Source organism: Chrysemys picta, chromosome 2 (genome assembly GCF_011386835.1).
Source record: "Chrysemys picta bellii isolate R12L10 chromosome 2, ASM1138683v2, whole genome shotgun sequence".
Taxonomy (NCBI): Eukaryota; Metazoa; Chordata; order Testudines; family Emydidae; genus Chrysemys; species Chrysemys picta.
In genome coordinates, this window is record NC_088792.1 from 59,431,630 (window position 1) to 59,503,718 (window position 72,089).

General features: G+C 42.4%; 2 protein-coding genes across 10 annotated transcripts in view; both read right to left on the reverse strand.

The window, feature by feature from the left end:
* Positions 1-6,829: 6,829 nt before the first annotated feature.
* POLR1F (RNA polymerase I subunit F) lies at positions 6,830-34,503 on the reverse strand. Of its 6 annotated transcripts, XM_042856405.2 has the most exons (5): positions 33,866-34,503; positions 33,425-33,566; positions 30,436-30,644; positions 29,572-29,997; positions 21,540-28,282 (listed from the first exon to the last, which is right to left on the reverse strand). In XM_042856405.2, the coding sequence occupies exons 1-4, from the start codon at positions 34,084-34,086 to the stop codon at positions 29,610-29,612; spliced, it is 960 nt and encodes a 319-aa protein (XP_042712339.2). In that variant the 5' UTR covers positions 34,087-34,503; the 3' UTR covers positions 21,540-28,282; positions 29,572-29,609. The 6 variants fall into 6 exon arrangements, with proteins under 6 accessions (XP_065439329.1, XP_065439331.1, XP_065439327.1 ...); XM_065583257.1 differs by lacking the exons at positions 30,436-30,644; positions 33,425-33,566; positions 33,866-34,503 and having other exon boundaries at positions 6,830-27,694; positions 28,176-28,282; positions 29,572-29,601; XM_065583259.1 differs by lacking the exons at positions 30,436-30,644; positions 33,425-33,566; positions 33,866-34,503 and having other exon boundaries at positions 6,830-27,431; positions 28,176-28,282; positions 29,572-29,591.
* A 27,522-nt stretch (positions 34,504-62,025) lies between these two features.
* The window catches only part of TMEM196 (transmembrane protein 196), a 22,213-nt gene continuing 12,149 nt past the window's right edge, over positions 62,026-72,089 (reverse strand). For 2 of the 4 annotated variants that reach the window (XM_005303150.5, XM_005303152.5), the window contains exons 2-5: positions 68,177-68,233; positions 66,053-66,307; positions 64,061-64,134; positions 62,026-62,699 (exon numbers count right to left, since the gene is read on the reverse strand). In XM_005303150.5, the coding sequence (XP_005303207.1) occupies positions 62,693-62,699; positions 64,061-64,134; positions 66,053-66,307; positions 68,177-68,233 (393 nt within the window). In that variant the 3' untranslated portion in view covers positions 62,026-62,692. The remainder of the gene's footprint in view (positions 62,700-64,060; positions 64,135-66,052; positions 66,308-68,176; positions 68,234-72,089) is intronic. The other 2 variants (XM_005303151.5, XM_005303153.5) reach the window with 1 other exon arrangement.

The window sequence follows — 72,089 nt, forward strand, 5'->3', positions numbered from 1 at the left end:
CCCTTATCTCTGGGAGCTAGCTATGAGGCCTGGTCTGGTCTACACTACACTGTTAGGTCTATATAAGCTGCCTTACATTGACCTAATAATGTCTGTGTTTACACTAACAGTTCCCTTCAGCTGATGTAACTCCCTTGATATGTCAATTAAATTACTCCACCTCTGTGAGAGGCGTAGCATTTAATTCAATGTAGTTAGGTTGACACCGTGGCAGTGTAGACACTTCATTGCTTATGTTGACTTAACTGGCCTCCAGGTGGTGTCCCACAATGCTCCGCTGTGATCGCTCTGGTCACCGTTCTCAACTCTGCTGCCCAGCAGCCTGGTACACAGAAAACAGACCCTCCCCTCTTATTGAACCAGGGACTTTTGAATTTCAATTTCTTGGTTTGTTTGGCGTGGAGAGCTCATCAACCCAGCTGATCTTGCCAGCTCCACACTCCAAAATTGCTTCTGCCTGGAGTACAAAGGAGATGGTGGATCTTCTGGATCTGTGGGGAAAAAGAGGCTGTGCAGGCACAGCTCTGATCCAGCCGAAGAAACGTAGATATATACAAGCAGATTGCTTGTGGCATGGGGGAGAAGGGCTACACTATTAAGGAACTGCAGCAGGCATATCAGAAGGAAAGGGAGATGAACAGTTGCTCTGGTTCAGCACCCCAGACATTACGCTTTTACAAGTAGCAGCCTGCTATTCTTAGCAGCTGCGAGAATCAGCAGCGATCCCACCACGAGCCCCAAGAGATGCGTGGATACCTCTGAGGAGTTGGAGTCCCTGGCCACCACAGGCGACACTAAAGAGAAGGTCTTGGACAAGGAAGAGGAGGAGGAGAATGGGAGACAGGTGAGCGAGTGATCCATTGTCCCAGAGAGCCAGGAGCTGTTTGTAACCCCGGAGCACTCCAGCCAGTTGCAGCATGGTTGGGCAAGGAACCTTTGGTGAGTATGCAATTCCAAGTAATATTTTGGGGTGACATGTTCTTGTATCCTATTTTTTATTTAAAACAAAACAAACAAACAAAAAAACAGTTGAGGTAAAGTGGCTATCTGCTTCCCAGTGGCCAAGCCAGCTAGGCAGAGAGTGCCCACAAAAAAAGAATGTTTAGGTACACAGGGATGTCCAAGGAATCCTCCACAGAGATCCCCAGGAAACTTTCAGGGAAGTACTCTGCAATCCATTGTAGAATGTTTCCAGGGAGGGCTGCCTTATTTCTTCCACTATGGTAGGACACTTTCCCACACCACTCCAGTATTAATTCAACAGGTGGTATTGCAGTACACAGCATAAGGACCCAGTCTGTTCCCCGATGCTTGCAGCAGCTGTTCCCTTGCTGCCTGTGTTACCCTCAGGAGTGTGATATTAGCTAAGGTGACCTATGGGAGACCGTGGTAGTTTTCATTTCAATTGCTCAAACTGCAAACAGTAGTGCCTGCAGGCCCCGCCCCCCCTTGTGATTTTTCACCCCTTCCCCCACGCTTTAAAAACGTGGCTATAATTTGGATGGCAAGGTCAGCATTGGCCTCAGAAACTGCAAGCCTCAGGCGCTGGAGACAGAAGCAGCAATGAGGAGTTGCGGAGGAAGGAAAATGTTGTGGCGGCCAACCACCACCTAAGCACTCCCCTCAGCACTGCTTCTGGCAGGGCTTGCAGTTTCAGAGGGGGAACGCTGGTCCCTGACCTCCAAACAATGTCCATGTTACAAAGGGAGGTGGCGTGGCTCCCTGACCACCTCCTGTTCTGCCACAGATTGCCCACCTGATGCCGCAGAGGGTCTGGAAATGAAAACATTCTGCTTTATATTTGTGTGAATGAGGGGAATGATTTTTATATAGCATCTTTGTACTAGACACTGGTTCTGCACTGACAACAGTTCCTTTGTGCTTTGTATGGTTTGCAGCTGAAAGTGTGGCCTTCAAGCTCTTCCTCCACGCTGGTGGAGAGGCTCTCCCAGATAAGACAAAGGCAAAAGAGAACCTGTGATGACATGTTTAATGAGATAATGAACGCCCCTGGGACAGTGGACACTAAGCAGAGGGCGTGGAGGGTTGCGCTCTCTGAAAAACTGGACATTCTGAGCAGGAGAGCAGCCCAGGAGAATGAGCGTGGCACACAGCAGCAGCTGCTGGAGATTCTGAAGGAATAGACAGACATGCTGAGGTATCTTGTTGACCTTCAGGGGAAACATCTTGAGGCTCGACTCCCTCTGCAGTCCCCACAGAACAGCATTCTAACATCACCATACTCCCCTTCCCCCAAACACACACATTCCACTAGGTGAGGAGGGACAATGCAATAGTCCTTCCACTCAACCCCAAGGGAGGATGCGAAGAATAATTCACACACACTGATGTACAACAGGCAAGGCCACTGTGCTTTTAAAGACAAAATGAATGTCTTTTCCCCCCTCCCAATTTTATTCCACCATTTTTCCAAGATTTAATACTTTGTTAGTTCTCTCACTATCTATAGCTGTGTGCAATAAGAGTCCATGTCTTGAAAATGAAATCATCTTGATTAATTCAAAACACAGGGTGGGAGGAAGAGGAGGGATAGGGAAACTGAGGCACAGGGGATGTGTATGAGAATGCTGTATTTCTGTCACAACAAGGTTCAGACTATAGGTAGGCACAATATAGAAAACCAGCTCACATTACTGTGAGCTATTACTAAAACGGGTTTTCAAAGCCTCCGAGATGTATTGCTCCACGCTGACCTCTTCTTGTAGCTGTGGTATCTGGCTGCTCAAAATTAGACAGCCTATCCACCTCCATGTCTCACCCCTGTGGAAACGTCTCTCCCTTTCCTTCACATATATTATGAAGCACACCGCAGGCAGCCATAACTATGGAGATACTTTTTTCACTGAGGTCTAACCTAGTGAGCAAACTGTGCCAGCAACCCTTCAAATGGCCAAAGGCACATTTCACCACCATTCTGCACATGATGAGGCTATTTTTGAACTGATCCTTGCGGCTTTCCAGGTGTCCGACTTCATGAGCCATGGGAGTAAGGCATAGGCTGGGTCTCCCAGGATCACTACTAGCATTTGAATGTCACCAATGGTGATTTTGAAGTCTGGAAACAAAGTCTCTGCTTGTAGCTTTCTTAACATGCACCTTTCTTGACCATCCCATATTGGTGCTGGTAAAACACCCCCTGTGATCCACCAGCAGTTGCAACACCATAGAAAAGTGTCCCTTTCTGTTTATGTACTCTTTGGCAAGGTGCTCTGGTGCCAAGATAGAGATATGCATGCCAACTATCACCTCACTGCAGTTAGGGAACCCCACTGTGGCAAAACCATCCAGTATGTCCTGCACATTGCCCAGAGTCACTATCCTTCTTATCAGAAGGTGATTAATGGCCCTGCATACTTGAATCACAGCAGCCCTCTCCCCCCCGCCCCCCCCAGTGGATTTACCAACTCCAAATTGATTCCCCACTGACCTGTAGCAGTCTGGCGTTGCAAGCTTCCACACAGCAATTGCCACTCACTTCTCCACTGTCAGAGCAGGTCTCATTTTAGTGTCGCTGCGCTGCAGGGCTGGGGCGAACTTCCCACAGTTCCTGGAAAGTGGCCTTATACACATGAAAGATCTGCAGCCACTGCTCGTCATTCCATACCTGCATAACGATGCAACACCACCAGTCAGTGCTTGTTTCTTGGACCAGAACCGGCGCGCCATCATGTTCAGCTGCTGCGAGACTGCTGACAGCAACCGGGAATTGTTTTGTTCCATGGCTTCCAGCAGTAAAACTTGAAGTACATTGCCATGTTCCACGCAGCAGTTCCCCTTCTGGCTCTGGAAATACTGCAGAATAAGGCGTGTGGTGTTGCAACATTCACCACAATAGTGCACAACTGATCAGGGTCCATGCTTCTCTGGAGATTGTGTATGCACGGCTACGCCAGCCTTTTTAAAAAAAAAAAAAAAGGCACAAAATACTATGAGCTGCAGATGAAATCAAAGGAGGGAGAAAACTGCACCATGGGATGTTAAAGTCATGTTCCCAGTCACCCCAGGGAGAATGTTTTGGTCCCATGAGGCATTTCAAGCCCCTCCCCAAACCCCCTGCAGCGAGTTGCACTCTGCACTGCTCTCTGCTTCATATGCAAGAGCTGCTAGTGAGGATGTGCTCCACCGACACAAGGAGTGTGATGTAGATATGCACAACCAACTTAATTACTCCGGTGGCTGGATGTCAACTTAAATTGACTTAAGCTTGTAGTGTAGACATGCCCTAAGTAACAGCTCTCTGCAGCCCACAGGAGCCTCTCTCAATGTCCGCAGCCCTCTGCTTGATTCCCTTTTTATAAGGCCCAGGTGCATCCCCTTAAGCCCCAACTGGGCAGCAGGTAATCAGCCCAGGTGCACTGGGCCCTGTTCCTTCTTAAAGAGACACCCAGTGCAGGGTGCAAAGCCTAGGGGAGATTCCTTTTATAGGTAAGAGAGTGCTCTGACTCAGCCTTGAGGGAATGAAATACCACATTTATCCTGAGGAGGAGCTGTACAAGGAGTGTCTGCATGGGTGGGTCCCCTGGTTAGTTAGCCCTCAGAGATATACCGCTTTTCACATATGGCACTCAAAGCAACTTCAAAGAAAATGGCGGCATTTCATTGTAAGAATTTCCCTCCAAGTTTTAAGTTCTCAGCCATTTTGACTTTACAAATGACATCAGTGTGGTGTACATCTACAGTAAGGCAATGCAAAAAAAATCCTAGACCAGTTTGATAGAGGTAACTCAATCACCCTCCCCTGTTACTATACAGCTAATTTCCTTGCATTGGTGTATGATGTAAATTGCACAGATGGTGGTTACTTGGTCCAGCTGCCACACCTGTGGGTCAACACAGGCTTTCAGCTACTAGTGATGTCATAAGAGACTAGCTTGTTAGTGTCTCCATCTGTTGGTAGGAAGAGTTTTACTCATTCTCTGGGCTCAATGGAGAAAGTCAATTGATTTTTGCTGGCATTTTCTAGTTCTTCCCATCTACTGAAGATTTTACCCAGTTTCCACTTTTGCTGGATCCTGAAATGAACTCAGCATCTTGCTTTTGACATCAATCTGTTTCTATGGCTTGTGATGTTACAAAGTCAGCATTATTTCTTCACTGCCTGATCAGTTAGGAGAAGATGGGCTGTTAAGAGGGGAAAACTCCTGTTTAAACACATCTTTCGTCATTATCAAAAGAGGAAGGGAAAAAAACATAGTAAAAAGTTAGATTTAAAATGTAAATCCATCCAATACATTTGAAATTTCTCCCCAAGTAACAAGTCCATCTTTAAGATTTAAACAAGTTCTTGAGGGTTTAGAAAAAGGTAATTCTTTGCTGCCTATGTAAAACTAAAGCAATCTAAAAATTAAATAAAATAGGAAGAAATGAAAATAGACTTGGCTTAGAGACCTATATTTCCACCTCTGGTAGCTGATTGAAGACCTTGTAAGACTATAATCTAGTGCTGATAAAGGGAACATAATGAAGGAATGAAGAAAGAGTCACCTTGATTTCAGGGATATAAGATCTGTCTCTCAGGATTTGTTCTCTCAGGGTGAAATCTAGGGCCTATTGAAGTCAGTGGGGAAACTCTCATTGACTTCAAGGAGGCCAGGATTTCAACCTTGGTCTTTAAAATAGAGGGAAAAAAGCATAAAAAATAATGGAGGCATTGTGCCAAGTGCACATTAAATACAGATGGGGATCCCCATTTAACTTCTGCCTCAGATGCAGAAACCAGGCGTTGGTGATTAGAAACTTAAAGGAAATCTGTGATGCTTTGAAGAATGTTAGGAATAGAATTAACTCCCTGGAGTCATATTGAGAAGGGTGGAGGGACAGAGCACCTAATAAATGGGAGCAAAGAAGAGACTGCAGAAAGAAAAATGCCATAGAGGGCAGGGATGTTGTTGGTTGTGTAAGAGAGAAGAGTGACTAAGTAGAAAGCACAAAGCTGAGATATAGTTTTTAGGGGAGAAAATTACATAAATACAATTAGTAAACATAGCAGTGTGTTATGTTCTGAAGGGTAGCTCTAAACTGTGAATAAAGAGGTAAACCAATTTAAGTATTGGTAAGACATTCCAAAAAAATAGACATGTGGAATCAGCTGGGACAAAAGACATAGGAAATGCAGAAGAATATACAAGTCCAAAGGAGAGAGAGCTTGACCTGCAATAAACTAGGACCAGGAGCTGCTGGATAGAGTTTGCTTAGTGCAGGATTTACCATCATTAACCACTACAGAGATTTATATATCTGTCAAGGGCCAGTACTAACATAAGAGGGTGAGGAGCCGTGAAATCTGAAAATTAGAAACAAGTAGATAGCAGGGCTGGCAGCTAAACCAGCGGTGCGTGATAAGGGGGGTGTGGGGAAAGGTCCAAGGAATGGATGTTCCTAGGGAAAGGACTCTCCGTCCAGTCCCCTGAACTGGCAAAATCCTCCCACACCTCCAAGAATTCTCTAACCCCTTCCCACTACCAAATCCTCCTCTCCCCTAGTAACAATAACCTCCAACCCAGTTCCATACTAGCTGTGTGCATGTGACTAGGAGTGAATGAAAGGTTGGGGCACATGTTACTGAGGTGCCTGCTCCTGAGATTTTTCATCCCCTCACGTCTTTACTGACTTCAGCCTGGTCTACATTGGGGGCAGGGGTAGAGGGGGGAGAAAAATTGATCTAAGATATGCAACTTCAGCTGCAAGAATAGCGTAGCTGAAGTAGATGTATCTTAGATCAACTTAGAATCACTTACTTCATGTCCTCGCAGCGCGGGATCGACAGCCACCGCTCCCCCATCCACTCCACTTCCACCTCTCGCCATGGTGGAGTTCCGGAGTCAATGGTAGATCAATCAAGGATTGATTTATCGCATCTACACTAGACGCGATAAATCGATCCTCGATAGATCGATCACTACCCGCCCATCCGGCAGGAAGTGTAGACGTACCCTTCTTCTCTGCTACCATACCCCAACCTCCAGCCATGCAGCATTTCCCCCTACCTTGAAAAATAGACCTGGAGCCCAAGACAGAATCGTGATTTGGTGTGCCCCAGACTCCATCAAGCAACTGAGAAGGGTCATGCCCAGCGCACCGGGCTCCAGACGCCTTTTTAAAATAAGGAATGGGCGTTCCAAAGGCAAGGGAGGATTGCTGTTGTGTTAAGGGGGAAAAACAATTGCCATGAGTTTTACAACTTACTTATAATTTGCAAATGATCATCGCTGACTCTGTGACTGCTTACTATACAGTATTTGTGATGTTGGCAGATATGTATTACATGGCACAGGATTGGAGACTATGTTTAATATATGGAAGCGGGAAAGGAGGAGAGGGGTTTTGTTCCTTTTTCTCCAGTTGGGAACTGGCTATCAATGCTTGGCTTAGAGGTAGGCAAGAAGTGATCCAAGCTTTTACCCAAAACCATTTATTGAGTTCTCTAAACTTTTTAAAAAATACATGCATCTCCTTGCTTATTGGTTCCAGCTGGAAACAGGAATATTAAAATAGTGAACAGCTGTCCTTGTATTTATTGTACAGCCCAGGTGATACCAATGCTACATATGCCACAACACAATTCAAGCTCATGAGATTTCCAGGCCAAACTAGTTTAAATAGGTTTGAAAGAAGTTCAGAGAGACATCCACCTTCTTGGATGATCATAGCTTCATAGCTTCCAAACCATTTGAAGTTTGCTTATTATTTCTTACCCAATGATGTTTCCAGATCAACAAGCTGACTCTTCCATTGGATCAGTCATTTCTGAAGTCTTCACCTTCAGAATGTAACCCGTTTTGTCAGTTCTGTCAGCTAATGACACTTTAAAATCTACATTAGCTGGGTATTATCCTTCTCTGAATGCATTATTTATTTATTTAAAAAGTTTTGACACATTGGGGAGAGCTTCCTCTCATTTTCCTGAGGGCCCAGGAGACAGCAATCATACTGTATGGTCTTAATGCAACACTGTGAGGCACACTCACCTCTCGTGAGCACCTCCTGTCAGCTAAGTGCAACTGTGCACTCTTTCCTTTCTCTGTCCCTGGTGCCTTCTGTTGGCTGTTGCCCTTGCCAAGCAGGTCTGCAGTGGCTCAGCTCTTTGGCTACGTCACATAGTCCAAATGCATGAAGGAATGCCATCCAGAGTAACACAGTCCATCAAATGGTTAGCCCTCTCCAGGGTCTTCAGCCCCATCTCTAGGCCTGTTTAAATTCTAGCCCCTTTCTCCAGCTTTTAGTACCGAGTCTTATCTCCTTCTTGGGGCTTAGGCCACTTTCCCAGTGGCCAGTGAGGGGGACCAGGCCCACCCACCAGGCCTCCAGATCCCAAACCAGGGACCCTATAAATAGCAGCCATGTGCTGCTTTCTTTAATAGTTGTTGCTGCTGCATATCCTGGGTTGCTTCCTGTTCTGTTCCATCACCTACTGGGTTCTCTATCTGTTCCCTGTTGGAGCAGGGTCTCTCCCAAGCCTCCTTGCCTGGAGAGTTTCTCAGTCTCTGTCCTGATTTCTCAGGGTCTTCTCTGAGGCCTCTTTGTCTGGAGAACTTGCAACAGTCTGGTCCCCTTTAGTCAAGGTTCTCTTTCCCAGACTTCTCTGCCTGGGGAGCTTCACAATCCTATCCCTGCATGGAGCGGGGTTTCTCCCCAATCACTTTATCTGTGGAGTTTCACAGCCTTCTACTCCTTCTCCATCCTCCTGGTCCCAGCCAGCAACTAACCTGCTCAGACTCTGCGGTGCCTTTTATCTGAGCCTGCTGAGCTCTGATTGGCTTCTTCCCTGCAGCATCTTTAGGCAGGCGTGGAGGACCCAACCTTCACTGCCCCTTTCCTGGGGCAGTGTGTGGTAGGATCATGATACCTCCAGCAGGTGTCTTCAAAGGGCCTGGTGGTACATCTCATCAGAAACACCATAGCAATGCTGTAGGACACTCGCTCTAAAATAGCAGAAAAACACTGACCAATCACAAATTCAGTCCTTTTTACATCATGAAGATGTAATGAGGCATTCACTTGCCCTCACCTTGCCATCAGCCAGAGACCCCATCTGAGTGTAATCACCAGTGCTTTTTATTTTCAGTGCCAGCTCCCACCACCTTCTATTTACAGTCTGCTCCAAACCAGCAACCTGGGGGACAGCTAGCCTCTCCAGCCAGCAGGGATGCACAGCCTTTGGCTCCTCCTTTTCCTTTCTCTTCCCCCCTACCTAATGAGGCCTACAGGTGCTTCTCTTTTAGCAATTAGATATGGCATACTCAGCCAGCCCCAATTAATGCTTCTTAATTGGAGCTGGGCCAACAGGGGCCTGGCTCAAGACCTCCTGGCCAGAACCCTGTTACAGAAGGCTAATAGGCTAAGCCATGAAGATTTAAATAAAAAGATATCACAGCTTTTTATTTCCACTCATTCCTCCACTTGATACAGAGCACTGGCTAACTTACTTCAGCCCTTAAACAGGGCCCTTGTTAGTCCCATCCTGTAAAATACTATCAATTGAGCTACATGGCTTCAGGTTGTGTAGTAGTTTTAAGTGCACTCATAGAAATGAGACCACTGAACTTACCTTGTCACTTAATCAATATTTTAACACTGGTCTTAGATGAAATATTACTATGTTAAACAAGTGTGCAACCTAGCTGCCTCTTAAATTTGTTTTTGAAGTTTTCTCAGATCTAACTTTGGCAAAATAGCACAAAGGGAAAAGAGAAAAAGGATTTAGAATAAGGGTTACTGAATCAAACATTAATGCCAGTTTGCTGGAATCTACTTCCAGATGTCTTTTAAAAGATGCATTTTCTTATAAGCAACTACAATCAGAGTATTTTGCTGAATTTCAATAGTGAGAGGGATGTAATGATGACAGGTAGTTGTGAAGCATCTTTTAACAAGAAAAAATGGATTAAAGGCTTTGGGAATGATATCTGTGAAAGATTTGGGATTGCTTTCTTATAGTTTTAGTAAGTGCAGCTGGATGAACACAAATCCCAAAGATAAATCATTTTTTCTAGACCAAGTCCTATCCTAACTTTATTATTTGTTACAATGCAATGTGGATAGCTTCCATGAATTAGAAGAATAGTAAAAGTTCACTGTTTCCATTAACTGTCTTTTTCATTGTGTATGTGTTTAATCTTATCAATAAGGCTGTAAATTATAATTGGTATGGTTCAGATACTAAATAATCCCATTTGAACTCCAATTTGCATTTAACTTTGAGGATGGGGTCCAAATCCTGCAGTCCTTAACTCAGTGACTCAATGGGACTTTACCTACATAAGGACTGCAGGATTAAGGCCAGGTGTTAAAAATACTATAAATACTAGACTTACAGAACACATGTAGTGTACATAATCCATCATGTGAAGGAATTCCATAACCTCTTCAGAGCAGAGACCATGCCTCATTCCCATTTGTACAGCATCTAGCACATTGTTGGCAATACCAGAAACAGAGTGCCGTATTCTACACCCCTGTTTACACTGAAGAGTGTATTACTCTGTGAGTAGTCCCACTGATCTCAATGGACTAGATTTTGCCCTGAACTGGAAAGCCACCTTCCCCTTTCTGTACCTGCATGGGCTTCTTGTAAATTGGGCTAGGTCTGACAGAAGTAGGTGAACACTGTATGCAGGCTGCTCCCCTTCCTCCAGAGCAGATGGGTGAGGAGGAGTGGAGAATGGGTGCAGACATGGCTCTAGAAGGTACTTGTGATGTAAGGTACTCCTCAATGCAAATAGGGGTGGCAGAATCTGGACTACAATAATTCCCATTTACTAAAATTATTAATTGTAATTGGCACTTTAGACTATATTCTACTCTTGTTCTTTGTGTAAAACTAATTTATGTGAGTGGGAGCTGTTTCCCCTTCCATTTCCCCCTCGCAGATTGGTTTCAATTCTGCAAACTCTTATGCAATTGACTAAACTCTAAAGCACCTGAGTCGTCTCAATTAGGTCAATTGGACAAGATGCATAAATGAGGATTATGCAGGTGAGTAAGGGTTGTAGAATAATACACTAGAGGGTGGGAGTTGCCCCCATTTCCATGCTTTTGGTAAATGGTATTCCCTAAAATGGTACTAGTTAAACAGATGAATTTCAGGAGAACCATTGTGGATGACGTCTTCAAACATCTTCTCAATATTTGCATTAATGTTCAGAGAAGTCATTAACCTGCTATCAGTCTCAAAACTTGTAAAAGCCAACTGTAGAAGGCAAAAATATAAAATGAAATGTATTTAGCCAAAGAAATCATATGGAACTTTTAAAAAAAAAATGTATCAGGGGAATTTGGAAACCAGAATAGAAGTAAATCCACACCCTTGAGGAAAGCCTACTGGAAGAGTATGAATTGTGTAGCAAAAACTTTCCTTCTGTCTTTAAGCTAAAAAAGCAAGAGTTGGGAAGGTTGAGGACTTGTGTGGCACTGATAATCAGAATGAGTTGGATCTAATGAGAGACAAAAAGCATACTTAAAATGCTTGGAAACATTCTGAAATCAATTGAACCTGATGATTTCTCGCAAGGATCCTGAAAGATGCATAGGGCGGAGGGAGGGGCAGAGGATGTGAGAGTAGAGCCATTAAACATTGCAGTTAATTTTAAAATATATATATCAAGATCAGGAGAAATACAAGAGAAATGCCTGAAAAATATATTCGCTAGAATGTTCAAATCTGGGTAACAACTACTGTTAGGCTTCTGACCCCGAGGGTAGGCAGCTAAATAAAAGAAGTTTCATTTTCAGAAGTGTTGAGCATCTGCCACGGTCACTGAATTCAATAGAATTTGTGGTATATGGATGGAGGAGTCTTAAATCTGAACTAACCTTGATCTGAGGTTTGAAAATGCTGGCCATTGCACCAACACAGCCCCCAAATGTGCACTAAGGTGGGGCTGTTATGATCAGTTGGTATAGAGCTGGCTATGCCACTATACTATCACCCCTCCTAGCACTGTAAGGCCCTGATTCCGCAAAGCCCTTAGGCAGTTGAAGGCAATGGGAAGTAAGCATATGCATAAAGTTAAGCAAGTGTTAAGTGCTCCCTGAATCGGGATGGACATAGTGCATGCTTAAGTGCTTTGCTGAATTGCTGCTGAAGCCAGCTTTTTGGCTCCTTTGCCCCACCTGTGCAGAGCAAAGGGGATAGTGTGAGACCAGGATCTGACCCAGAGAGTTCAGAAAATATGGGAAAAAATCAATGGGCTTAAACTTCATTGTGTATAAATGTAAAGTAATATATTTAGCATCCTAAGAAAAAGTAGAGAGAGAATAGAAAGCAAAAATGCAGATAGTAATAATATACAGATAGTAAACTGGAATAATATATATTAACAATAGATTGTTTTAATATTTTAATAACTGGAAAATGAACTAAACTAAAAGTATCAGCATAATCTGGCGAGGTACTTAGAATTTGCCATTGAAGAACAAAGGAGTCTAAAGTCTGTTTGAGTGTTGTGGTATAGAGATAGCTTTTATAGTCTTCTTTCAGTTGGTACAATATGCTTTTCTGTTGTTGCTGTACCTAGATTGCATCCTGCTGGAATATTGCCTATGGGGAAGTGCTGTGTTTTAGTTAATTCATTGTTTATCTGAATGAACAGGTTTCCAGTAAAGATGCTAGAGTGAGCTGCTATAACCAAGGTAGCTTGTATGTAGCAAGAGGGGAGAAAAAATGTGTCCGATTACATAGGAGACTGTAAAAGCAATATTAATTTAGAAAAGCAATTATTCTTTTAGTTGAGACTTTGGAATAATAATAGTCAAAAGGTTCAAGTCTTACAATGTGCATAGATGTCTCTTCTGAATCAAAATGTCCCAGGCTTTGAATAATGATTTTATCAATCCTCAAGACTGCTCAAATGCGAAGTTTCAGTAGTACAGCAATAATTGTTTAGTGTGGTAAAGACTGAAGTATACTGTAATCTTTCTATGCCTACCAGAAACTTCAAATGATCATTTAAGTACAAGAGGAGCACTGAGCTCTTTAGAAACCCATATGGTGAAAAGGACCTATAGATAAAGCGATACTCCACCATGTGGCACTATGTGAAAGAAAACAGCATTCTCTACCAAGGCATGCTTTCCTGAAATTCCCACAACAGCAAAGGAATTGCAAAGTAAACGGTTCAAATAAAAATTACCCTTAAAATTACAGCTGGTCAGACAAATTTGGAAGGAACCATTTTTCATCGGAATATGCAGTACTGTTGAAATTGTAACATTTCATGAATTCAGGTCAGTTTTGCCAGAATTTCGTTTAGAAAGAACTCTGTCAAAAAACATTTGCCTAATGTCAAAATGAACCATTTCAATATTTTTGGAACAAAACGTTTTGATTTTTCATTTTGAAATGACTTTTCATTTTGAATTTTTCTTATTTTGTGTTACATAATAAAATACAAAATAAAAAAGTTGCAATTCAAACAAAACATTTTGAAAGACCCAAAATGATTTTTTTTTCCTTCACAGAGAATTTTTGAAACTTTCAGTTTTCGTTCCTATTCAAAACTGAGCCAAACTCTGAAATTTCCAAATCCTTTGCAAAACAGAACTATTATCCTCCACACATCTCTACTTAAAATATATTTAGGAACTATGGAGAATTGTTTTCTTCACCATGCGCTAAAAGAAAATAAGCCCAAATTACAAAATTAAGTGTGCTCCAGACAACAATAACATATCACTTCAAGCATACAAGAAAAATGTTTATGCGGCAGAATTATCTGTATTTTCTGCCCAAAAGAAGACACCAACAATGACTGAAGTATAGAAATGTATTTGACTTTTAGCAGATCCACAGAATTAACAAAAACTCATTAAAACCAATACTAGACTAAAAGAAGCATAGACCATGACAGTTCATTTACTTATCTTGCCCCTAGTTAGTTTGCTTACAAATTGTTGCATGTATTCAACACAAGGTATTGTGGGCAAAGAGCCTGCCCCTTCTACTTTTGTCAGGGAACTGGCACAGTCCTGCTGGCAAGCACAGGCACTGCCCATGTCTAGCACAGCTGAAAGGGAATATTAGGTGCTTTCGCTGAGTCCACACTTAAATGACTTAAGTACTGGAATTTACATCAGTGCCATTAGGAAACTGTCATTCCAGTAAATCTCACTGATATCCAGCCTACATTTATCTAATTTTCTCCTTTCCTTTAATCAGTCTTTGACTACAAATTTATGTCTTTTCATCTTTACTCATAAAACAAGCCCACCAGCCCTGGAATCTTTTTTTGTTTTTGTTTTGTTATTAGTCCGAATTTACTCCAGTTAGTCAACATTTTTCTGTTATCTTCTCTCTGAAGCCCAGTTTACATTTTGAGACGTTGAAATGACTTATACTCACAAGCATAATAATTGCTTGTATATTTATAAGACCTTTTCATGAACTAAAAGGAGAGTTCAACTTTTGGGAATTTGTTTTGCCTACAAAGGGACATGCTGTTGGATTCAATTCCTATGAAGATAAAAAGTTTTGAAACAGCATTTCCAAACATTAATCATAATACTTTTGTCACAGACTTCAAGAATAAGTACAAAACAACCAGGAACAAAATGGTGCTTAACTTGAATTAGTGTTTGGGATCATGTTTTAAGATTTTTTTAGCAAAATTTGGATGCAAATATGCACTCAGATATCATGGAAATAACTATGATACAGAGGCCTAATCCTAAACTCCCTGAACTCAATGAATGTCTTTCGATGGATTTCAGTGAGCTTTGGATATGGCCCCAAATGCTTAGATAAAATATATATAATTACCCACAAATCCACATTAACTCTTTACCGCCGCAGAGACCTTATAACCATCCCCTAACATCATTCACTTTACCGAAGAAATGCTGGCAGTCCAAGTTTTAATATCTTCATGTGTTTGTGATGAAGCAGAGAAACTCCAGGCCTGGAGTTAGAGGAAAAGGAGAGAACCTGGCTCAGTTTGGGGCTGACTGGTAAAGATGCATGAGCTAGCTACCTCCCCCTCTCTACGTGAGGGGAAGGATCACTAGCCTGCCATCTCCCTGGGTAAAGGAGACTGGGAGAGACTAAAGAACACTTGGGCTAGGAGATAACTGGGTGACCGAACCACAGAGACCTTGTGGGGTTCCGGACCTGCCAAATTTATGGCTGCCCTGCCCAGAGGAAGCTGGGACTTCATGAATTTCAATGTGTCTTTCATCAGAGGGGTAGCCGTGTTAGTCTGGATCTGTAAAAGCAGCAAAGAGTCCTGTGGCACCTTATAGACTAACAGACATATTGGAGCATGAGCGTTCGTGGGTGAATACCCAGTTCGTCGGATGCATGTAGTGGAAATTTCCAAAGGCATTTCCTTTGGAAATTTCCACTACATGCATCCGACGAACTGGGTATTCACCCATGAACGCTCATGCTCCAATATGTCTGTTAGTCTATAAGGTGCCACAGGACTCTTTGCTGCTTTTACAATGTGTCTTTCGACCGTCTAAAGGCACTACTGACATGATCTTTACTGCTTGCCAGCTGCAGGAAAAATGTAGAGAATACAAACCATTATATCTGGTGTTCATTGACCTGACAAAAGCCTTTGACTCCATCAACAAGGAAGCACTGTGGAAAATCCTTCTGAACTATGGACGTCCATCGAAATTTGTCACCATTCTTCATCTCCTTCACAATGACATGCAAGCACTGATCCTTTGTAATGGCTCTACTATGGCTCCTTTTAAGATTAAGACAGGGGTTAAGCAGGGCTTTGTCATTGCCCCGACACTCTTCTCCAGCTTCCTCACTGCAGTGCTCTATTTGATCACTGACAAGATCCCGGCAGCAGTGTAGCTAATCTATCAAATGGATGGGAAGCTGTTCAGTCTGGGCCGCTTCCAATCCAGAACCAAAACATCGCCGACCTTAGTCGTTGAGCTTCAGTATGTGGATGATACTGTAGTATGTGCTCACTCAGAAAGAGATCTTCAGGCAATCATCAACACCTTTGCTGATACATACCAGAAAATGGGACTGACACTCAACATCTGGAAGACAAAGGTCCTCTATCACCAAACTCCTGGTGCACAGCTCCCAGCACCAGCAATACAGATTCACGATAACCTTCTAGAAAACATTGTGCATTTCCCATATCTTGGAAACCACCTCTCACAGACAGCTGACATTGACAAAGAAATCCAGTACCTGCTCAAACGTTCTAGCCAAGCTTCTGGTCGTCTGAGAAAGAGGGTGTTTGAAGATTGTGACATCAGAAATAAAACCAAATTTATGGTTAAGGTTAAGATCTTGTCACAGTTATTATTAGTAAAAGTCAGGGGCAGGTCACGGACAATAAGCAAAAATTCATGGACTTTTACTAAAAATAACTGACAAAATGGGGCTGACGGGAGGATTTTTTATCAATACATTAGAAGCAAGAGGAAGACCAAAGACAGGGTAGGCCCACTGCTCAGTGAAGAGGGAGAAACAGTAACAGGAAACTTGGAAATGGCAGAGATGCTTAATGACTTCTTTGTTTCGGTCTTCACCGAGAAGTCTGAAGGAATGCCTGACATAGTGAATGCTAATGGGAAGGGGGTAGGTTTAGCAGATAAAATAAAAAAAGAACAAGTTAAAAATCACTTAGAAAAGTTAGATGCCTGCAAGTCACCAGGGCCTGATGAAATGCATCCTAAAATACTCAAGGAGCTAATAGAGGAGGTATCTGAGCCTCTAGCTATTATCTTTGGAAAATCATGGGAGATGGGAGAGATTCCAGAAGACTGGAAAAGAGCAAATATAGTGCCCATCTATAAAAAGGGAAATAAAAACAATCCAGGAAACTACAGACCGGTTAGTTTACCTTCTGTGCCAGGGAAGATAATGGAGCAAGTAATTAAGGAAATCATCTGCAAACACTTGGAAGGTGGTAAGGTGGTAGGGAATAGCCAGCATGGATTTGTAAAGAACAAACCAATCTGATAGCTTTCTTTGATAGGATAACGAGTCTTGTGGATAAGGGAGAAGCTGTGGATTAGACTCATAGACTCATAGACTCTAAGGTCAGAAGGGACCATTATGATCATCTAGTCTGACCTCCCGCATGATGCGGGCCACAAAAGCTGACCCACCCACTCCTGGAATAATTCTTTCCCTTGACTCAGCTGTTGGAGTCCCCAAATCATGATTTAAAGACTTCAAATTGCTGAGAATCCTCCAGCAAGTGACCCCTGCCCCATGCTGAGGAGGAAGGCGAAAAACCTCCAGGGCCTCTGCCAATCTACCCTGGAGGAAAATTCCTTCCCGACCCCAAATATGGCAATCAGCTGAACCCCGAGCATGCGGGCAAGATTCTCTAGCCAGACACTCTGGAAAAAGTTCTCTGTAGTAACTTTTAATATCCCATCATTGACCATTGTTACTAATTAATAGCCAAGGCACGTTATTGACCTATTGACTAAAATCACTTTATCCCATCAAACCATCCCCTCCATAAATTTATCAAGCTTAATCCTAAAGCCAGAGAGGTCTTTCGCCCCCACTGTTTCCCTCGGAAGGCTGTTCCACAACTTCACCCCTCTGATGGTTAGAAACCTTCATCTAATTTCAAGCCTAAACTTCCCGATGGCCAGTTTATATCCATTTGTTCTCGTGTCCAAATTAGTGCTGAGCTGAAATAATTCCTCTCCCTCCCTGGTATTTATCCCTCTGATATATTTAAAGAGAGCAATAATATCCCCCCTCAGCCTTCTTTTGGTTAAGGTAAACAAACCGAGCTCCTCGAGTCTCCTTTCATACGACAGATTTTCCATTCCTCAGATCATCCTAGTGGCCCTTCTTTGTACCCGTTCCAGTTTGATTTCATCCTTTTTAAACATGGGAGACCAGAACTGCACACAGTACTCCAAATGAGGTCTCACCAGTGCCTTGTATAACGGAACCAGCACCTCCTTATCCCTACTAGAAATACCTCGCCTAATGCATCCCAAGACCGCATTAGCTTTTTTCACGGCCACGTCACATTGCTGACTCATAGTCATCCTGCGATCAACCAGGACTCCGAGGTCCTTCTCCTCTTCTGTTATTTCCAACTGATGTGTCCCCAACTTATAACTAAAATTCTTGTTAGTCATCCCTAAATGCATAACCTTGCACTTCTCACTATTAAATTTCATCCTATTACTATTACTCCAGTTTACAAGGTCATCCAAATATCCCTGCAGGATATCCCGATCCTTCTCCGAATTGGCAATACCTCCCAACTTTGTGTCATCTGCAAACTTTATCAGGCCACTCCTACATTTGGTTCCGAGGTCAGTAATAAATAGATTAAATAAAATCGGACCCAAAACCGAACCTTGAGGAACTCCACTGGTAACCTCCCTCCAACCTGACAGTTCACTTTTCAGTACGACCCGCTGCAGTCTCCCCTTTAACCAGTTCTTTATCCACCTTTGGATTTTCATATCGATCCCCATCTTTTCCAATTTAACCAATAATTCCTCATGCGGTACCGTATCAAACGCTTTACTGAAATCGAGGTATATTAGATCCACCGCATTTCCTTTATCTAAAAAATCTGTTACTTTCTCAAAGAAGGAGATCAGGTTGGTTTGGCACGATCTACCTTTCGTAAAACCGTGTTGTAATTTGTCCCAATTGGCATTGACCTCAAGGTCCTTAACTACTTTCTCCTTCAAAATTTTTTCCAAGACCTTGCATATTACAGATGTTAAACTAACAGGCCTGCAGTTACCCGGGTCACTTTTTTTCCCCTTCTTGAAAATAGGAATCACATTAGCTATTCTCCAGTCAAACGGTACCACCCCCGAGTTTACAGATTCATTAAAAATTATCGCTAATGGGCTTGCAATTTCTCGTGCCAGTTCCTTTAATATTCTTGGATGAAGATCATCCGGTCCGCCCGATTTAGTCCCATTAAGCTGTTCGAGATTGGCTTCTACCTTGGATACGGTAATGTCAACCCCCCCTCCTTTATTCCCATCCGTCTCGCTTCCACTATTCCTCAGCCCTTCATTAGCCTCATTAAATACCGATGCAAAATATTCATTTAGATATTGTGCCATGCCTAGATTATCCTGTGGATGTAGTATACCTAGACTTTAGTAAGGCATTTGATATGGTCTCGCATGATATTCTTATCGATAAACTAGGCAAATACAATTTAGATGGGGCTACTATAAGGTGGGTGCATAACTGGCTGGATAACCGTACTCAGAGAGTTGTTATTAATGGTTCCCAATCCTGCTGGAAAGGCATAACAAGTGGGGTTCCGCAGGGGTCTGTTTTGGGACCGGCTCTGTTCAATAACTTCATTAACAACTTAGATATTGGCATAGAAAGTACGCTTATTAAGTTTGCGGATGATACCAAACTGGGAGGGATTGCAACTGCTTTGGAGGACAGGGTCATAATTCAAAATGATCTGGACAAATTGGAGAAATGGTCTGAGGTAAACAGGATGAAGTTAATAAAGACAAATGCAAAGTGCTCCACTTAGGAAGGAAAAATCAGTTTCACACATACAGAATGGAAAGAGACTGTCTAGGAAGGAGTACGGCAGAAAGGGATCTAGGGGTTATAGTGGACCACAAGCTAAATATGAGTCAACAGTGTGATGCTGTTGCAAAAAATACAAACATGATTCTGGGATGTATTGACAGGTGTGTTGTGAGCAAGACACGAGAAGTCATTCTTCCGCTCTACTCTGTGCTGGTTAGGCCTCAGCTGGAGTATTGTGTCCAGTTCTGGGCACCGCATTTCAAGAAAGATGTGGAAAAATTGGAGAGGGTCCAGAGAAGAGCAACAAGAATGATTAAAGGTATTGAGAACATGACCTATGAAGGAAGGCTGAAAGAATTGGGTTTGTTTAGTTTGGAAAAGAGAAGACTGAGAGGGGACATGATAGCTGTTTTCAGGTATCTAAAAGGGTGTCATAAGGAGGAGGGAGAAAACTTGTTCACCTTAGCCTCTAAGGATAGAACAAGAAGCAATGGGCTTAAACTGCAGCAAGGGAGGTCTAGGTTGGCCATTAGGAAAAAGTTCCTAACTGTCAGGGTGGTTAAACACTGGAATAAATTGCCTAGGGAGGTTGTGGAATCTCCATCTCTGGAGATATTTAACAGTAGGTTAGATAAATGTCTATCAGGGATGGTCTAGACAGTATTTGGTCCTGCCATGCGGGCAGGGGACTGGTCTCTATGACCTCTCGAGGTCCCTTCCAGTCCTAGAATCTATGAATCTATGAGAGCCTGAGCCCTGCTGTAGGAGGGAAAGGCAGATGGGGGTCCAGCACCCATTGCTGCTGTGGCTGACAGCTCTGGGGTCCCTCCACCACCCACAGTTGGTGGCCGCTGCAGGGGCCTCCCACTGCCCATGGTGTCTGGGACCTCGGGGTCCCCCCACAGCCGATGGTGGCTGAGAGCTGCAGGGGCCCCTGCCACCCACTGCAGCTTGGAGCTCGGGGCCAATGGCTCAGAGCTCTGGGTCCCCCCTCCACCCACAGCGGCTGGGAGCTGGCTGATAGACGTGCTAACATCAGCGTCCTCTCGCAAGCAGATGTCACGAGCATCAGGGCAATAATTATTTATCATCAACTTCACTGAGCAAGTCATGTTGTTTGGATGCCTAATTCCAGACTGCCAAAACAAGTTTTCTATTCTCAACTCAGCCAAGGCAAACATTCTATAGGAAAGCAGAAAAAATGCTACAGAGATGTCTTCAAGCCTAATATGAGGAAATCCATCAACTCGTGGGAATGTATAGCCCAGGACCAACAACAACGGGGAAATTTCTTGAGGCAGGGAACTCATCACTTTGAGAACCAGATGCAACTACATGTAATGGAAAAACGGGAGCAACAGAAAGAGCGCGCCATAGCTAGAACCAACATCCCAGGTTCACCCACCCTGCTTGGAAATACGTGTTTGCAATGTGCTACAGTCTGTGGCTCTAGAATAAGCCTCATCAGTGGACTCACAAATAACTTGAAATGAACAATCCATCAAAGACAATCATCCTCGACTTCGAGGGATCACCAATAATGATGACTAGAGACAAGCCACCAGAGGGACTTGGATAATAGGGGCCATGCCCCAAACTGAAGGGATAGTGGTAGGAAGTAGCTAAGGGCAGTGGACGTAGACTCCCTGTTGTGAGGTCCCCTGTTCAGGGGTTAACTTATCCAGGATCCTGGGCTGGGACATGGTGGAGTGGGAGGGGAAAGCTATAGTGAGCTGGCTGAAGAGCCAAGAAGACACAAAGATGGAGCAACTGAGTCCAGAGAGAAGTTTTCAGGTTATCAACTACTGGCAGGAAGACTGGCCTCCTGTCATCTGTTAGCTTTAAGCAAACAAGTAAACTCCAAGCTAAATGTTCAAACTTCCTAGGCTATTTTTAATGCTTTTTTTTTTTTAAATCTTAATTCAAAAGTTAAAGTACATTTCAAAATAGTTTATATAAAGTCCCCTTTCTCTTCAGTTAGATTTGGAGCAAGAGCCTAGTTTAGTTTTCAGTGTAGATGACAGATCTTAATAGCATAAGCATCAGTCTAAATACTTGGGTTTAATCCTATTTTACAGTCCTCTATTTGTTACATATACACAAACAAATCCCTGTTTAACAGCCATATGCATAATCTACAGTGAAGTGTAAAAAGGCAAAAGTAAACCTACAAATGTGAAATCCACAAAAGGACATTAATATCTGGCCTTGCCGGCAGCCTTGCTCTTTACATTTAAAAATCTTGGCCTGAATCAAACTGCTACACAACTCACCATTCACAATCTCCATTCTATGCAGCCGAAAAAGTGAGCTGTAGCCCACGAAAGCTTATGCTGAAATAAATTTGTTAGTCTCTAAGGTGCCACAAGTACTCCTGTTCTTTTTGTGGATACAGACTAACACGGCTGCTACTTTGAAACTCACCATTTGTAGTTCTGGAGAACAAAGCAAGCTAAACATGTATAGTGACCGGACTTCATGTGAACTCTTATGGAAAACGTCTGAATTTGGCTCTTTCCTTAGTAAATTTGAAGCACTGGAAAAATCTTACATTTTTTTTTTAATCAGTTTTGGGTTTTTTCCCTGTAGAGTCATGCATGGAGTGACAATTTGCTTTTCAAAATCCAAGTTTTCTTGCCATAGTTAGGTAATCCAAAATAGTGTCTTCAGCAACATCAACAGGGTAGCTGTGAAGCTGCCAATACTGGCTCCAACTGTGAAAAAGTTTTGTTTGTCTTTTCTTGACTTATCCTCTAAGACAGAAAACAGTCAACTATTTTGTAGATCCCATTGCCTGAAATATCCAATTGCATAGACTCAACTTGTAGTGTGGTATCATGTTCACTGACCAGAAATCTAATCTGTGGAATACTATATAATCTGCAACATAGGAACAACAGGTCGTTCAGCCTGCACAATTATTGCCAAAAGTCATGCATTTATTTTTAATTTTATGTTATCTGTCAAAAGGCCAGGGGTGCAGTGGTAGGATCTAGAAAATGGTACATGAGATCTGACATAATTATGTGTTATAGATTTTGGGTTAAAGAAAGATTCTGTGACCAATGATGTGATACATTTTTTGCATTTTTTCAGACGGCTGGTTTCAGCACCCCGAGATAGCCTATTCTGTAGCTTGCTGGAATTGTAGAAGTGCAGTCAAATGTCTCTGGCTGGATTATGATCAGAAATGGTGCTGAGAAACTTATTTTTGTACTATGCTACTTTTGATATAGGGTTATGAAAACCTCTTTTTTTTTTTTTTTGGCAGTAAAAAGCCAATGTAATAGAGCTTTAGCTTCTATTTTACTCTTAGAAGTTTGGTACTGGAATTTACTCTTCCAATGCTGATTGAAAACTGTTCTAAATGGTTAAGTGATGAGATCATCAAAGTCTTCTTATGCCTATTAGGAAACAAGAGTGAGAACTATCTAGAAGGTGGCAGGAAAACTGGTTGAGGCCCTGGTAATAGAGAACTGCAGTGAACTGTGCTCAACTTATTTGATACAGGGTAATGGGATGAGAAGTGCAGAGGGGTATGACTGGTATCTAGAAGCTTCTGGAACATTGGCAGGACAAGTGCTAAGAGTCCTATAAGAAGCTGGCTAGCTCATCTCATTTATGAGCCTTCAGTGGCTGTTACAAGGGGCCTGTTTCCTCATTTTAACTGTAATATATGTAAAAGCTCTTGATGAATACTAGTCATTTTTAAAACAATCGTACGTTATCTGGATTTTCTTTGCCCTGTGTCGATTGACTGCTCCAAAACACTCCCTCCCTTAGCCTCCTCAGCATGGCTTCACTCCATACTTGTCCCTCTTCCTGCCTGCCCTGTCCCCTTCCTTCCATTTCCATTTAGCTTATCCCCTTCTAGCCCTCCGCCCCCTACCAAAAAATGTTGTGGCACTAATATGCCACTTGCAGCCACACTGTTCACTCTGCTTATGTTATACCCCTTCCCCCACCCTGTCTCTGTCTTGTCTATTTAGACTGTAGACTCTTCAGGGCAAGAACTATCCACTACTGTTTGTATAGTGCCAAGCACAAGACAGCCCCATGCTTCACTGGTCCTTTGGCACTACTGTATATAAATAAACTATCTGACCTTTCAACTTTAGTCATGTTGAAGTAAGTGGTAATGTCACAACCCAATGGCCCCCTCCCTCAGCAAATAAATGAACAGTAGTGAAAGCCATTCTAAGCCAAATGTTAAGTCATGAGTGAAGTAGCACAATAGTAGGATTCACTCATCTCCCCGAACCACATGGTGACTGCCCTGGTATAAGGCCCGAGCAGTTCTCCATGCCCGTATTTAGCCTTTTCACCAACACAATACTGAGCTGTACTTAACCTATAGGTTAACATATTGATATGTATAACTGCCGTTTCAGCTCATAATCATACCCGTCACTCCTTGCTTAAGTGGATTTGCAGTTATTACTTCCATGTTCCCTCCAGTAGCACTCACTGGAACATTCTATCATTGAGCAAGCTCTTCTTAGTTCCCAAAATTTAAAGGTAACTACTGATCTATGCCAAGGGTTATGGCTTACTTAACCACATTAATGCTTCAGCTAATATCTTACAGGATACAGAGCTGTAGGTTTCTTGCGTTACTGCTGAATATAATAAAAGCAGCTAAATATACTGAAGGCAAGCCAGTGAATATAAAAGGGGTGAATATAATGGGCAAGCTTAGCCTACAGCTATAATTAGAAACAAGAGGAAGACCAAGGAAAGGGCAGGCCTATTACTCAGTGGGGGCGGGGAGGGACAAAAATAGAAAATGTGGAAATGGTGGTGCTAAATGACACAGTTTGTTTTCACCAAAAATTTTAGTAGCAAGTGGACATCTAACTTAATGAATGCCAGTGAAAATGAGTTAGGATCAGATGCTAAAATAGGGAAAGAACAAGTTAAAAATTACTTAGACAAGTTTGATGTCTTCAAGTCACCAGGGCCTGATGAAATATGTCCTAGAATACTCAAGGAGCTAACTGAGAAGATATCTGAGCCATTAGTGATTATCTTCAAAAAGACATGGAAGATAGGTGAGATTACAGAGAATTGGAAAAGGGCAAATAATTAAGCAATCAATTTGCAGAGACCTAGAAGATAATAAGGTGATAAGTAACAGCAGGGATTTGTCAAGAACAAATAGTGTCAAACCAACCTAATAGTTTTCTTTGACAGGTAATAAGCCTTGTGGATAGGATGTGATATATCTTGACTATAGCAAGGCTTTTGATACTGTCTCGCATAACCTTCTCTTAACAAACGAGGGGCTAGTCTACACTGACAATGCTAAAGCGTTGCTGCGGCAGCGCTTTAACGTGCCTTGTGTGGTCGCGGCTCAGCACTGGGAGAAAAAAACACAACTCAACAAGGGGCGCAGCTCCCAGCGCTGGGGCACTGTTTACACTGGTGCTTTACAGCACTGCAACTTGCTGCGCTCGGGGAGGGGGAGGGATGTTTTTTCACACCCCGAGCGAGAAAGTTGCAGCGCTGTTAATTGCCAGTGTAGACAAGCCCTAGGGAAATACAATCTAGATGGAGCTACTATAAAGGTGGGTACAAAACTGATTGGAAAACCGTTACCAAAGACTACTTAGCGGTGGTTCAGTCAAACTGGAAGGGCATATCAAGTGGGGTCCTTCAGGGATCAGTTCTGGGTCTGTTCAATATCTTCATCAGTGATTAAGATAACGGCATAGAGAGTACACTTATAAAGTTTGCAGACAATACCAAGCTGGGAGGGGTTGCAAGTGATTTGGAGGATAGGATTAAAATTCAAAATGATCTGGACAAACTGGAGAAATGGTCTGAAGTAAATAGGATGAAATCCAATAAGGACAAATGCAAAGTACTCCACTAAGGAAGAAACAATCAGTTGCACAAATACAAAATGGAAAATGACTGCCTAGGAAGAAGTACCGCAGAGGATCACAAGATAAATATGTGTCAACAGTGTAACACTGTTGCAAAAAAAAGCAAACATCATTCTGGGATGTATTAGCAGGAGTATTGTAAGCAAGACACAGGAAGAAATTCTGCTCTACTCCATGCTGATTAGGCCTCAACTGGAGTATTGTATCCAGTTCTGGGTGGCACATTTCAGGAAAAATGTGGAGAACCTGGAGAAAGTTCAGAGAAGAGCAGCAAAAATGATTAAAGGTCTAGAAAACGTGACCTATGAGGGAAGATAGAAAAAATTGGGTTTGTATAGCGTAGAAAAGAGAAGACTGAGGGGACATGATAAGTTTTCAAGTATGTAACAAGGTTGTTATAACAAGGAGGGAGAAAAATTGTTTTCTTTAATCTCTGAGAATAGGGTAAGAAGCAATGGACTTAAATTGCAGCAAGGGCAGTTCACGTTGGACATTAGGAAAAATTTCCTGTCAGGGTGGTTAAGAACTGAAATAAATTGCCTAGGGATGTTGTGGAATCTTCATTGTCTAACCTGCTCTTAAAAATCTCCAAACACCTGTCAGGAATGGTCTAGAAGATAATACTTAGGGGACTAGACTAGAAGACCTCTCAAGCTCTCTTCCAGTCCTATGATTCTATGCATCCATATGTTGAAATTTGCAGCTAGCACAAGGAAGGCTTCAAGCCATACATATGCAGCACACATTTTATACAAATAACTCCAGGCAGTTATTAACTCATGAATAAAACTGAAGAAAGTTTGGAGGAAATGTGGTGGGCAGGAATCCTAGAAATCAGTTTGCCATGGAAAAAATACAGAATTTGCATTTTTACAAAGAATCTTTAGTTTTTATATTTTGTGATAAAATAAAAACAAATTAACTATTAATTAAATTTTAGTGAAAGTACCAGTATCACTTATTCAATGCATGCAACCTCCCCCTCTTGTGGTTGATTTTTGAATGAGCTTTAAATTTACATAACTAAAAATACTCCAACTGCTTCCAACTTGTAGAAGTTACTCAACGGCGGATAGGGGTTTGTGTTTTAATGCATCTCAAATTTCACTTCAGCCTGCAGATGTATTTAAAATTATGAAAAGATGCCAAAAACTTTTAAAAAAATCACCCCTAAAGACCATCTCACTGAGTCTGGCAAGGACAAATTTCACATTGATGGTAATGTGCTGTTCTGTACTGTATGGAGCAAGGCTGCTGATTACGTTAGAAAGCAGACAACTGTAGAACGCATGGAAAGCTCTAAACAAACTAAATGAAAACGAGGCTGAAACAGCAGGGTCATCGACAACAGTAAAGAAACAATGCACCGTGACTGGATCGTTCCAGTGTTTTTTCAACTGCCAAAGAACAGAATGAAACTGTCACTTCAGATTTTGTTCAAATGTGCGTAAATGCAGACATTCCTCTGCACAAAATGGATTTACCTGTTGTCAGATTTTTTTGAGCAAGCTCATTAAGGGAGGCAGTGCCATTCCCAAGTCAGATCAATTGTATTCCCATTACTTACCAACTCTTTTTGAAGAGAAAAAACAGTGCCTTCTCAATGACCTGAAAGGAGACTCTATTGCTATGACTGCCGACAAAACAACTTTCAAAATAGACCAGTTTTCAACATTTTATTTCAGGTGCTCAAGGTAGATTCTCCTAAAGCATGCTGACATTACCACACCACAGCTTGTAAAGACAGTGTACCTCAGCAAAGTTATATATGACTCAGTTTCACAAGCCTTGATTTCTTGTGTTATGGAATTCAGCATCCAACCACTTGATCGAATATTAGCATTTGTAACAGACAGTACGAGCTACATGGCAAAGGCTTGAAATGATGTGCTTTGCAACCTGTGGTCAAACTGTGTTAGTCTTCATTGCTATGCACATATAGTCGCTCTGGCAGGAAATACTTGGTGAGACAGCTTTAAGTGGATCGCTTTGAGATGAAGTCAATTTTAGTGAAATCTCCAGCTTGTTGTAAACGATACTTGAGATACCTGAGTAAATAGAGAGTTGATTTGCCAACACTTCCAACTGAACCAATTGGGACCAGGTGGAATACATGGTTCAATTATATAAAATACCATGTACAGTACTACCCGTTCTACCATGGGTTCAAGGAGCATGAACAAATGGAACATGGGGATACATCTGTTCAGCAGAAACTAGCTTGCCTGTTAGCAGCTGATGTGCATGCAGACCTGAAATACATTGCAGAGAACGGCGGACACTTGGTGACAGTACCGGATGTTTTGCAGTCCTAAAAATATCAAATGCACAAAGTATCAGAGGGGTAGCCGTGTTAGTCTGAATCTGTAAAAAGCAACAGAGGGTCCTGTGGCACTTGCAAGAAGTGAGATTCTTACCCCCGAAAGCTTATGCTCCCAATACTTCTGTTAGTCTTAAAGGTGCCACAGGACCCTCTGTTGCTTTTTACAAATGCACAAAGTGTACATTTTTCTGGATTTAATTTCATGGTTACAGCATCTTGCATCAACTGAAAATGCAAATAGATCTGCAGCTGCTCAAAGCACTGCTGATAAACTGAGACAGTACAAGCTAAAAAATAAACCACCAGCACTTAATTTTCTCCATGCTGTTCATGCACTGGATCCTAAACAAAGATTGTGAAACCACAATTAAAGCTGTCTGAGTGTATTTAGGGATTGTCAAAGATTTAATTTAGAGACGTTGAGGATCCCATTTACTTCTGGATGGCTGTTGAAGATCGTATTCCTAACCTGGCAAAAAAGATGCAATGGTTCTCCTCCAACTGACTGTAAATTCAGCTCATGTGGAAAGAAGTTTCAGCAAACTCAGGGTTCTTTTCTCTGCTCCGCGCCAATGTCTGAAAGACAAAAATGTGGCTGGAATGCTGCAACTCTATTTTTAACAACCAGGACTAACTCAAAGTGAGTGATATTAATATAAAAGTAATTTTGCTTAATTTTTTGTGCATTTAAAAAAATCCTGAAAATATAGAATAGACAGAAGCATTTGGTATATGTAAAATACAAATTCTAATATTCTATTATGAGTGATGGCACCAGTAGGCTTTGAACTTGCTTAAAAATTGTAAACTTAAAACATTGTTCAAATATTGTTTCATTATATAAGATTTTTTTTCCCATTTTAATCATGGAAAAAACACAGATTTTCATGTTTATCAGAGAATTTTTGTTCATTAATCATGGAAAACTAAGAATCCTGGTGATGAGTTACAATCTGATAAAACTGTCAGTCTCTCAATGGAAGTCCACTGAGATCTAATTAACAAGGAAATGGAACCATATAGTAAGAAAATGGAGTGAACTGCACTATTGTGAAACTAACAACCTAATCTTCCCTACACCCCCAATAGACCTCGAATACAACATGACCAGTTCTCCAAATAGATGTTTTTCCATTTAGAGTAGCACACCATAAATTTTGTTGAAAACGTTTCAAGTACTCCCTGGCATGCTTGTACACTCTGAAATGTAAGAGTCATCTTAAGCACTATGTTCACTATATTCATTAGAATCTAGCCCTTAAACCTCCTTTTTTAAAAAAAAAGTTTGCTTGGAGGCATTAAAAATACTAAATTTAAGGACTTAAAGCCTGCATTTGAGTACCACGTTTAATTTCACTAACAAAAGAAACATGTTCTTGTAGTTAAGGCGCTGACTACCACGCAAGACATCTGGTTCACCTCCCAGCTCTGCCAAACACTTCTTGTGTCTCTTTGGGCAGGCCACTTAATCTCTGTACCTCATTTCCTCATCTGTAAAACAGGAATATGTACTGCCTCTTTACCATCCTTTGTTTTATCTCTGGAGGGTAAGAGGCATCTCCTATCCTGAAAGATGTATAGAATCATAGGAAGGGACCTCAAGAGATCATCTAGTCCAGTTCCCTGAACTCATGGCAAGACTAAGTATTATCTATCTTCTAGACCATCCCCGACAGGTGTTTGTCTAACCTGCTCTTAAGAATATAGTATGAGTATATATACATTGCCTCGCATAAGGGGGCCTTGATCTTGGTTGGGACTTCTAAGTGCTACTGTAATATAAATGAAAGCTGAAATACACAAATTGAAAATATGATTTTACTGGAAGTTTATCAAGTACTTCTGAAAGAAGATGACAATCTTACATTCAAGCAAGGGATTTTTGGACTCTTCAGTCCATTTGTCATTCCTTTCTCTTTTTGGCTTTAGGTTCTTGTGACAATTGAGATAATTCACTTTCTTCATCTACATCACAATGTTCTCTTTTCTTTCTCTTAACCTTTTTATGGTCACTCGGGTAACCACTACAGTCACTTCCATAAAATACAGGTTTCTGCTTTTCTTGCTTATGTTTTTTCTTCTTCTTTGGCTTTTTATCATAAAATCCATTTACTGTATCAGCATTCTGCTCTTCTGCATCTTCCACCACAGTAGTATCTGCATTGTGTGTAACCTCTGTGTCATTTTCTAACTCACAATTCCTTCGGTCTCTTTTCTTGTGTTTCTTCTTTGGTATTTCATCTATACTGTTTGTATCTTCAGTTACTGATTCAGGATATTTGGATTGCACACTGTGAAGAAACATACAAAATAAGCAAGAGTGTACAGAATGAGATCTCTATAGGTATTTAATACATCATGATGTTAAGCTTTGCTGAAATGCAATAATTATATGGAGCACATAACTGAAGACTGGGAGTTGTGCTAAACCCACAGCAATTCAAGTAGGAAAAAAAGATTAGGGGCTTTTAGTAACAAAAGAACTTATGACCTGTTAATACATGTCCAATTTCCAGTATTTGGTTAGTCTCTATTCTGTTAAAGAATTAGTATTAGTTCTGTATGGAATTTATTAGCAGATTTTTAAAATCTGTCTTAAACTATAATATTCATACTATACAGGGGGAAAGTCAGAGTTAAGGCAAGACACTGATTTTAAGTATTATGTTTTTAAATAAATCCACTAAATCAGCTCAGTTTGAAAAAAATCCTTTAATATAGCACTGTACCTGTCTTTATTCAGTTTCCCCCGAATGAAGAATACTCCAGCAGCATCGGAATCTAAATGCACCACTTCAAATTCCAGTTTATCTCCTATTTTTAACCCAAGGTCTTGCCACTCTATAGCTGACATTCGATCAGGTTTAGGGATGGAAGCATTGAAACACCCATGTATCAGACAGCCAATATGACTTGGGGCCACTTTATTGATCACACCCTGGAAGAAGAAAAGAAAACCACGTAAGGAAGACTATACTACATTTAAGGGCCACAACTTGTAAGAGACTTTCATTCCTGCACACACTGTAAATTTGTCTGTAGATTCTTGTACATAAGAAAGTTTACACATGCAAATCCCCACCATCAACTGCATGGCAAGTGGCTTTAGCACTTGTACAAATAGAAGCCACATTTTAAAAAATTGTTGCTAAGTCTTTCAAATTAAAAATATAGAATTAGGCCACATCTACACTAGAATTATGTCAGCAAAATTTTTGTGGCTCAGGGATGTGAAAAAACACCCCCCCCGAGTGACTTAAGTTTCACCGACAGAAGCACTGGTGTGGACAATGCTATGTTGGCGGGAGACCACCGCTCATTGAGCTGGTTTTATGTCGTCGACGGGAGATTGCTGCTACCCTTCCAATAAATTAATTAATCTTAACAGTTAATGTTTTGACTTATTTTGCTAGTTTAAAATGCTCTTGGTAGACATTTGCCTGTGTTGAAATGAAAGATACTATATCGATTTGAATTGTATTGCTGTAATATAACAAATACTAAACCTTCTTTTTTTTTTAAATAAGATGTACAGGTTGTCAATATATTGTGTGGATGAGTCTCATGTAACACGGAGAGCTGCATATGTAGCTCTCAATGGTAAATAGGCTGAGAATTGCTGCTCTATATAGGCCACTGTATGTATCAATGGAGAGACTGAGAGCAGAATTTTTCCTAGGCTCTGTAAGATAATTAAGACTCATGGAGTAGACTTTAATCAAAAACTGCCAAACCTGGGAACAGAATGTTAATTTATTAAACTACTGTGTCTAAAAAATGCAATGTGGCTATGTGAGTAGGCCAATATTCTGACCTACTTTTTTGAATTCTGAAGCTTGCAAGCATTCACACAGAGGTATGTTTGTGTTAAAGCTCTTAGGAGATCCATAGGCCTACTCTTTATTTTGAAATGCTCAGGAGCAAAAATTCTGTTTAGTTCTTTTCTGCAAACAGAACAGAATCACAATAGAGAGCACTTCATAACCACAAATACTTGTGCCTATGATTAATGGATAAGACTATGTATTACTTTAGGGATAAGCCTGTACCGGTACCAGGTTACCAGCCCTCCTTTGGGAGGAAAAACACCCCTACAATTGAGAGAAAGGGTGGGTGAATTAATATCTTTTATTGGACCAACTTCTGTTGGTGAGAGAGAGATGCTTTTGAGCTACACAGAGCCCAGATCTACACTACAGACTTATATCGATATAACTAAGTCACTCACGGGTGTGAAAATCTACACACGAGTGATGTAGTTACACCGACCTAACTCCCAGTGTAGGTGGCACTATGTTGATGGAAGAGCTTCTCCCATTGACATAGCTACAGCCTCTCGCAGAGGTGGATTAAGAACAACGGAAGAAACTCCCACATTGGCTTAGGAGCGTCTTCACTTAAGCGCTACAGTGGTGCACCTGCATCACTGCAGCATTTTAAGTGTATACCTGCCTGGAGCTCTTCTTCAAGTCTACGAAAGTCACTATCAGTGTCACAGCTAAATACAAGATTGAACAGATAGTGTAGCATAAGTAGCATCCTAAGGGACCTTTCAAGGCAAAGTGGCCCACTAACACCCCTGCAGACATAGGACAAAAAAGGGGGTTAGTGGGTTACAGACAGCTGTAATAAACCATAAAACCAGTGTCTTTATTAAGAGCATGATTTTTAGTGACTAGCAAAGTTATGAATTTAAGCACCTAGGTTTGTCTGTTGAAAGTGTTATGCAGATTTCCTTTGCAGATGAGGACTGATGGGATTGCTTTGTGAAAAGTGTTCACCCGCAGGTGATGTGGTGTTTTTGTCTTATTTTCCTGTATGAGATCACTCAAGAGCATAGTAATTGTCTGGTTTCACCACATAGTTGTTAGTGTACTGGGTGAGGTACATGGCATGTTATGATAGGCACAAGTAGGACCATGGGTCTTTAAAGGTGTGTTGTGAGGTGTTGATCACTGTAGCAGTGGAGAGAAGTCTGAATATCATAGAATATCAGGGTTGGAAGGAACCTCAGGAGGTCATCTAGTCCAATTGCCTGCTCAAAGCAGGACCAATCCCCAGACAGATTTTTGCCCCAGATCCCTAAATAGCCCCCTCAAGGATTGAACTCACAACCCTGGGTTTAGCAGGCCAATGCTCAAACCACTGAGCTATACCTCCCCACCCCAAGTCTGCTGGTTTTGCATCTGTTCTTCTGACAGTGTTTGAGTTGGTTTGTCCTGGTCTGTGGGGGCCTTGCTTCTGATGATGAGCATGGAGTAGTCTGAAGGCCAGAAGAGGAGGTTCAGGAAAGATTTCTCTCAGGGTGGGGTCCGCACAACACACATTTCAAGATCCATGGGTCCTACAGATGCCTATCACAAATACTTATGCTAACTGTTTAATCTTGCATTTAACCGTGACACTAAACACCTTTCCCCCCGAATAGCTATGTAGCTTGAAAGCTAGTCTCTCACCAGCAGAAATTGGTTCAATAAAGATATTGCCTCTCCCACCTTGTCTCTCTAATATTGTGGGACTGCCACTGCTATAACAACATTATACCTACAGTTGATAAGTTAGCAGGAAAAACAGAGTCAAGAACAGAGAAAAGGTATTTCAATATTTGTCTACTAACTGTAACAATAACTATTTAAATGCAATTATTCAATTACTTAGTAGCTAAAATAAGCTTCACTTACTGCAAAATACAGTAAAACTGAAGTCATTTTTACATACCACAAGCTTTTTTCCTTTCTTGGGAGTGAAAATGACAAAATCTGCTTCAATGTTAAAATGGATGAATCCTTGGTCATCATAAATATCACCTAATTCACCCACTACTCTGATGTTATCATAAGCCACTGGCACACCGCTGAGGCTACACAGGGAGAGGAAAGACAAGTTGTTTTAATATTTCTGACCAACACTGACAGTGCAAAATCAGCACGAAACCTGATGGGGAGATGAGTGAAATTGCTCCACGTTTAGGTCTATGCCCCGCTGGGGCTGCGGAGGCGCTCGCCGAAGGAGGGCTCAGCCACATGGGGCCCGTAGCAGAAGGGCGAGAACACGCGTGGCGTGGAGTCGAGGTGGATCTCGGGGGAGCGGAGGGGGGGGGCTTGCTCCGTCTCCGAGCGCTCGGTGGGGGAGGGGAAGGTTTGTACCCGCGGATCGCACCTCTCCGAGTATCTCAGCAGCTCGCTGTCGAGCTGCTCGCGGATCCCGGTGCGCTTCCGGTTCAGGTAGCGCGGCGCCAGCGCGATGTGCCTCCGATGCGGCGCCGCCACCAGGCACGAGTAGCGGCTCCGCACTAGGCGGCAGGCGGCCGCGAAGGCCGGGATCTCCGGGCAGGGCAGCGGCCGGGCCGCCGAGTGCGGCACCTCCACGCTGGTTCCCATGGTGCCTCCACAACTGTTCGCTAAGCCCCGGACTCCAGCCGTCCGCCTGGTATGGAGCGCGCACGTGACTCGCTCTGGCGCGCTCCGATGACGTCACACGCGAGCCCTCTCAAGTTTAGCTCCCTCCTGGAGGGGAAGTGACGTTTCACGCCGGAACTAAGAGTTGAGCAGGGCAGCCATCTTGTGTGTGTCTTCCCCGCTCCAGTAGTGCGGATATGGCGCATGTTCCGGCTGGAGGTTGGACACTGCACAGGGCAGCATCCCAAGTCGGGCGGAGCGAGCGGAAGCTTCGTCATCAGGGGCCATGTGGGGGCGGGACTTTCAGATAATGGGCGGGGCCCGGAGATGCCCCGCTCAGTCGCACGGCCCACAGGGACCCCAGGGTAGCGCCCCCGATCCGCAGGCGCCTGACTCCCGCTCGCGCGCCACGAAGTCTCCAGTGGAGGGCGCGTGAGGCAGACCCCGCGCACTCTGCTCGCTGCCCCGCCCTGCGGTCCCTGGCCACGTGCGGGTGCAGGGCCAAGCGGATCCGCGCTCGTGACTCTGCGCCATGTGGTGCCCCCAACCCCCCGGCTCCCGGCCAGTCCACCCAGTGTGTCCCGGCCCGCCGGGGACAAATGGCGCGGGCAGCCCCCGCGGAGATACGTCAGGCGGGCCCCGGAGCTTGCAGCGTCGCCAACTGCCTCCTCCGTGGGCCCGTTGTGATGCCGGGGCGCGCTGCGCCCAGCGATCACCGTGACCCAAGGCTGCCCTGCGGCGCGGCTGCCACAGCTCCCTGTCCCCGAGCTAGCAGCGCTGCGGGGCCTGGAGAGCCAGGGCTGGCGGGGTGCCAGCGCCTCACCGACGCCCGGTCTCCCTGCCCTTTGTTGCCAGCACTGGCCACTGTCAGGGATACGGGGCTAGCTGGACCATGACCCGGGATGGCCAGTCTTATGTTCTTAACTGCATAGCTCCGGCTTGGGACAAATTTCACACCTTGTGTGACATAGTTAGCTCGGCCTAATCCCCACTGTAGCCACAGCTAGGTGGAGGGATCACTGCAGCAGAATTCCTCTGTCAACCTAGCTACCGCCTCTCAAGGGGGTGGATTTACTACAGCAGTAGAAAAACCTTTTCTGCCGCCGTGGTGTCCACAGGGGCAGCACTGCACTTATACATTTGTAGCACTTGTAGTGTGGTTTAGATGTGCCTGGAGATTCACAAGTTTTTTCTTATTTTCAAGATTGTAAATAAAAAGGTATTGTAAGAGTAGTAGGCCCCACCCGTGGGGTCTGGCCCACTGATGGTATGCTGTAAATCCACTGAGCATTGTTAAAAGTTATGGCATGGCTACACTTGCAGATGTAGAGCGCTGGGAGTTAAACCAGTCTTTGGAGACCGCAGCAGGGAAAACGCTGCCGTGTATTTACACTGTCAGCTGCAAGTGCACTGATATGGCCACATTAGCAGCTCTTGCAGTGCCACAAAGAACAATGCATTGGTAGTTATCCTAGTGTGCAAGTGGCTGCAGCGTGCTGTTCAAATGGGGGGTGGAGTGTGACAGGGAGTGTGTTGTGTGTATGTGGGGGGAGAGACAGTGTGTTTGAGGGGCAGAAAGAGTGTCAACATGCTGTCATGTAAGTTCAGACAGCAGCAGACTCCACTTCCCTCCCCTCTGCCTCTCTCTCTCTCACACTCACAGCAGCAGCATTCCACAGTAATGGTTTAGTTTGTCCAGGACCAGATAAGCATGCCGGCTGTCAGAAACGGAGCTTTGAAAGGGGATATCCGCATGCCTGCAGCCGAGTTCAAAACAATGACCAGAGTGGCCACTTGACTTCAGGGGATTGTGGGACATTTCCAGAGGCCAATCACAGCGCAGTAATGCAACATGTCATCCACACTGACACCCGAGCGTTTCAGCCGGGGCACAGCAAGCTTTATGCTTCTCGTGGAGGTGGATTACTAGGAGTGCTCCAGCTGCAGAATCCAGGCGCTCTAAGTGCCTTGCCAGTGTGGACTCCTCAGGAGTTAGGGTGCTTGGGTCTGATTTAATGCGCTGTAACTTGCAAATGTAGCCAAGCCCTGAATCTACAGGAGTCTGGAACCTGGAGCTTCATCTTTACAGCTCTGCCATAGACTGCAGTGAAAGTTTGACTGAGGGAGAGAGAAAGATCAATTGTTCATGTCCTGATGATGCCCTTGGAGGATGGAAATTCCCTTAATTACTTAAAATCAGTTAGTACTTGAAGAGAAAATTAAATCAAAGTTCTGGGGGATCTAAGGCTGTTACCAAATGAGTAATATTGGTAGGCCTGAAAATAATGAAGGCTAGTGGCCTTGTCATACATTCCTTTTCTACCCCCATTGCCTTACTTACCTTTAATTTGATCTAACCTAATTAAAAAAAATAATTTCAAGTGTACAGATTTCCAATTTGGGCACCACACTGAAACTATTTGTTGGCCTTACTTTAGTATTCCCTTCCTTACAAACAAATAGCATTCCATGTACTAAGAATTATAGCAATAGTGATCAGCATTACTTTAATAAAAGTTATAGGAAGGAATCAGGTTTAATACATTGCTAAGAAGAATCAGAGAAAGTGTAACTGAGGATGGGATCCACAAAGGTACTTAGGTGCCTAATTCCTGTTTATAGGCTCAATTGTGATCTACAGAGCTCCCACATGGCTGCCACCTAACCATAGGTTTTTACAGTAAAAGTTCCCCAGGTACAGCCTAGGTGATTATTTCCTGCCTAAGCCCCAAAGCAATTTGCAAAACATCGTCATTCAAACATCCGAGTCGTATGCAAGGCACCCCATCTGGTAGACTGCCTCTAAGCACACCTACTCGATTGGGTCCAGTACATGCAATTTCGCACAAAACAGCTGGCAAGGCGTATGCAAGAAGGACCTCCCTTATAACCTTTACCCAGTGGTTAGGGTATTTCACCCACTATATGGAAGTCTCCCCTCCACCTGGTGAGAAGAAGGGATTTGGTCAGGGCCCTGCTACCTCTCACAGGTGTTCCCTTACTATTACTACTCAGGCTGGTAGAGCTCATGCTAGCCTAAAAATAGTGCTTTTGAAGTTGTGGCTCAGGCTAGGGAGAGGGGTTGGCTATTTGCTACATTTCACATGTGGCAACATTAACAGCAACTTGAATTTGGGATTCCATTGCTATGGACTTAGTTTAATTTGTACACAAAACAGGTAATTCTTTAACATTTATTAAATTCACATTAAAAGTAAAGGAGGAGGGAGGAAAAACAACACATTTAAAACTCAAAAAAGAGACACAGCTGCACTGTTGGGCACTCAAATATGGACCATCAGAGCAAGCTGCAGAGGCCTTCATAAACACAGAGTCTGATAAACTGGGAAGGGGGAAACAACCAAAAACCCAACCATTTTGTCCAGAATAAGATTCATAAGAGAGACCTACTCTAAACACAAGGTGGCACCTTTTTAACTAAAGGTGTGATTTAGAAAAATAGTTAAACTAGGCATTCTTATTCAGTGTAAATCCTTATATAAAACTACAAGCATTGCATCATTAGAACACTTTTACTGGGTGAACATAAGATGAAGGTAGGACAATATTAACTTTCAACAGGGTATCACAGGTGAAATGGACAATATACTTTGACATACTTTATTACTATAAAAGATGTATGAGTATGAAAGAACTTGACATACAATATGACTTTCAGATGTTAGGTTGATTTGGCAGGGCTGACAGGAAAAATGTTTTTATCTATAACATAAACTAGTTTGAGCTGTAATTACAGAAAATAAACACAGAACTCCCTTGGGCCATTTTTATGGAGTCTCTTAAAGGTAGAGCTGCATTTGAAATATACATGAAGTTGCTCGGTAAAAGGCATTAAACACATATAGTAAAAATCACAGCTGAACACTGCCATAAATAATTATTTTTAAACTAATAAAATGCACTGCTACTTGGTCTGACATTTGAGAGGAAACTTGAAATGATTACTAATTATATAAAGTAATACAAAGAAAAAATGAAAAGACATTTAGAAAAACATTATTCTAATAGAAACCTGATTTTAAAAAGATAGGTATTAATTTACAGTAAGAGAATACATTAAACATTTATTGCGATTAGGTTTCATTGTGTTAACCAAATATATCAAATGCAATTCAATAATATATCACCAGATGGCATAACAGAGCCTTGATGCTATTAAGCATAATACACAATAAAGAATAGTAACTGAAAACAGCAGAGTAGACTAAAAATATGAACTAGAATACAACATTCAAGTTACAGTCCTGTTTTCTCAGTGATTGCTGTGCCAATCTTTAATAGCTAGGAAAAGACTGTTACAGAAAACAGAGAAAAAACGGGATAAGATAGTAATTACCTTACATTTTTTCAATTAATAATTTTACATGATTTGTATTGGCAATTATGATGTCTGGGATGGGCATTTCCTGGCACTTAATAACTGGCTGGATTTGCCTTCGGCCCTCCATTCTCCTAGCGGGTCATTTAATGCCTGGAAATGGCTGATCTGAAGGTCATTATTGCCTAAATTATTAATCACTTTTTTTGAAAATAAAAATAATACAAAAATAAAACCTATTCAAGCAGTTCTCTTTTATCTGTTTTTAAACCCATGTACTCAAGAGACCCTTCCTTAAGCTGATCAATAATGAGCTACTGCTTTGTTTCCATGTTAACTTTTAAAATCCTAAGGCACTAGTTCTCAAAATGTAGTCGTGAAGCACACATTGTGATCTAGGGAGAGCTGGCTGGTCATATGATGCTAACACTTCTCGTTTCCAGATGCTAAATCATAATAAAAGTAGCTAAAACCACATTAAGTGATTTGAAAACATTACTTTTCTATGTAAACGATTGCTGTAATTCCCACAGAGATGTCACTGGGAGGAAAATGTGCCACATGATTATAGATGAGAAGGGAAATAGCCCACACAATTGTAAACAGGGCAGGAGATGATCCACAAGACACTGTCTCTATTAGTTGGGGTCCATGCTGTGAGAAACTTTGAGCAAATCTGCTCTGAGGCTTTTAAAGAAGTAAAAGTATTGAAAATGATAAGATTGAAGGATCAAAGATAGCCCTCTCAGAGGAGCCCGCTGCGATTAATTTTTATTGAAAAAAATGTTTTGTCATTTTTGCAAACCTGTGTCCTGGCTCAGCGTGCTCACTGTATGGAGATGACTGCTCTGGTTCTAATTGAAAATAACACCCAATCCTTCAGAAGAGGCGCAGCCTGAACATGCAAAGTGCTGAGCACCTCTGGGAGATGCTGCGTGCTTTCAACTTGCACTGACTCCTAGTACTGCCATGGGATGCTCATTACTTCACAGGCCCAGGCCCATTGTATCTTTGTTTAAAGAACTTGGAGAACAGCCCGTGAGGCTGAGCTGTTTGATACCCATTGAGGATCCAGCCCCAAGAGCCCATTGATTATATTTTACAGGGGTTCTCAAACTTCATTGCACCGTGACCCCCTTCTGACAACAAAAATTACTTCACAACCCCAGGAGGAGGGACCAAAGACTGAGCCTGCCCAAACCCCACTGCCCTGGGTGGGGAGGCCAAAGTCCGAGCCCCGCCGCTCCAGGCAGGGAGGGCCAAAGCTGAAGCTCAAGGGCTTCAGCCCCAGGCAGGGGGCGTGCAACCTGAGTCCTGCTGCCCAGGGTTTTGGCTTCGGCCCTGGGTAGTGGGGCTCGGGCTTCAGCCCCGGGCCCCTGTAAGTCTAAACCAGCCATGGCGACCCCGTTCAAAGGTCATGACCCAGAGTTTGAGAATTGCTCAATTATAATGTTCTATAAATTCGTCAGTTATCTTTTGCTCCTCTCATTTCTTTTTCTCTGTAGTTTCTTCTATGCAATTAAATTATCTAAAGAATGGCACCTGTGGATCAGTGCAAAATTTATGTTTTGTGATCAATAGAAAAACACATTTAGAGCCTGAACCTAATATCCTTACTCATACAAAACTCCTGTTGAAGCCATAGAAGTTTTACCAAAGCATAGAAGGATCTGGCCAGTAATATTACTTTACTTTTTCTGTTTCTCTCACTATTTTTCATTACTTAATAGGCATGATCTGTATGTTTGGCCAATAGACGTGGCCCTTAACCCAAGCAGCTTGCCATCTAAGGTCTGGGCCACCTTACAAGTTACAGCGCTGTAAAGCCTCCCCCAGCGCTGTAACTCACTCCCCGTCCACACTGGCAGGGCACTTACAGCGCTGTGTCTCCCTGGGTACACCGCTGCAGGTACTCCACCTCCCCGAGAGGAATAACAGCTGCAGCGGAGTGGCTACGACTTTCCCCTGTGAGTGTGTACCAGGAATCAACCTGCAGCGCTGTACTGATCACCTTGTCAAGTGGCCAATCCTCTCCATTGTTGTGACCGGCTGCAGGAATGCGGACATGCTGGTTTCAAAGCTCGTACCACAGAGAAAAAGCAAACAGTTTGCTGTTTGCTTTGAGTGAGTGAATGAATGAGCAGGGGGCCGGGAGTTCGGAACTTGCAAAATAGAGTGCTGACATGCTCCAAAAAGCACTCTCTCTCCCCCCCACACTCTCTGTCACACTCCACCCCACCCCACCCCACCCCGTTTTGAAAAGCACGTTGCAGCCACATGAATGCTGGGATAGCTACCCATAATGCACCACTCCCAACACAGCTGCAAATGTTGCAAGTGTGTCCACACCACTGCACTGGCAGCTGTCAGTGTGGACAGATTGCAGCGCTTTCCCTACTCAGCTGTACGAAGACAGGTTTACCTCACAGCGCTGTACAGCTGCAAGTGTAGCCAAGGCCTAAGAGTGATATTTCCAAAGAAGTCATTAACTTTAATGGAAGATATTTGTCTAAATTCCTTAGGCTGCTTTTTGCACTGTTGTTGTAGCTGTTTGGCCTATGACTGCAGAGATGTTAATGGGCCACTTTACCTTTAACAGTCGGTTAGAATGTGTGTTAACTTCTTATGCTAAACAATCTGTTCCACCTTGTATTTAGCTGTGACACTGAGTACCTTTCCCACACCTAAAGAGCTCTGTGTAGCTCAAAAGCTTGTATCTTTCACCAACAAAAGTTGGACCAATAAAAGATTACCTCACCCACCTTACGCTGCTTTGAAAATCTCAACCTAAGGCCCCAGTCCTGCAATCTGATCTGTGTAAGTGGGCCCATGAAGATCTACACAGGCAGAGGCGCCGAGTTCCCTGGGGCTGCTCGATCCCCACTCTGCTCCAGGCCCCGCCCCCACTCCACCCCTTCCCTCAAGCCACCCTATTCCCTCACCTCTTCCTGCCCCCGCTTTTCCCCCTCTCCCCCAGTGCTTCCTGCACGCCGCTGAATAGATGGGAGGCACTGGGAGGGAGGCGAGGAGCTGATCGGCGGGGCCTGTCGGTGGGTGGGAGGGCTGGGGGGAGAGGCGATGACCAGGGGGGCTGCCCAGTGGGTGCTGAGCACCCACTATTTTTTTTTCATGGGTGCTCCAGCCTCAGAGCACCCACGAAGTCGGTAGCTATGCACACAGGTAAATCTGGTTTCAGGATCGACCTAAATAATTTTTGTTGAAATTTATTAACAATGGACTTTAATGGAAAAAGAAAGTCCTCTGATATATGGTGATACTTTATTATACTTGCTTTTGTCTGTCCTTCCATCTATAGTGAAGACTGTATTTTTCATGCAGTCTAAAGAAGAATTTAGGAAAATAAAGAATCAACCTGCGCTTTCATCCAAAACTTGATGGAAACCACAGCCAAATCTTCTCTGAGGTTCAAAAAGTTCTATTAGCTTTTTGTTTGTTTTGGCACCTGACTTCACTCTGTGGTTTTATTTTGGACCAAAAGTGGAATTGCTGGGAATAACCTTTCTTATGTTATCCATTGTGGTTACAGCTTACTAGGAATCAAGGAATACCAGGAATTTTATGGGAATTCCATCCGGGTTATAAACAAAGAGGTTTAGATAAACACCCAGACATTTGGATGTTGATTTTAAAAAAAAAGTCTTTAAACATTTTGCTGTTTACCCATCACTGTCAACAGCTCCTTTCCCAAGAACATCTTTTGTTAACTGTAAAGGTCAATTTTTAATCCCAAATCAGAAATAAATTAGCTTGGAGAGATTATTGAGGAACTCTCTCTACAAAGTCCTCAGATGAGCAGAGAAACATGAAAACCAGAGTGGATGGCAATGCCATATGTATTACTTATTATCTTGGTGCTCTGCAGAGCTAGCATAACCTATGTTGCTTTAGGGCAGTGGTGCTCAAACTTTTGTACTGGTGAGCCCTTTCACACAGCAAGCCTCTGAGTGCGACCCCCCCTTATAAATTAAAAACACTTTTTAATATATTTAACACCATTATAAATGCTGGGGGCAAAGCAGGGCTTGGAGTGGAGGCTGACAGCTCATGATCCCCCATATAATAACCTCTCGGCCTCCTGAGGGGCCCTTAACCATGTTTCAATTGACAAGGCTGTAAACTGGGCCATGTCCTACAGTCTCTAGATGAAAATAGATTTATTTGTCATCAGTAAGAATTGGGTATATGTATTGCAGGAAAAAATAGACCCTAATTTAGTCTTTTAAAGGCAGGTTGTAGATAAGTATTCTGGAATGTTTAACCAGTAGCTTCGTTGAGAGTATGCATGTTTGGGCATGACAGCTCCAGATATGGAAGCACCTGCATCTGTTTCAATAATCCCACATTTTAATGGCTGCATACCGTGTGTTTACTGTAAATGTGTCATCTCTAGAGCAGGGGGGCTGGAACTATTTGTACAGTGGTGGTGCTGAGAACCATTGAACCAAACTGTAAACCCTGTATATAATGGAATCCACTTCAAGCCAGGGGGTGCGGCAGCACCACCCGCACCTGTACTTCCAGCAACTATGCTCTTCTAGAGTGTTTTATCATGGCATTTTTTAGGCAGTCAACAGGACTCGGATCCACAAAGGGTTTTAAACTTTGCAATGCAGAGCACCAACACCTCTTCCAGCCAGATTTTCAATAGGACCTGATCTGGTAGGCAGCGTTTGAGCACACCTACTGGATTGGGCCCCCACGTGAGCTATGCGGAGGAGTGCATATCTTCCCCTGGTTTGTGGATCCTCTTGGGGCTTAGGCAGGAGACAGGCATCTGGACATGAGGCAGCAGCGTGTATAGTATAGGATTATAGTGCACGATTGTGTCTTTAGTACAAACGTGTTTGTGTTGTGATGACAGCTGAACAGTTATGAGCATAGTTATTACCTTACCAGATAGAAACTCAACTTGACTCTCTCTCTCTCTGTCTTTAATGCCTTTTACTTTGGGGGCAATGGAAGCCTCACTGTCACTGGAGGACAGGAAGCTCCTTTCTGAGAGTTCATTGGCCTGGTCTTCAGGGTTGCATTAATCTCAGTGATGTTTGCAGAGCTTCTGCTTTTTCCTTAGCTTCCCAGTCAGCTCAGGGTTTAGCTTGGCAGCTGTCAAGGTTCTCAGCGAACTGGGTCAACTGTTTACCATCACATCCATGATCCACCCACATGCAAAAATCCCAAGATGTCGTGGTTATATTAAAACAAACCAAAGCCAAAACATGAGAATAATGGCATCTGCTGTGAGAGCTGTGCCCCAAATACATCCCTAGTGATCCCTATACTTGTGAAAACGATCAAATAAATTCTCTATGGGCAAAGTTCTGCCCTCAATTGAAAACTTGCCCTCAGTTTTCCAAGTGCAGCCTCAGTGGTGTTACTTTTCTTTGAAGTGAATGATTAAGCAAATATGTCATTTGTGTAAATTGTGAGCTTAGTCAGGGTTTTTTCTTTTTTTCTTTTTGCAGTTTAGTGAAATTCAAAGGCAATGGGCCAAATCCTAAATTTCTTATTCACCTTACTCAGTCCTTCTTCAGACAAACGTCCCTTGAAGTCAAAGGGAATTTGCCTGAATAAGGACCAAATAAACATCTTCTAAATTGGCTTGTGTTAATGCAACCTTAAAGCTAGGGTTGCCAACTTTCTAATCGCACAAAATGAAACACCCTTATCCTGCATCCTGTCCCAAGGCCCTGCCCCTTCTTTGAGGCTCCGCCCCTACTCACTCCATCCTCCCTCCCTCCGTTGCTCACTCTCCCCCACCCTCACTCACTTTCACTGGGCTGGGCAGGGGATTGCGGTGTGGGAAGGGTTGAAAACTGTTCAAAACAATCCTCAAAGTGAAGTACCAAAATGAGCCACTTCCCGCCCTTTCTAGCTGGAATCCTTCCACAGGCCTCTGCCTGCATGGTCCAACTCTTTGGCTCCAACAGGGCAGCAGGCAAGCTCCCTCTGCTGCTCTCCTAGTCCTTTCCAGATTTCTCAGGGTGCCTGAAGGAGCCACTCTGCTTTCTGCCTCAGGCTAACTGTAGCTTCCCAGGCGTCTGCCCCACCTAGCCATTCCACTCAAGCTTCCTTCAGCTTCTGTCTCCCCAGGCCTCTCCCTTATCAGAGGACTGACTGGGTCACATGACCCATTTTCCACACCTGGGAAGACAAGTTGAGCTTGTCATAGATAGACTGTGGCCCATCATCCTTCAAGGGGCTAGCCACCCTGTGACAGCAACCAGTGTAACTACAGTTCAGGTAACGTTTCAGATTGTACGGTATAGAAAGAACAATTCAAAGCACAACTACTGTGTATTTGCACTATACCTACTGGGGTAGTCAACCTACCAGCGTAACGTCTGCAAATTGCAATTAGCTTTTCAAAACATTTCATCTTCAAAAAATGCTGTGACCCTCCAGCTCTGCTGGATTCTCCTGCTAAATACAGTATGCGATTGTTGTTATTTATTTACCAAATACAAATAATATGTTTGGTGCAGTAGGGAACACAGAAGAAATAACTTTTCCAGCCTCAAGGAATTTAAAATATAAGGCCCCAATCCCACAAACATTTAAACACATGCATAACTTTACTCACATGAGTGGTCACATGAGTGCACTTCAGTGGGGCCACTAATGCAAATAAAGTTCCCGGTACTCACATGCTTAAGTGTTTGCAGGATTGGGATCTAAACTATGTATACAGACAGCATAGCCACACACAGTATTGTACACACATAGACCCCAATCCTGCAAAGGCTTATATGCATGCTTAACACACTGTGAGTAGTCCCATTGAAACTGATGGGGCTACTCACAGTGAATTAAGCTGTGCACGTGTTCATTTTTGCAGGATCAGAGCCATACATCTTAGGTATACATAGAAGGCAGATGAGTTATTGGTGGGAAGGATGAGTCTTTATGCGTTTGGTGAAGTTAAACATCTAATACTTAACAGGTTATTACTGAAACACTTTGTGGCATTAGTAAGTTATAAGGAGGGTTTTGAATATGCAAAAGGCTTGATTGAAAAGCACAACTATAATCTTTTGCAAACACTTGACACAAAGTAAACAATTGGATTAATTATAAATATTTAAAAAATATTAAAACATTTGCATGCTGTTAAAAATAACCCTTTGTTTTTCTTTAAGTCAATTGCTCTGCTTATAAATATCTCCAACTACACTGTATGCCTGGGAGCCTAGCACCAGAGAAAAGATCCAAATGTGCTAAAAGATTTCCTGGAATGTATCACTGAGCCATGCAGTTGAACTGTTTGAACATTCTTTTTTCAAAATCTATTAAAAAGTATTCCCCGAGGGTTGCAGTTACCATGGGTATGTTGAGATTAATTACAGAATAATGGTGTGTTATTTTTTTTCCCAGTCATTGCTGGTCAGATAATAACTGGTTAGAGGATTTAATGGCCGGTTTAAGCAAAGTGTGCTGGAGGTTCTCACTGGTAATGATCAGAAAGCCATATATTACTACTATTAAACCCTCTTTTTCTTTTCTGCTGTTGCCATTAAAGAGTTTCTCAGAGTCACTTGTCTGAAAATCTGATTAATTTCACTTCCTTCTTTTTCAAAGAAATTGATGTGACTGGACAGTTTTCAATATTGCTTTTTTACCGAATAACTTTGACATGACTTTGGAATCATGTATGTTCATGGTGTATGTGCATGTGGTTAAAGTGGGAGCGAGAACTCTTGAGCTCTACCCCTCAGCTCTGCCACTGAGTGAATGTGAGATTTTGGGGTAGTCGCTTTACTGCAACCTCTTTGCCTCAGTTTACCTATCTGTCAAATTGGTACAATAATACCTATCTCACACTGATGTTGTGAAGCTTAATTAATGTTTCTGAAGTGCTTTGAGATCTTTGGATGGAAGGTGCTTTAGAATTCAGAAATATAATTAATTATTATTAATTATTATTATTATATAATGTTATTTCATCACAATGAGCAGGAAACATGCCAATTTTCTTTTTTTCCATTCTACGTTCCTTCCCCCCCAGCAGGAAAGCAGCTGGTTCGCATAGTTGGGGCTTTCCTTTGAGAGATTATCACAAGCAGCAATTAAATACACATTTGTTGGCAATTAGAAATTAGGTTATGGTAGCATTCTTTTTATTATTGTTATTATTGACACCATCATTATGTTATCATTAACTTACCTTATGAAGGAAAAACTGTTTAAGTAATCAATATGTACATTTTTTACCAAGTCACCATAACCATGCCATTTTAAAATGTCAGTTAACACAACAAATCATTTTCTTCCCATTGGTCCAAAACCCTAAGAGCAAGTTACATACAGCAAGGAGTACATTAAGGTTCCCCTCCAAAGATGCTATTGATTTCACTGGGCATTGGATCAGCCCCAGATACACATAGCCACAGAAAGTGGTTGTATAGGAGGCCAACCAGTCCTGGGGGCATCCAGCCTACTGCCATGGGAGTAGAAAGACAGAGGGTGTGGAGCAGATAAAAGATAATGTTTTCACTAATACATGAGCTTTCTGACTTCTGAACAGCTTTCCATGAAGACTGATTTGGTGTAAATGCATTGAGCCAAATACATCATTGGTGTAACTCCATCAATTTAATACAATAAAATATTAAAATTAAAAGGTTATATAAGGACATGATTTCTTCCATTAGTAGTAGCAATGCAGGAACAGTATTTTCTGTAGTCACTAGAAAATTCCCTAAAAGCATACACTGAGGTGAATGATACAGCTCTTCACATAACCTGATCACTATAAAGGATCAGTGTCATTCTTCTGGGTAATAGTCTTACTAACGTGATATTGGAATTACGGTAACTGTTGTTTTAGTAGATCATAGGAAAGTACAGTCTCGAAATACACAGACTGGAACAAGTTTATTCATTCTTTGAATGTTCATGCTGCTTGCAAATCTTACCAATCCTTACTTAATTTGCACATGCATTGTATGTCTGTGGGACTTTGGATGTGTCTTAGGCCTGGTCTACACTAGCAGGTTATGTCGAATTTAGCAGCGCTAAATCGAATTAACTCTGCACCCGTCCACACAACAAAGCTATTTAGTTCGACATAGAGGTCTCCTAAATTCGACTTCTGTACTCCTCCCCAACGAGGGGAGTAGCGCTAAATTCGACATGGCCATGTCAAATTAGAGTAGGTGTGGATGGAAATCGACGCTAATAGCTCCTGGAGCTATCCCACAGTGCACCACTCTGTTGACGCTCTGGACAGCAGTCCGAGCTCAGATGCTCTGACCAGACACACAGGAAAAGCCCTGGGAAAATTTGAATTCCTTTTCCTGTCTGGGCAGTTTGAATCTCATTTCCTGTCTGGACATCGTGGCGAGCTCAGCAGCACTGGCAACGATGCAGAGCTCTCCAGCAGAGATGGCCATGCAATCTCAGAATAGAAAGAGGGCCCCGGCATGGACTGATCGGGAAGTCTTGGATCTGATCGCTGTGTGGGGCGATGAGTCCGTGCTTTCAGAGCTGCGATCGAAAAGACGGAATGCAAAGATCTACAAGAAGATCTCCAAAGCCATGACAGAGAGAGGATACAGCCGGGATGCAATGCAGTGCCGCGTGAAAATCAAGGAGCTGAGACAAGGCTACCAGAAGACCAAAGAGGCAAACGGACGCTCCGGATCCCAGCCGCAGACATGCCGTTTCTACGAGGCACTGCATTCCATCCTAGGTGCGGCCGCCACCACTACCCCACCACTGACCGTGGACTCTGAGGATGGGATATTGTCCACGCCCGCTTCCTCTGAGATGGTAGTGGACGGGGAAGATGAGGAAGGAGATGAGGAGGACGAGGCAGTCGACAGCGCTTACAACGCTGATTTCCCAGACTGCCAGGATCTCTTCATCACCCTCACAGAGATCCCGTACCAACCGTCCCCAGGCGTTAACCTGGACCCAGAATCAGGGGAAGGATCAGCCAGTACGTGGTTTAAACATGTAAACATTTATTTTGAAAAGAATATTAATATTAACTGTGGCTTTTTCATGATTAGATTGTCCTAGGCACTTAAAGTTCTAGTCTTTGGCAGTGCAACTGCTGCAAAAAAATTTAACAATGTCCGGTATATCTTGATTGGTTTGCCCTAGGCGCTCTACTGTTTAGCCCTTGCCAGTGCAGCTACAGTAAAATTCGGTCAATATGTCCGGGGATAGAGCAGAAATCCTCATGGGACATCTCCATGAAGCTCTCCTGGAGGTAATTGGAAAGCCTTTGCATGAGGTTCCTTGGGAGAGCGGCCTTGTTGTGTCCTCCGTAGTATGAAACGTTTCTGTGCCAGGCTACCATCAAGTACTCCAGTATCATTGCCTTGCACAGCATGGCGGCATACGGCCCTGGTCTTTGCAGGCTTTCCCGAAGCATGTGTTCTTTGTCGCTGTCTGAAATACGCATCAGAGTGATGTCGCTCATGGTGACCTGCTTTGAATTAGGGGAATGTTAGTATTGGGACTGCTTCCCTGTTCCTTTACAGAACTGTAACCGCCGGTTTACAGCCATGCGGTGGAGGCGGGAGAGGGGCAGCATAGAGGGATCTTTCCCGGGGACAGCTGCGAGGGGGTGGGACAGGGGCAGAGTTCATGCTTGCCGGATTGCTGGCAGCAGGAACTGGCCAACGCTAGGAGCATTGCTTTGAACGTGAAAGTAGGGCAGTGCTATTATTAAAGTTTTAAGCTGCCACAAGTCTACGGCTTACCATGTCAGCCCGCTACCCAAATTCCGCTGTGCTGTTCCGATTCTGTGATCTGTACTGCAAGACCCCAGGGACTGAATGCGAAAGCCGAAAATTCGACCTTGTCCTGAGTGTGCATGTGATAGGTGCTGTGAATGGTCTTTTTCACAGAGAAAGACTATTTTCTTTGTTCACCCAAAAATTTATCTCTCTGAGGAATTCATTCCCTTTTTCCCATCCCACAGCTGTGGCTGTCTCCCGACCTACCCTGTCATCAGACTCCCAGAGGCTGTCGCAGATTAGGCGTAGACGTAAAAGGACACGGGACGACATGTTCTCAGAACTTATGGGCTGCTCCCGAGCCGAGGCAACCCTGCAGAGTCAGTGGAGGGAGAACATGTCCCAATACCAGCGAGCACACAGCGAACGGGAGGAGAGGTGGCGGCAGGAAGACCAGCAGGACTGCTTGGACTAATGAGGGAGCAAATGGACACGCTCCGGCGCCTTGTGGATGTTCTGCAGGACCGGAGGCAGGAGGACAGAGCCCTGCTGCAGTCTATCTGTAACCACCGTCCCCCGCCACAAAGTCCCATACCCCCCTCACCGAAAGTACCAAGAAGGAGGGGCTGCAGAGCCTGTGAAAACTGTCACTCTACCCCTGCAGACTGCTCAAGTGGCAGAAGGCTGTCATTCCCCAAAATGTGATAAGTCCTTTCCTTCCCGCCTCACCCAAGCCTCCATCCCAGTTTCATACCCTAACTGTCCATTTGCTAATAAAAAATACGTTTCTGTTAATTGCTGTTTCCATCATGTTTTTTTAGAGGACAGTCTGTTTTAAGGGGGGGAAAGGTGGTTGGTACAGACACGGGGGCAGGTTCAGCAGCAGGTCACACACACAGTGCAGTCACTAGGCACCCTGGTCAGTCTGGGAGGTGGTTTTCATTGTCTGGGGGGGGGGGGGGGGGCGCTGGCTATGTGACTTTGTGGTGGGGAGGGCGGTTACAGATCTTATGCAGCGGTCCTTATCCTGGATCACAGAGCCACGCAGCAGGGAATCTGTAACCATCCTCCCCCTGCCACAAAGTCACATAGCCCCCACACACAGAGTCCCGAACAGGAGGGGTGGCAGGCTCCGTTCAAACAATCAGTCCGCCAGTGCGGACCACTGTAGAAGCAGGAGCCTGGCAATCCTCGAGTTTAGAAGCGTCCTTTGCATCAGTACACTACACCCGCTCCCCACCACAGTCTGCGTCCCAGTTTCAACACTTTACCGCGAAAATAGTAATAAAGAAAACGTTGTTCATTAACAAATTTTCAGTGATTTTATTTTTAAACGTGGGTTGGAAGGGGGTGAACGGGGTATGATACTGGAGAGGATAGTGAACAGTCACTGGGTAAAGAAACGGGGACAGGTTCAGCTTCTCTGTAAACCAACAAAATTGTCACAGGTTACCCTGCTCACTCAGGAACCTAGCTTTCAAAGCCTCCCGGATGCACATTGCGTCCCGCTGGGCTCTTCTAATCGCACGGCTGTCTGGCTGGGCGTAATCAGCAGCCAGGCTATTTGCCTCAACCTCCCACCCCTCCATAAAGGTCTCCCCCTTGCTCTCACAGAGATTGTGGAGCACACAGCAAGCTGCAATAACAATGGGGATATTGGTTTCGCTGAGATCGGAGCGAGTCAATAAGCTTCTCCATCTCCCCTTGAGACGTCCAAAAGCACACTCCACCACCATTCTGCACTTGCTCAGACAGTAGTTGAAGAGTTCCTTTTCACTGTCCAGGGTGCCTGTATAAGGCTTCATGAGCCATGGCATTAGCGGGTAGGCTGGGTCCCCGAGGATCACTATAGGCATCTCCACATCCCCAACAGTTATTTTGTGGTCAGGGAAGTAAGTACCTTCCTGCAGCCGTCTAAACAGACCAGAGTTCCTGAAAACACGAGCGTCATGAACCTTGCCCGGCCATCCGACGTAGATGTTGGTTAAAACGTCCCCTGTGGTCCACCAGTGCTTGCAGCACCATGGAAAAGTAGCCCTTTCGATTAATGTACTGGCTGGCCTGGTGGTCCGGTCCCAGGATAGGGATGTGAGTTCCATCTATGGCCCCACCGCAGTTTGGGAATCCCATCGCTGCAAAGCCATCTATGATCACCTCCACGTTTCCCAGGGTCACTACCTTTGACAGCAGTACATCAACGATTGCCTTGGCTACTTGCATCACAACAACCCCCACGGTAGATTTGCCCACGCCAAAGTGGTTCGCGACTGATCGGTAGCTGTCTGGCGTGGCAAGTTTCCAGAGGGCTATGGCACTCGCTTCTGGACAGTCAGGGCTGCTCGCATCCGGGTGTCCTTGCACTTCAGGGCAGGGGACAGCAACTCACAAAGTTCAAGGAAAGTTCCCTTCCCCATGCGAAAGTTTCTCAGCCACTGGGATTCATCCCAGACCTGCAGCACTATGCGGTCCCACCAGTCAGTGCTTGTTTCACGTGCCCAGAATCGCCGTTCCACGGCATCAACATGACCCAGTGCCACCATGATGTCCACGGCGCGGGGTCCCATGCTTTGTGACAGGTCTGTGCCACTCTCAGACTTCATGTCCTCATCGCGCTGACATAGCCTCCTCGCCCGATTTCTCACCATCTGCCTCTGGAAAAGGTGGCTGATAAGGTGCGAGGTGTTGACAACGGCCATAACTGCAGCGATGGTCGCAGCGGGCTCCATGCTCGCAGTGCTGTGGCATCCGCGCTGTCACTCAGCAGAAAAGTGCGCGAACTGATTGCCCGCCGGCGCTTTCAGGAGGGAGGGTGGGAGTGACGGTTGGATGACGACAGTTACCCAAAACCACCCTCGACACAATTTTCCCCCCAGCAGGCATTAGGGGCTCGACCCAGAATTCCAATGGGCAGCGGGGACTGCGGGAACTGTGGGATAGCTGCCCACAGTGCACTGCTTCCAATGTTGAAGCTTGCCCCGTTAGTGTGGACTCACACAGTCGAATTACTGTCCTTAGTGTGGAAACACACGTTCGAATTTGTAATATCGATTCCACATATTCGATTTAAGTGACATCGAAGTACTCTTGTAGTGTAGACATACCCTTAGTGATGGATGGGCAGAGCTTGATTCTTCTCTCACACTGGATTTACAACAGTGTGACTTAATGGGGATAATCCAGATTTACACCAGAGTAAGCAATGGGAAAATTAAACCCTCAGGGGGGTTAAATATATTTATTAGTTTGAAGTGGCATTTGTAACGGTTTGTTTCAAAATGCTAGTGATAAAAACAAGGGATCAGTGACTCTCAGTAGGTTCACTCCTGAAAGTGCAGAAAGAGAAGCAATAGCTACACTGGGTGGTGCTGATGAAGCAAAGGCCTGAACTCTTAAAGTCCCATGTAAACAAACCTTAAAGTGGACTTAAATTATATTTAGACTCACTTTTAGTCCACTTTACACTGTCCAAGTAGTGTAGGGATTGCTCATGTAGAAAGATGCTACTCAGAATGAGTTAACGGTAACAAAATCTGATCCTTTCTTTCTAGTTCTCAGAGTAGGAGGAAACATGCCTAAGTAAGCTCTGTTCAAAATAGAATCTTGGGCATGCTCCATAAATAATTAGCTGACAGAAGTACCTGAAACCCTAGCGGCCAAGTGCTTCTCTCTCTTCCCCTGCCTGTATACACACTGATACAAACATAGCTGGTTTGTGTGCTTAATGCCTGTATTTTGCTTATTTCAAACTCAGTTGAGAAAGCTGGGGGTTCCTAATGGAAAATGGTCTCCTCATAGGTCTCAAAGCAACTGTATTCAGTGTAATTTTCAAGAGAACCTAAGTGAACATTCTTACATGCAATGCAATTTTCCTGGCAAGTAGATGCGATTTTAATTCACTAGTTAGGAGTAACTGGCAATCTCCAATGTATGGATTTACAATAATTGAACTCCTTGGCTGTTGCACACTTTTGGAATGAAATATTATATATGTTTCCATGGAAAAGGATTTAAAGTTCTTATATTTGTAAAATGAACATGTCGGCCAAGTTATGTAACTTTATTTGGAAATAAAGTTCCTACTTTGCTTTACTTAAGACATCAGTGTAAACATAGAAATATAGATGCCAAAAATGAGAATCTCCAAACAGGGAGTACTGACAATTCAACTCTTAATTATAAATAAATGCACTGTTTTGACAGTCAGTCTCCTCTTTGCCAGTAAGATGGTGGGGATTTGCTGTGTTTCCATTCCTTGCCAAACTTGATGAATGGTCAGGAAGTCCCCAGAATGCACATGTATATAAATACAAAGTAAATCTTTCCAACCAAGCCTTCAAAATTCAAATGTGAACCTTTATCTTGTGAAAAATGGGAACTGTAAGGGAATCATTACAGCTAAAAATAAGAGGCTCAGAATTAAGATGTTTCAGGCTTACATTAATTGAAAACTATAAAATAGGTCACTTATTAAACTTATCCTGATTGATCAGCACCATGGTTCACAGAGTGCCCTTCATCTGCACACAACTCCCATGAGTATCAATTGAAATTTTGCAATGGTTTTTGGGCTGCATTTGTGGAGATAAAGGGCCTGATTCTCCTCTCAGTAACACCAGTGCAAATCTGGAGTAATTATTGAAGTCCATAGTGTTACTCAGAATTATGCCTCAGTTCAGGAAAGCATCCCTATTCAGGAATGGCATTTAACGCATGCTTAAAGTTAAGCAAATGTTTACGTGCACTCCTGAAGAGTGACATTAAATTAGAAAGAGAGTATAATCGGGCCCTGTCAGAGGGTAGCTGAACTTTGGCACTGGTCAGATGCCTAACCTACCTCTGACAGGGTCCACATGGAGGTATGAGGCAGCTCAGGTTCACCTGGGAGTAGTTAACTCACTGAGACAGTTAACTAGGTAGGAAAGGACCTGAGAATCATAGACGGTTAAGGACCTCTGTTAGAGGGAAAAACTCCAGAGGAGACAGAGGAGGCCTTCAGCAAGCTGGTGAGATGCTGCCAGAGAAAATGAATGCTTCAAAGAAAAAGAAATTAGGCAGGAGGCTGGGGAAGACTCTAAAGTAAGAAGTAGCAGCAGGGTAGCACGGGACTGAGAAGGACTGGTTCTGGCTGTCTCTGAGCTGGAACCCAGTGGAGTGAGTGAGTCTGGGTTCCCCTATCTGCCCCAGCTACGGACTTTCAGAGAAGATGTTCCTAAACTCAGTAGAGCTAGGACTGATTAGCCCCTACTACAGCCACACTCAGCCACAAGGGGGTGTTTGGGAGGCAACAGTGCCCTTTCTTCGGGCCCCAAATGCATACCTACGTATGCTTTGGTCATAAAATTAATCCAATTAAAAGAGACCTTGAGCTACAAGAGAAGCAGACACAGAGCTATATTCTTTTACTAATATCTTGCTTATGAATCCCAAATTGTAAGCATAAAAAACCAAGGGAGCAGTCATCATAGGTTCATTCCAAGGGAACTGCTTTTAACCTGGGGAATTTCAAAGATACTTTGGCCTCAGTTACCATGAAACTTTAATTACACTTTCATGTTATGACTCGTCAATTTTGTAATTCTGTTTATTTTCTCAGAAATCTAACTTGTCTTTTTCAAACTTCCCCAGAACTGTAACAGGGACATGATAGATGGTTTATGTGGGCACAAACCTCACTTGAAGGGTGATACAGTTACCACCCAACTAAGAATTTTGCAACATTTACTTGAGCTGCAAACTGCAACAAAATAGACATGATGATGTCACTGGAACTTATTTTAGAGCTGTTTTGTTAAATGTTCAATCTGACTACTCCAATTGCAGAGTAAATGCTATGTCCCAAATCCTGGGCCCAATAGTTTCCATAGCCTGGAGCCTGAAGAAGCTAGCGTCTGCTCTTCCTGGGAGGAACAAAAAAGCACTTCTTTGTGAGGCAGCCATTTATCTCTTAGGCAGATTCTAAACTCCTCCCCCATTCTGAGGGAGAGAGACCCAGACTCCACACAGCCTAACTGCCATATGTGACAAATGGCCAGTGACATCAGCAGAGGCACTCGTATAAAGCACGGAGAATGAGTATGAGGCACAGTGCCCCCCAATGTGTGTGGGGGGTATTCCTGTCTTAATGACTGCCTGCCATAGTGGAATTGAAGGGATTGACACCTCCAAAACATAGAGAAGATTGGGTCTATCAATCCAAAGACTCCCTCTTTTGTAGCAATCAGGGAAAGAGAAGGCTCTCCACAGGTCTCTCCAAAATCTTGCAAGGTGCACTACAGATATTTAAGTCTCTCTTTCCCCATCACCACTATGGCTAGAATAGCTTCTATGGCCCCAGTAGAGGCAAGAGAAGGATCGGGACAATATAATCTAAGATTCTACTAACATTCATATACACAACTGGGGAAGAATAAGGTTGCCTGGACAAGTTGAAAAGTGTTCAGGAAAGAGCTACAAGAATGTTTCAAAGTCTGGAAAATCTGCCTTACAGTAACAGAGTTCAATCTATTTAGCTTATCGAAGAGAAGGTTAAGAGATGACTTGATCACAATCTATAAGCACGTACATGAGAGGAAGATTTCTGATATCAGAGGGCTCTTTAATTTAGCAGAGAAAGGCATAATGAGATCCAAAGGCTGGAAGCTGAATCTAGTCAAAGCCAGGCTTGAAATAAGGCATCAGTGTTGAATAGTGAGGACTATTAACCATTGGAACTGGGGATGTGGTAGCTTCTTCCTCACTTGAAGTCTTCAAATCAAGACTGGATGTCTGTCTAAAAATATGCTCTGTCTCAGTCAGAAGCAATGGGCTTGATGCAGGAGTTACTGGGTGAAATACTATGGCCTCTGTCATACAGGAGGACAGACTAGATGATTATAATGGTCCCATCTGGCCTTCAAATCTTAATTCTGGAATTTCCTCATTTTTGAGTGCTTGACTTTGCAGCCTTAAACATGTTCTTTTAATGTACTTTTTTAAGTATGAAATTTCCTAAGTTTTGTAAAAAAACACCCTAATGCCTCTCCTTTCCCACGACCCCACACTACAAAATTCTATCATGTGGAACCATAATGACCCCCATATGCCATCAGTAAAGTTTGAACCCAGAACCTTCAGGCAGATCTCTTCCACTTAAATTAAATGAGAGGTAGGCTGTTATCCTCAGTGTGTAAAAGCTATTAGAGGGATCACAACACACCACAACTTTGGCAGTGGATTACACAGCTATTTGCAAGACAGCAATGAAATGTTAAATATCAGGATTGGCTTTTATTCCTGGCTTGGGAGGGACATAGTTTAGTGGTTAGCAACTTGATTACAAAAGCCATAGCCAAGCACATAGATTTAACACATTCATTCTGAAAGGCAGTTTGGCTAAGTGGGGGACAAGATTTGGATCTGCCATATTACAGACCTGGCAGAAGCAACCTTGTACAATCTCTCAGTTTCCTTATCTGTAAAATGTAGGCAATGATACTCCTCAAGTGGGCATGGTTCTATTGACTTGTGTGTCTTTGCATTCCTGTGGAACTATATACAACACAGTAGGGAAACTCTGTGGTGTGTGAGTGCTCATATTGTGCTTGTGATCAAAAGATTAAAACTGTGTGGATGTGGGTGAGCATACATTTGTTTCCACTTTCCACTCCAGCAAGTTCCTATGAGACCATATCTTAATTTAGCCCAAGCCATTATTGTCATTGGAAACAAAGTTATTTTGCATTCAGATGATGCAGCAATGCCACCCCACTGTCTGTATCACCACTGCATGGTATTTTTAGAAGCACTCATGTTGCAGCAGATGACAGGATTAAAGTTTGAAGTTCTTCAGAAACAATTTCTTTAAATAACCCTTCTAGTGACAAAAAGTAGAATTGCACTGATGTGGAAATCAATAAAGCCACCCACTGTGACTCAGTGGTTACTGGACGTAAAAGATATCCTTGAGAAAAACAAACTTGTTATAAGGGAAAAATACAAACTGCCAATTTTATATACACTCATAGTTTATTTGAGTGAAACTTATCCAAGACTCACAATAATATCTCTAGAACACTTGCCTTCCAGAAATGAACGGACAAATCATTAGCCTATTCCTCAGGCTGATGGGACTACACCTGTGCACTGGGGGAGGGGGAGCATCATCCTCCCAGCTTACAGAGGGACTGTGAAGCTGTCTACACAAATTATTTTAGCCTTCATGTCCTGAACATGACTCCATTGCAGAGAGGTGGCAAGAGGAGGTCCTGACCCACTCCAGCTTACCTATGGCCTTCTTCCGTTGAGTTGAGCTCTGTGCAATTGTTGAGGTGCATAGTTCCCTGGAATCCAGCCTTGCCCCTTGTGAAGGGGAACTACACCAATTCTATTGCCTAGAGCCCACTACAGCCACAGGTGGGGATTTGTTTGTCCCTAAATTAATTACAAGGACACTTACATGACAAATAAACTGCCTCTCTAAGTCAATAACATTTCCTATAAATGAGGCAATTGTAGATTCCCACCCTTGGGTCACTGCTTTCAGTATAATAGTGGTGGATATTTTTTCATAGCTTTAGAATTAGGGATACAATTGCCTTTCCAATCTAGCCTCTCAAATACACTTAGAGGTCAAAAATTGGTAGATTTAGTATGTTCATTCCAATCAAACTGTATTTTATAAAATCTACTGAGTATTTTATTCAGAGACTGTGGTTCTGTCTGGATAATCCTAGTCCAATTTTCCTGGGACGTTATGGGGCCAAGATAGGTATCCAAGGGAGGGCCTCATGGGACACGTCACTGGAGTATAGAAGAGAAAAAGATATAGTACTGTTTTCTTTCCTTCCTGTACCCTCCTGGCACTGAGAAATTTGCCTAAAGTTTTACATTGCTGTGAAAAGGGGAAGAGCTCCATGTTGACTATACCTTACAGAATCAGGGCTTGAATCTACTCTTACACCAAGGTTAACTGGGAATAACTGCATCAAAATCTATGGGTGCTTTTGCATCACTGAAAATAATGCCACTTATTTAGGTACTTAAAAATGGATTTTGATACCTAACTTTTAGACACCCAAATTTAAAAATTTGGCCTTACTTAGTATATCACATGTACTGAAAAGCCATACCACAGTCAGTAGTGTCAGCTGAGCTAACCAATAAGAAAAAAATGATCAGAAAATGTTAAACATATTTTGCAGCTCTTTGTATTTCTCTGACAAAAGCAGTCTGTTCAATTACATAGTCAATTACTGATCACCAGTTTTGCATTTAAAAGGCTTTCATAAAAGGCATCAATGAAAAACTCATATTGTAGTCGTTGGCCTGCTTGTCTACATGTTACAGACTCTGCAGCAGAGTAAGAAAGAGCAATTTAATTATACTTCGTGCTTGGTTTTTTTTGGCCCAGAACCTACATACATACACACAAACACACCTCTGCAAGTACCTATGCCCTGCAAAGTAGGAGAACTGTGCAGTTCCATTGTATGATTGGGATCCAGGCTTCAGATAGCCAACAACCTCTAGGACCGCCTTCCCTGTGCAAAGCTTGAGAAAATGGGTGCTCTCTGGGGTCTAGGGGCCTTAGATCTTTCACCACCACTACCCACCACCAGGCTGGGAGGTGATGGTTTTGTGTATATAAATGACTTGCACACATAGCTGTTGGTACTCAAAGTGTGGTGTACAGTTGTGGGCTAGTGGAAACAGGGTTAAGGCCCAATTGAAAATTTGGCTCAAATTTTAAAACAATCATTTTCAAAGTGATAAGCAGGACATTCTCACAGAGCCTTACCAAGTGGCTTTTCCTTAAAGAATTAACCAGTTAATTAATTAGTTAGAGTATAATTTGTGGTTAAAGGTTTTGTATTATAGTGTAGCCAATTCTCATGATTTTATCATGAATCTCACAACCTTTGGTGCTTTTCTTAAAGTCTAACCTTCTGGAGTCATGTGATTATACAAGAATTTTAGTTTTCATTTAAAATGTGAAGAAAGCTTCTAGCCCTCTTGGGTGCAGAGAAAAGCTTGAAAACATGAATTCTAAAGGCTGAAATACCAGAAAGCAAATAAAAAGAACCCAATGGTTATTTAAAAACAAAAAACAAAAAAAACACTGCATCATTTCAAACCAATCTCATGATATTTTGAGGCCTGACACATGATTTGTGAATGCCTGGGGTTGACAGTACTGGCATTATGAATTATATCTGAATTACAAAACTGTAATATAATTTCTCAGCCACTGTGTTCTGCAGCCCGCATTTTGTAACTAATTTTATTAGACGGCAAGTAAAAGTAGCTTTAGATACTAGACAGCTTAAATTCAATACTAAGACACCCTACATCAAATTGTGTGTGCATATATATTATTTATAGATACACACAGACCACATGCACAATAATGTGATGTGGTATAAAGGTTTTATGAGCATGGGTTTAGTATGCTGCATTACTCTCCTCAAGTGACAAAAATAAGTAAATAGCTTCTCTACTCGTAATAATGGCATGATTTTAATGTCTGAGATTTCATGTCCTTCCAGAGATTGAAACAAACACCTTATAGCATCAGAAATTCCCAGCTGCTCTCCAGTGGGATAAAGCACTTATTTCTAGTTCTGATGACTCACAAGATATTGTACCTTCATTGTGTCACTGCTTCATATAGATGGTTGTTGGTTTTGTTTTGGGATTCTAAAAAGTTTAGGAACCTGCTGCCCCTAAATAATGCAGTCATCCCAAATGTAATAACTAGACACAAGCCTACACCACAGAGTTCTGATCTGGATTCTGGAGTAGGGTTGCCAGGTGTCCAGTTTTTGACCATAACACCCAGTTGAAAAGGGACCCTAGCAGCTCCGGTCAGTATCACTTACTGGGCCATTAAAAATCTGGTCGGCGGTGCAGCGGGGCTAAGGCAGGCTACCTGCCTGCTCTGGCTCCGCGCAGCTCCCAGACGTGGCCGGCATGTCCCTACGGCCCCTAGGTGCAGGTGCAATCAGGGAAGCTCCTCGCACTGCCCTGCCCCAAGCATTGTCTCCACAGCTCTCATTGGCCGAAAACCAATGGGGCCAATGTGAGATGTAGGGATGTCACCTGCGGGTGCGGGCAACATACACTGCACAGAGCTGCCTGGCCTTATCTCCGCCTAGGGGCCGGACATGGCGGCTGCTTCCGGGAGCAGCACGGAGCCAGGGCAGGCAAGGAGCCTGCTTTATCCCTGCTGCGCTGCTGACCGGGAGCCACCTGAGGTAAGTTCCACCCGGCCAGAGCCTGCACCCTGAACCCCCTACCCCAGTGCTGAGCCCCCTACCACACCCAAACTCCCTCCCAGAACTCTCATCCTGAACCCCCTCCTGCACCCCAGCCACCTGCCCTAGCCCTCAGCCCCCTCCCAGAGCCCACACCCCAAACCTCCTCCCACACCCCGCCCCAGCCCTGAACCCCCTCCTGTACCCTGAATCCCTCATTTCTGGCCCCACCCTGGAGCCCACGCCCCCAGCTGGAGCCCTCACCCCCTCCCATACCCCAACCCCCTGCCCTAGCCTAGTGAAAGTGAATGGGGGGGGGGGCACCCAGAGAAGGGGCGGGACAAGGGTGTTCAGTTTTGTGCAATGAGAAGGTTGGCAACCCTATTCTAGAGGCTCCTCTGTCACACTTCATTTCCCTCCTACCATGCCCCAGTAACTCCCCTTATACTGGGTGCAGCGGGAGTTCCGCAGAGCCATCTATTCTGGTTCTATGCCTGCCAGGGATTCCTTTGCACTGAGATGCTCCTGAGATGCCCATTTAGGCACTGACTCTGAAAAAATATGTTCAGGTGCTTCATTTTATGCACATGAATGGTTCTGCTGACTTTAATGGGACTATTCATATGCATTTATGCGTGCATACAAGGGCTTGCCTTAGAGCAGATCTATGGTTCACCACAACAGAAGTGCAGAAGATCCATAGTGTGCTCAGGGCTTTGCACTCTGACTTTAAAGTCCCATATAACTCATCAATGTAGGACTAGCAATAGTAGCTTTATATCACGGGGAAGGGGCAGTTCCCAACTTTCTAACATGATGCAGATCTCCCGTGTAGCCCTAGAATATCCCAAGCTAAGAGACTTCAAGGCTGTGACATTTTTATGTATAAAAGAAAGCTATATTACATCATTTCAGAGGTTTTTATGGCTCCCTCTGAGCCTTTTATATCTGCACTCAGGGTAACTACGGCACCTGGCTTTATAAAGGAGGGATTTTTTTTGAATAGCATGAATAAAATTTCTAAAAGCTCTAACACATTCTTAATTCATTTTCAGCAATACACATGATACCTACAGTATATGCTCTGGGGTGGGATAAAAATACCATCTGCCATCATTTGGGAAGCCCAACATAACTCACTTGTATTTTGTCACCACTCATAAATGTACCATATCAAACTCATGCTGAAGATTTTTACGTCACCTCCACACAATCATGCATTGTCTATGTATAGTACACAAGTGTGTATACATGTATACTGCATATGTTAATGTATATTCTAAAATATGTTGTATATATTTTTCTGCTTGCCGTATATGTACACCTATTACACATGCTATGGTGCAGATTATGCCTCCCCTATTAAGGGTCTGTGAGGACCTGTTTGGTCCCAGAAACATAATAGGTTAGTGCTGAGTGCTGCCTTGAGATGTACCATCGCTTCAATACCCCCCAGGGGCAATTGCAAGCATGCAGAATTGCCAAGGTGCAGTTCTGCCCCGGCCATTCCACCATTCCACCCTCACCGTCTTCCAGCTTGTTTCTGCTCCACCCCCTAGTAAGGACGTTTTGATATTTTGTGCAAATATGCAAATACAATGATCCAGATTCACAGATCTTTCTAACAAGCAAAAATGAATTATTCTCAGTTTTAGATTTCATTTTATTTGTCATCTATTATGAACAAATTACGAAATATACTTCATTCACAAATTGGAAATATTTACAATTTCTTTACAACAAGGCATTGTTGAGGTTTTGATTTATGGAATTCTTAAAGCATTCTGTCTTTCAAAACAAAGACATCAGTGTTGTTTTCAGCACTCTCATCTTTCACTCATTTGGACTCTGCATGTGTAATGCACATTTTTTACAAGTCTAATTTGCACTCTCTCCACTGTACAATCTACTGGTTAAACCCTCTCCATTTAAATGGGATTTTTTAAAAAAGTCTTCATGAGAAGAAGAGTCTGAAAAGTCTATCTCGAGTGCTATAATAATTCTGGAAAGTTATTCAGACAAAAAGAAAAAAAAGGAATAGAGATGGAGTGAATAAATACTGTATATCCACAAAATCCTTGGGAGAGAAATTTCAGATATGTTTCTAAAGGGAAATGCAACTGTGCTGTTCTGCAGTTGTGAAATTCTAGCAATAAAAGCCAAGACTGTTTCCATTTCATCTCAGTCTCTTGGTGTCTATTTGTTTGTCCAGAAGAAAATCGTAAAAAATTTTTTTCCTTGAACTTTTTAAATCTTTTCGTACACTCTTCCATTATAAATCAGCTGTGGTCCTCCATTGCTCATATTGTCTGTCATTTCCTGTAACAAGAATAAAAAAGGACTGATCAAAATTAAAATTATTTTATTGATCTTGAAAAAGTATTTAACTAATGGTCTAGTAAATATTTAACAAGCCCCGAATGCCAACATTCAGAGAACCTTTATCTTTAAAAAAAATCACATTATAAAAAGAAAAATTACCACATTTTTTTCATGTGAGTGGAGTGCTTACGAATGGTGCTAGACTGACTGCCCTAGAGATGGGCATTCTTTATCCACAGAACAGATACATATCACAGATGGCAGCAGTGCAAGCTTCCTCACACTGTCCTGCCAATGTGCTTCCACTCAGACCTGGAGGGCAATGAATGAAATGGTAAGTCTCCATGTCCATTGAGACCTTGGCCTCTCTGCTGAGATGCCCCAAAGGGTGCCAGTTAATGCGAGCTCTGGAAGTGGTTATTGTGATGTAGATACTGGTCTGTTGAGGTCACCAAAGCCATTTCACATAAGCCATCAATCAACCTCTAGATCAGTGATACTCAGACTGAGGCACCAGAGCTGCAAGTAGCTCTTTAATGTGTCCTTTGCAGCACATGATATTAAAACACAGTGTGAATTGATTATTAACCAATTTAAGTTATTATCCAATCAGGATGCTTTTACTAGGTTATTAACCAATTGTAGTTGATAAAATAATAAATGGGCAATCATTTTGCTGTGAGAATAACATAAACTAAATATTTCCTCGTCATACTGTTCAAATATGCATATATAGTACTATAGTAAATGAAACAATGAATTCACACTATTTTGTGGTTCTTTTGGATAATGTTGATCACTAATTTGGCTTCTGAACCTATGAGGTCTGAGTATCACTGCTCTAGATAATAGTAATGTTCTGTCAGCTGCGTTATGTGTGAGCTAGTGACCATGAAGTGAAAGTCTCTGTTTCCCATTTCTATCACTTTAATTTATTGCCAGCATTTGCTATTTCAATATACTTATAATTTCAGAATGAAATATTCACAATCATTATTTTCCTGACATTTCTATTCTAAATAATAAAACTGTAGTTAAGTTTAAAAGCGGTGTTGGATTTAAGACACGAAGAAGCATATAAATTAGAAGTGGCGTGAACTGACGGTGGGTACATCCAAACAAGATTGTTGGATGTCTACAGCTAAATATTTTAAATACTTGACTTACTTCCAAATCACAGCACTCCACCATGTAGAATTATTTCACTGACTGTTAGTACCTTTCCTGAATGCAGTACGTCTGGGAGTGACATCACAGCATCAGCCAACATTGATTAGCTGAAACTATGCCTCCTCTTAGAGGTGGGACTTTCTGAAGTGACATAACATAACATGGTAGCTGCCTAGAGTTCAGCATACCTTGGAGGTAACTCTGGTGTCGGGGGAACCACCGGGCAGCTGGGCAGGTCGGTTATTTCAATACCCCTCAATCTCTAATATAAATATAACAATTATACAATAAATATAGCACAAACATATGCACATATAGTACATGTCTATACTACTGTATCAGTATAAAATATACAAAATATTATTGTATATAAAACACTTTAAACTTGTTTGATTAGGGCCTAATTTATTATTAATTTTTAAATTGCCTTCCATTGTTTTAAAAGACATGCCCTGGGCTTAATGTACTTTGAAAGATTTGTCCTTTCAGGCATGGTCTTTCTCTACTCTTCTCCCTGTTCTTATCTTGCATAAGGCCTCCTCTCTGTCCTCTTCTCACTGTTGATGCAAGAGCCTTCTCCTTTGCAGCTCCTACTACCTGGAACAGTCTTCCTGTATCTACCTCGTTGATTTTGTCTTGTTTCAAATTTCATCTGGAAATGTATCTTTTCTCCCTCTTTAATTTATTTTCTGTACATTATTTTAATGTAGCACCTACACTATTTAACTCTGTAAAGATTTTGTGAAAGAGTGTGTATGAAGGATACTATATGAATCAAATTATGTTGTATTATCATATAAGAAAGTACTGCATTAGAGATTATTATTATTATTGGGACATTTAGGAGGTGCATTTGACTGTGTTACACACAGAATTCAAAAGAAATAATGAAGTTTAGTCATATTAAAGCAATATATAATTGTGGCAATTTTTTGAAAACGTAGAAAGAAAATACTTTCTTAACATTTTTATGTGAGTCCCAGCTACAGTTCTGCATGGAATCTAGTCTCAGTTAAGAAAGTAATGAGTAGTGATAAGACTGCAAAGTAGTCATTTTCCCTTATTATATTTGTTACTGTTACATCACATTTTATCTAAGAATCTCTCAAAGCTTTACATATATGAATTAATGTACCTCTGTGGGAGGTGGTATATATAATACAGGCAGGTGAACAGGCACAGAGCAGATTTGTGCAGGGTCACCCAGAGAGTCAGTTGTAAAGGCATGCATAGAACCCATGTTCCTGACTCCTGATCCCCGGTTCTATAAACACCATACCTCTTGAAAGAAAGGAATAGGGCTTCCTGCCCTTACAGAAGCCCCAGGATCAAAATGAATATTTCACTCCCAGGGCAAGAATCATATCCTTACACCAAGTAGATGGCTTTAAGAACCTATATTCCTTTGGCCAACATCTTCAACCTTAAATTTAAAACACATAAATCCCTATTTAGGCACCTAAATATAAAAAAAATCCTTTTAACCAGTGGAAGCTGTAAGTGCTCAGTACCTCTGAAAACAGGATTACCTTTATTTAAGTGTCTAAATATGGATTTAGGTGCTTAACTTTAGTAATTAGGGTTTGAAAACTGTGGCCTTTGTGGTTACATAGCCTGCTTTTTAAACTGAATATGAAGGGAGAGGAAAGAATTGATTAAATCCTGGAAACAGGAAATGATGTGGGTGCAGAAAGCATTCTGTACTTTTTCCCCAGTACAATACATGATAATTCATATAACTAAGATTTTCAATTATTTTTGAGGTGCTATCTTTAGAAGCTAAGCCTTTGAATAGCTATACAATGGAATTATGTTGAAAATGGATGTATTTCACTGAAATGGATGTACTGCAAAGGATGCACCACCTAAAAATAATTACATATACTGCAACAGAATAAAGCTTATACAGAATGGTAACATTTTATTTCCCAGAAGCTCTTCCTCATATGTAGTTGAAAATTGAATTCACTTACTGCCAATTATTACATATGTTAGAAAGACAAGGTGGGTGAGGTAGTACCTTTTATTGGACCAACTTCATAAAAGAAATTACCTCACCCATTTTGTCTCTCTATTATCCTGAGACCAACATAGCTACAACACTATACAATTGCATATGTTAACACATACAGTTGCTTTATAAGAAAAGCAGACCAAATAAAGAAAGGCGCCCAACTCACTTTCTCTGCCATTTCGTGGGAATGATGCAGTGAATGCTCCCTTTCAGAGAACATTCTCCTTTGTTCATAGCTGGCTAGCCGGCAAGTGAGCCAGGAAGAAAGCGTGCAACCTCCAATTCCAATGCATGCAAGAGACATGGAAGTAAGATGCAAAGAATAGAGAGTGGAGGACTTCTTTGTCAGAGCACGAAGGAACTGAAAATTTAATATTCCTCCAATTAGTCCGCAGATGCAACAGGCTGAAAAAAGGATCATCTGTTAGGAGAGAGAGGAGAGGCAATGTCACAGTGCCATTATTCAGAGATTACCGTCACAGACAAATTCACTCAGATTGAAAGTTAGCCTGACTATTATAATAATACTTAGCGCTTCTATAGCACATGGAATTTAAAATACTTTACAAACATTAATTACTAGCCCCCGTAACTATTGTCTAGGAAGTAAGTATTATCCATATTTTAGAGATGAGACACAGCAAGATAATGTGACTTCCCCAAGGTGATGGCAGATCAATGGAAGAACTGGACTAGGATTCAGGCCTCCTGATTTCCTTCCAGTTCTATATTCAAAACTCTAAACTAAACTTCAAAGGCCTGATTTTGATCTTAGTTAAATCAGTAAAGTATAGTGAAATCAGAATCAGACTCCATATCTGTGCCATTTATTTCCTCCACTTGAGTGCAGTGCTTTAGTGGTATTGTTACTGAATCTCTCCTACTTATTTGTGCCCCCAACCCACCCTCCTGTTCTAATCTCTTCAGGTCAATTTTTGCAGTTTGGTCCTGGCATCCTTGTTTGCGCCTCCTGCAGCTTTTATGCAATCTGCAAATTTAATCATGGTTGAATTTAAACAAGTGAAAAAAATGACAAAGAAAAACCTGAAGCAGCTATGCAGGGTGCAGTGAAGTGCTACTTTTTAAGTTTAGCTGGTCAGAAAGATCTTCTAGGGGTCCCAGAAATATCTAAACTGGGCTACAAGTAGCAGGAAGTGTCACTGCTTGAAGACAAAGATATTTTACCACAATGATGGAAGCAACTTTGTGGAGTACCTGGGACTGCTCCATGGACCACCAGTACCCAATGGACCACTGCTGCGTGCCAATGGGATGGTAATTTTAACAAGAACATAGTTCTCAAACTATTGTTCATGGTCCACTAGTAAGGGATTATTTCTTGTGGTCTATGAGACCACCAGAATTGATTAAAGAAATGGGGGTTATAAAGATCAGGCATGGTTGGGATGCTCCACACAATGAAGTAGTCCTCAAAATTTAAAAAAAAAGTGACAGTCACTCTTATAGGAAATTGAATAGTTCACTGACTCTCAAAAATAACCTTAGAGAGAGTGATTCTTCTTTCACTTATACTAGATTTGCATCAGCATAACTCCATGGACACCCATGGAGTTAGTCCCAATTCACTCTTGTGTACATAAGAGAAAAGTCAGGCCTATAGAAAACTAAAGCCAGTTTTAATACTGAAATAAACATAAACAATAAAGAAGCTTTAACACCGGGCTTTATAATAGGATCATATTTTTAACAGATGAAATATTTCTGCAGTTGCTTTTGTAGCAATTATACCATCTGTCTGCAGTCAGAAAGATGATTATACTTCAGATTCTTATATGAAACAAAACATCTGTAAAGATTTTAGAACTGGTTTAATCATGACTCAGTTTGAAATTTAAAATAGTGAACAGCTAATATTTCTGGGATCAATTTGGGACAGCAACCCTGGGGCCCAATCCTGTACACACATATTACTTCGCAGGACTGGGGTCCTGGTCAGAAAAGCCCCAATCCGACTCCCACTGAAATAATTCGGAATCGTTCAATTGATCTTAATGGAACTTGGATCAGGCTCTTAATCGAGACAGGGATAACTACAGGGGCTACATTTTTGGACATGACTTGTATAGACCATTTTAAAATGTCCTCCCTTTGCTGTGCTAACCAAAGGGCTGATTGTATTTCTTTGACAGCCTGTGTTTACTTTTCATTTAATTTTGTTTATCAGCAACATTTTGGAAATGAAGGATGATGATTCCATGATGAAGAGTTCAAGTTACAGCAGTTTACATTTCAAGTACTTATGCATAATGCATGCAGTGCAAAAACTTACGACAAGTCCAGATTTTTTTTTGGCACACAATATTCCACATATGCCACACAGCAGAAACTGCAAGGAAAAAAAATATCAGTTATTTCATAGTCTAAAGTCCCAAGCGCTAGATTAAACTTTGCTCTGTTATTGCAGTGGGGACCACAACAGAAGATTATACAGTTGTTACCATTGTCAGTGTTTTTATTACAAACTTTGTTTCAGGAAGTTATAACTTAGCCGTAAACACATTTATCCAGGAAGAAACCAGGATGAGAAGTCAATCTGAGGGTGACTGCTCATAAAAATAACAAAAATCAAATGTCTGTTTTTAAAGTATGAGAATAAACAAAATATGAAAAACAAATGTTACCAGTGTAAGATGCTTCTTTTACCCTTGTATTGCTCAGAAATTAAATTTGGCAAGTCAGTGATCAGCAATATGGAACAGGTATTCTGATACTTCCAAAAACATATAAAGTACTTATCCCCACATCCTGACAATTGAACCACTCAGGGAGCCCATGTGGGGTATCACTGAAGTCAATGGGCCTCAGCACAGGAGCAGAGGTTCACTTGTGTGAATTCGATTACAGAATCTGGGCCAAACATTTGAAATAGCTGAAATGAATATACAGTGACAACTGTTTATAGCCTGTTTTAGCATGCATATTTCAGACATGTAGCTGTCTGACATACCATAGGAAGGAGATTTTTCTTTTTCCTTTATGCAAATTTATGGCTCATAAATGAGCTGAACTGGCAATGCTGGCGACTTGGATTGGGCAAACAAAGTTCTGTGAACACAATTTGTTCCTATTTTTGAATGAATCCACTTGAGCTCTATCCGTGCCCCTTTTGCTTTCTATGAATGGCTTCTCCTGCTCCCCTACATGTGCATGTTAGCTCAGGCTTGCCCAGGGAACCAATGGGAGTACGGCTCCATAGGGAGCTAAATTGACAAGTGCCACACGGTATGGAGGGATAAGTAGTCATGTAGGGAGTGGGCCTTCTTCAAGTCCCTAACATCATTAGGAGATTTATTTGGCTTTCCACACTCCCATGGGCTAAGAGGGCTATTCTCTCTTCTCTGTGCTCAGTGAGACTAACCCTACCACATCACAGAAAGACTGGGAGGAAACTACATAGGCTTAAAGCCATAGACTTTTCCACTTCGGTGGGGTTTTCCATGGAAGACCTTAATTTGGCCCTTAACTGGGATGAAAACATCACAAGACAGACCTGGCCCCTACACAGTCAATAAAAATAATGTTAACATTTAGGGTCTGTATAAACTATATCATATATGTCTTATTCCCTCACAGAACTTTGGAATATTAAATATTTCAGTTGATGAGTGGTTGCAATACGCAGTTGGAGCAAAAAAAATGTCTTTATTAGGTGTTTGCACATAGATGAGCACAAAAAAATCAAGATCCTTAATTTTTGCAGTGAATCAGTTGCATACAGTAGTAATAGCTAGATTTTGTTTGTTATTCACTAGTATACGTAGCACAGGATATATAGGCTTCATGCCAGTCCATATATGCTTGCATGAAGGGGAAATTTGGAGTGGGTCAAGTAGCAAGCCATTGGATCTATGTTTACATGAGTGTAATGGCTGGAGGGACTGCAGAAGCTACTACACCCCGTAGGGTGAGGTACCAATTGCAGGGGTATAGAGATGATTCACTATGTTCTCCCAGGCCTGTCTCCCCCTCAAGTTGGGGTACATTTCAGACTTCTAGCTCTTGAGCAGGATACATGCATAAAGCTCTTTTACTCAGACGTTACGTGGGATTCTAGAATTTCACTCAAAATTCTGTCATTATAGATTAACTTCAGTTTATGGCATACTGTATTTCATATTTTCACTTCTCTAGGGCTGTCGATTAATTGCAGTTAACTCACGCCATTAACTCAAAAAAATTAATCGTGATATAAAAATAATCATAATTAATCACACCTTTAATCACATTATTAAACAATAGAATACTAATTGAAATTTATTAAATATTTTGGGATATTTTTCTACATTTTCAAATAAATTGATTTCAATTACCACACAGAATACAAAGTGTACAGTGCTCACTATATACACCTCTACCTTGATATAACGTGACCCGATATAACACGAATTTGGATATAACACGGCAGGGCTGTGCACTCCGGTGGATCAAAGCAAGTTCGATATAATGCGGTTTCTCCTATAACGCGGCAAGACTTTTTGGCTCCCGAGGACAGTGTTATATCAAGGTAGAGGAGTATTACTATTTTTATTACAAATACTAGCATTGTAAAAATGCTAAACAAAAGAAAGAGTATTTCATACAGTACCATAGTGCAATCTCTTTATCATGAAAATACAACTTACAAATGTAGATTTTTATTTTGCTATGTAACTGCACCCAAAAAACAAAACAATGTAAAGCTTTAGAGCCTACAAGTCCACTTAGTCCTACTTCTTGTTCAGTCAATCGCTAAGGCAAACAAGTTTGTTTATATTTGCAGGAGATAATGCTGCCTGCTTCTTATTTACAATGTCACCTGAAAGTGAGAACAGGTGTTTGCATGGCACTTTTGTAGCCGGCATTGCAAGGTATTTACGTGCCAGATGTGCTAAACATTCATATGCACTCCCATGCTTTGGCCACCATTCCAGAGGACATGCTTTCCATGCTGATTACGCTCGTTAAAAAAAAGCGTTAATTAATTTTGTGACTGAACTCCTTGGGGGAGAATTGTAATTCTCCTGCTCTGTTTTACCCACATTCTGCCATATATTTCATGTTATAACAGTCTCAGATGATGAACCAGCGCATGTTTTTCATTTTAAGAACACTTTCAGAGCAGATTTGACAAAACACAAAGAGGGTACTGATGTGAGATTTCTAAAGATAGCTACAGCATTCAACCCATGGTTTAAGAATCTGAAGTGCCTTCCAAAATCTGAGAGGGATGAGGTGTGGATCATGCTTTCAGAAGTCTTAAAAGAGCAACACTGCAATGCGGAAACTACAGAACTGAACCACCAAAAGAGAAAATCAACCTTCTGCTGGTGGCATCTGACTCAGATGATGAAAATGAACATGTGTTGGTCCACACTGCTTTGGATCGTTATCGAACAGAACCCGTCATTGGCATGGATGCATATTCTCTGCAAGGGTGGCTGAAGCATGAAGGGACATATGAATCTTTAGCATATCTGGCACATAAATATCTTGCGACGCTGACTACAACAGTGCCATGCAAACACCTACTGTCACTTTGAGGTGACATTATAAACAAGAAGCGGGCAACATTATCTTCTGCAAATGTAAACAAACTTGTTTGCCTGAGCGATTGGCTGAACAAGAAGTAGGACTGATTGGACTTGTAGGCTTTAAAGTTTTATATTGTTTTATTTTTGAATGCAGGGTTTTCTTTTTACATAATTCTACATTTGTAAGTTGCACTTTCATGATAAAGAGGTTGAACTACATTATTTGTATTAGGTGAACTGAAAAATACATTTTTTTAATTTTTTACAGTGCAAATATTTGTAATAAAAATAATATAAAGTGAGCACTGTACACTTTGTATTCTGTGTGGTAATTGAAATAAATATATTTGAAAATGTAGAAAAAATCCAAAAATATTTAAATAAATGGTATTTTATTATTCTTTAACAGTGCGATTAATCACGATTAATTTTTTTAATCACGCGATTAATTTTTGTAATTGCTTGACAGCTCTAGTTTTCACATATGGTGTTTTGTCATTCTAAGCATCCAGACAGAAAATATAAACAATTCTTTGTTCAAGATATCGTAATAAATTTCATTCATCTAGACTTGACTAAATAATGTTGTTTCCTTCTAATTGTGACTCAACAAGAGTAAAAGGAAAATAATGCATAGAGAAAAGAACATTTATGGGTTATAGCAAGCTTATA

Excerpts from the sequence above, each read along its gene's own strand:
- POLR1F (XM_065583255.1), bottom strand. The coding sequence starts at position 19,059 with ATGGCACAATATCTAAATGAATATTTTGCATCGGTATTTAATGAGGCT.